General features: G+C 36.7%; 1 pseudogene; it reads right to left on the reverse strand.

The window, feature by feature from the left end:
- Positions 1-24,390: 24,390 nt before the first annotated feature.
- Positions 24,391-27,897, reverse strand: LOC111436609 (annotated as a pseudogene).
- Positions 27,898-72,089: the final 44,192 nt, after the last annotated feature.

Here is a 72,089-nt window from a genome sequence, read left to right on the forward strand (position 1 = left end):
ATGCATGAAATGGTACCCACCATGATCAAATTAATGTAAATAAAGTGCCTAAAACTTGCTCTGATACCAATTGATGGTGTTAATATAACACATGCGGAAGCAATTTGGATCTTAGGCACTTTTAGAACATCAATTATTGTAAATCACCAGCATGTTCATAAGTATTAAAACTTAATGAGTTTAAATACTAACCTTTTGTAGTTCAAACTCCTTTTGCCTCACGAACCGGTTTCGAACCACCACTAGTGTCTTCTCCACTATCCTCCGGCCTTAGAACGGGATTGTGGAATCCGGTGAGTGACTAAATTTGGGAGGGATTTTGTATATGTGAAAGAGAGTGTTTGTGAGAAGTTTTTCTCAAGGTTTTTCATCAAGATGAAGATTCCCCTCCAAGTATCATGATCACTCTATTTAAAGAGTCAAGTTTGCATGTTCATGCAAACTTGAGATCACCAAATTTTGACACTTAAAATTCCACTCAAGAGTTTGGGATTATGTGGCAAGCATGCATGTTTGAGTTAACCAAATTTTGACACTCAAAATTCCACTCAAACTTGTGGGGTTTATTTGGCAAACATGCAAGTTTGGTTAAACCAAATTTTGACACCTCAAAATTCCACTAACATGGATTTTTTCATTAGATGAAAGTCAACATTTTGACTTTCTTCATTTTAATTCAACAATTAATTTGAATAATGAATTTCAAATTAAAGTAACATTAAATGATTAATTAAACTATTTAATTAATATTTAATATTAATTCAAATGCCAATCCCAATCCGACACATAATTGATTAAGATATTTAAATCTTATTTAAATATCTCACATTCTCTCTTTTCGTTTAATTCGTAAATAAAACAAAATTGCGGTTAAATATATCGTATATATGTAACGCATATTCCCTAATTTGAATTCGAACACTTCGAACTCACTCGTCACATTGTTCTATGGTTTAGTCCGATATGAGCTAGCAGAGGGACCTAATGGACCTATAGATCATGGGCTCCAACGATCCAAGATTAACCGATTAAACTCATTAACCTGGTTAACCAACATTCGTTAACTACTAGGACACTCCACTATAGCCTAGTAGTTGCACTCCCCTCACTATAGATATATTTCTGTCCATCTGATATAACCATGATTAGTAAGTCGATCCTTCACAGGTTGTTCGTAACTAGAGCTGGGTCAATTTACCGTTTTACCCCTGAAGTTACTTCTTGTTCCTTATGTCTCACTGATCCTCTAATGAACAATTGGTTTGTGGTCCAACCAGTAAACCAAATCCCTCTCAGGCCAATGAGAGGGTGGGGCCCCTTGTTCAAGACCTGGAGTCAGTGCTTAAGGGAACTACCTTTCTTCTATCCCTAAGTGGGTAGGAGTGAATTCCGTCTTGCACCCCACATCCCCAGCCATTCACCCAGTCTTACCCCTGAAATGGGAGGCCTGTTGAGTCGGCGAACTAGAGCCACTCTCACCCATGCAAATCTAAGGATAATTCCGAATAAACAGGAGTTCATGGTTAGCTCAGGATTAAAACCGAGTTACCTAGGTTATCGAATGAAAAGAAAATCAGTCTCAACAGTAAACGACTTTATAAAGTGAGAGTGGTTTTCTTCATGGTCCGATCTTATGCAATACTCATTGCATAGGACGCCCCCACTCACATGTCTCCACATGCACAATTTAGTGGTCACATTGTTTATATCATATACAAAAGTGGGCCGCATCCATAGTGTCCCCAGAATAAGGTACTCAGCCTTATCCTTATACTATAGATCATTTTGACTATATACTTGAACTTGATCCACTCTTATGTCTCTACATATAGTTCAAGTAATCATACTATAGCCAGAGTGTTCTTAGTTTATTGGATTTAGATTAATGATCGTAAAGTTCACTTTATTCAATAACAATTTTTACTGAATAAACATCAATAATAACTTTATTGAAAAATAGAATATATCTTTGTTTACAAACTATGAGTTTTAGGACATAAAACCCAACAGGGGTATCCCCCAAATGCATGAACACACAATGCATGAGGTCCCACTAGTCCTACAGTCATCATTTAATGAGCTTAACCCTGTGTCACGTCTTCATGCTTACATGTCATTCTCATTCTCATTTCGCTACATATCATACATGTTCCTAGCGGGGTTATGTATCATGCAATTTACCGTATTTCATGTCATGCAATTCATTCAATCACATTCCCATACTCATACAACAAGCCATAATCATACACGGGTCACACATCGTCACATGCATTCATATCAAATCCACCAAGCAGCATAAATAACATACATTCACGTTCACATGATTTCGTACTTAAGCACATTAAGCTAGCATACAATTTAATGGCACGTGCATAACCACGGGCACATGCCTACATACAGCAATTAATGCGTAACCTACAACGGGTACTCCCTAGAATATAACGTAAGCTCCTAGCTCCTCGGGGACGTTCTACGCTTCCGTTGGTGGTTGGTTCCTATTGATTCATGAGTCACTTCCGTTAGTATTCCACAAATAATAATAAATTCCCAACTGGAATTTGTGAAATACGACCTTAAAATGTTCCCTTTTACCTTAAACAGGGCCGAAACCAAGTCCGAGAGGGTCGAAACGGTGTCAAACGGGCTAGAAACAGGTTTTCTGAGTCGAATAAGCCACCGGAGCCAAGGAGCCGCCGCCGAGCCGATGAAGCCGCCTGAGCCGAGAGAAGCCGTGCTGCAGACGTGACACGTGGCACGGAAGCAGAACCAAAGCAAGCGAGGAGGGCCCACACTTTAGTTGTTCTATACCTTGCAGGAGGGAGAAGGGTGAAAGTACCCATTCGGGGATTAAGTAGAATATTAGCCCGGAAATGCAACTCTAACAGCTAGGTTTCGAGAGGGTTATATCGATCTCGGAAACAGGGGAAAATGAAATCGGAAAATGAAATCGGAGAAAGAAAGAAAAAGAAAGAGGCTTTCCCCATATTATATATTTTATTAAGGATTATTATCAGCTGTTGCAAGAATGAATTCGGGACCAAAGGTTGTTCGGTTCGTCACATAAACGGGAGCAGGCAATTCCCTCCTCTCTCCCTTTTCAAGGAATGGCTGCAATCACAAGCAAGTCATTGAATGAGTGTGGGACTCCGAAAGCACATGCGGGATAAGGTGTTTCAGGAGACGGTCTAAAAAAGGGTTCGGTCTAGAAATAAAAAAGAACTCTCAACAAGCTGGAACTAATCAAGATCAATAGGAAGTCCCGTAATTTCTTGACAAAGTTCATGCCACTACGATCCATATGTAAGGGCTGTTTCGTTGATGCATTCTGGTTGAGAAAGTGTTTTGTCATTCTCTCCTTAACTCGCATATTCAATCCTTCTTGAACCTAGGAAATTCATTCAATCCTCTTTCACTGTAAACTCAGTCTCGCTGCTTCGCTCCTATCTCTAAAGGGCGAGGGTATTACTCACAATAGATAGAAGACTTTATGTTTTCCCTAGCAAACGAAAGATCATGACTTCTTTCATTTTCTTACTGACTTGTGACTCTCTTTGTTTTTTGCATTAAGGTCAATAGATCGAGGAAGCTTGCATGCAGGTAACCTCCTTCTCTTTCTCTGTCTTCTCTTTCTGGCTTATAACTCTTCTCCTTCGAGCTATTGTCTCAGGCTTCTACCTTACTTGCCTTTCTGTCAAGGGGAATGAAAGAGCTACTTCCTCAATGACTTTCTTTCCATGGAAGAGCCCAGAGCATTTGATTGAATAGTATTCGTATGTTCCAGGGAACGGATCTTGATCTCGGGTCGGACTTCGTCCTCTTCGCCCGACTGCCTGCGCGATTTTTCGGCGATCTCTCTCTCTCCCCGACAACGTCGTCCCGATGTCCTTTTTCCCCTTTTTTTCCCCCGTTCCCGAGCTTATCCTTCACCCTAACCCCGTTTTTGGTACAGGTTTCGTTGGTAAGGACCTCGCACTCCCGGATCTGGAGAAGCTCGAAAGTCCGCCGTTCCGTCTTTCTTGCCGACGGTGTTCAGCGTATGGGATTCGTCTAAAACCTACTCCTGATGTGTGTAAAGGGTTATGGGATTACTTTTGTGGTGTGAAATGGGGGTTTTCGACGTCGATTCGTACGGTTCGGCTTCGCCGGAGTTCCGTCGGTTTTCGATTCTCTCTCCTTTTTCCTCACCGTTTTCGTTTCTTTGCAGGTTCTTTCAGGGTGGCTGAAGGTCGAGGACGCGATTTGTGGCATCCCAGCCCTCGGCCGCCCTTTGTGGGTCGTGTGCGAGTGAAAACTCCGGCGTTCGCCGGAGTTTTCGGCTCTGCTGACGACCACCATTTTTTTTTCGGTTCCGTTATATTACCTACCCCTAAAAGGGACTTTCGTCCTCGAAAGTCTTGAACTCGTGGATCAACTCAGGATATTTTTCCTTTATTTCCTCCTCTCGTTCCCATGTAGCTTCCTCGACTTGGTGGTTACGCCACAATACCTTAACGAAACCTATACTCCTATTACGTAAGGCTTTCACCTCTCGGGCTAGAATTTTAATCGGTTTCTCCTGGTAACTTAAATTTTCCTCAATTTCGAGAGGTTTGTAGTCTATTACGTGCGTCGGGTCTGGAATGTATTTCCTTAACATGGACACATGAAATACATCGTGTACGCTTGAAAGTGAAGGTGGTAAAGCTAGTTTGTAAGCTACCGGACCTACTCTTTCTAAAATTTCGAACGGTCCAATGAATCGGAGGCTGAGCTTCCCCTTGCATCCGAATCTTAGGATACATTTCATGGGGGCTACTTTTAGGAACACTGGGTCCCCCTCTTCGAACTCTAAATTTCTACGCCTAACGTCGGCGTAGCTCTTTTGCCTACTCTGCGCGGTACGCATTCTTACTCAAATTTTCTGGATTGCCTCGTTGGTGACATGGACCAGCTCGGGTCCTACCAGTTTTCGTTCTCCTACTTCGTCCCAACACAATGGGGATCTACATCGTTTTCCATACAACGCTTCAAAGGGTGCCATCCCGATGGTTGCTTGGAAGCTGTTATTGTAAGAGAATTCCATTAAGTGCTATTTGGTGTCCCAACTCCCTGTGAAATGCATAACGCATGCCCGAAGCATGTCATCCAGAATTTGGTTTAATCGTTCTGTTTGGCCATCCGTTTGTGGGTGGAAGGTGATGCTAAAGTCGAGGCGGGTACCCATCGCTTTTTGGAGTCCGCGCCAAAAGGCCGACGTAAAACGCGGGTCCTGATCCGACACAATTGACACCGGTACTCCATGCAACCTCACAATTTCTTTAACATACAGTTGTGCCCAATTGTCTACTGTATATGTTGCCTTACCCGGTAGGAAGTGAGCCGACTTTGTCAGGCGGTCCACGACCACCCAAATTACTGTATAGCCCTTTAATGTTTTAGGTAGGCCTACTATGAAATCCATGGCAATGTTTTCCCATTTTCATTCCGGTATGCTTAGAGGTTGTAGTAGCCCGGCGGTTTTCTGCCTAGGGGCTTTTACTTGTTGGCACACTAGACACTTACGTACTCCGCGATATTCTTCTTCATACTTCGCCACCAGAAGTGTTGTTTCAAGTCTTGATACATCTTTGTTCCAACTGGATGTATCGAGAAGGTTGAGTTGTGTGCCTCCGTTAGGATTTCATTTTTTATTACGGTCATGGGTGGGACACATAAACGTCCTTGGCATAATAATCCGTCATCTGTTGATTTAGTGAATCCGTCCACTGGGCCAACTTCCAATTGGTTTAGAATTTTACTTATGCTTGGATCCCCACGTTGTGAGTCTATGATCCTTTGTCTGATCGTGGGGCGCACTGTCAATCGGGCTATTTGGGCGGCAACTTCTTTGGTTACTACTGCGATATCAGCCTGTTCGAAATCAGTTCGCACTCGTGGCTCCCTGGTGATGAGGGGCGACGAGTGTATTACTTTTCGACTCAGTGCATCAGCGACTACATTTGCTTTTCCAGGGTGGTACTGGATGTCTATGTTGTAATCTTTTACCAGCTCTAACCATCTACGTAGACTTATGTGTTTCGAAAACATCTTTAAAACGACACAACAAAGGACTCGAAATAAAATAAATAAGCGTTTAAGTTTAAAACATCCTATTTTATCCTAAGTCTAAGAAAATAAATGCCACTATCCTATACATGTGCCATGATCTTGAGTTGCGATACCGTCGTCAGCCGTACAGGAATGCTTTACCTTAACCTGAAAAATGTAGTAGCACATGGCTTGAGTATTTAAAGAAATATTCAGTAAGTGACCCCACTATTGGGGTTAAATGCAACAATCACATGCAATGAAATGATGGGACCTATCTTTCGTTTCATTTCATTTCATTTCGTTTCGTTTCGTTTTGTTTCTTTTTCCCTACGGTGTAATCCTAACAGGTAATCGTGGATGTGTACCATATACTCTACACGCAGCCCATACGTGTGAGTATGGGCTCACCAGCTAGTTCACACACCGCTGGGCCATTGTCCCTAGCCGGTGGGCATGCTCTGGGGGCCCACCGGGACCCGTTAAAACTAAAACTGTCACGGCAGCGCTATGCAAGGCATAACGATCGTTGTCCTGCCATTTGGATGTACGCGTCCGTACCCTCGTGATGGGATAGGGGTATCCCCCCAAATGCATGATCACACAATATGCATGAGGTCCCACTAGTCCTACAGTCATCATTTAATGAACATAACCCCGTGTCACGTTTTCATGCTTACGTGTCATTCTCATTCTCATTTCGTTACATATCATACATATTCCTAGCAGGGTTATGTATCATGCAATTTACCGTATTTCATGTCATACAATTCATTCAGTTACATTTCAATACTCATACAACAAGCCATAATCGTACAAGGGCCACACATCGTCACATGCATCATATCACATCAACTAAGCAGCATAAATAACATACATTCACGTTCACATGATTTCGTACTTAAGCACCATAATCTAACATACAATGTATCATATCATAACCAAGTCAATAACGTAAACATTTCATAGTCATATCGTTCTCTAACTTACCATAGCCTTAACGTTCTTATACCTATCACAGACATATCATTACGTGACGTACCTTAGTCATATCGCCACAAGAACGTACTCTAATGCTATCGTTCCATCAATCTATCACAAACCTATCCCTTTCTACCCATAACCTAACCGTATTCTTTCATCAATCTCTCCTATCCATAGCACTCCGGTATGTAACCTAACTCCAACGTTTCATGAACGTATCTTACTCCTATCGTTACATTTCGTTTCGTGCATCCTTCTCGTATCCTATCTCAAACATCTCCTAGAGCACATCGTACGATAATTATTATCATACAATCCACATATTATAACATAACATAACATATAGGAAGCATATCGATCCACAGACAATTCACACATATCAATATATATGACACGTGCCGAACCACAGGGCACGTGTCAACATCAAATATAACCATGCCGATAGTAAGGTCACTTACCTGGATAGCTTAAGTCGTTGTCACGTATATATCCTTACTGAAAGTTCGATTCCGTCCTTTAAAATCCAAGTCAACCTATGTGCGCCCATGACATTAGTTTCAGATTTGAACTCTACAACATTATTTCTCTAATTTACATTGGTCCATTGTTATAAGTCTGAAATGTTATATATCTATAATTATATTTTTATTAAAAATCTTATTTTTCATACTGTTGTATAAGAAAGTACATACAGTTTTATCAAGTTATTCTGTGCTTTACTACTCTCTGTAAACTCTCTGTATTTACCCTCTGTGTTACCTTTTTCCCTCTATATTTAGTTTGTGTTTTTAATTCCCTAATCTTCTTTATTTATTTAGTTTGTGTTTTTAATTCCCTAATCTTCTTTAATTTTTTTTTATCTGTTTCCTTTTAATTCTGTTGTCATGCCTTCCAAATTTCTAGTGATCTCTGTTTCTAAATTTTTCCTTATATCAGTGTTTCCTATTCAAAAGTTTTCTTGGCCATTCTATCTTTAATCTATTCATTTGGCTACTGATAAAAATTTAATCTAATATTACTAATATGACGCGATTGACTAGAATCGTATAAATGATTGACATTTAGTTTCTAACTTAAACCTAGATTATTGTAATAATTCAATGAAGATCTAGTTGTGATTTCTAAAAAAAATAGGATAAAAGAAAATAAAGATTTAATATATACCTTGTTGATCCGATCTATCTTCACAAATCTATGGTGAATCTCAACTTGGTAAAGGTCATTCTCATTTTTTTCTCAAGTAAATCTTACGATTATTGATTTTTTGTTTCTTTTTTGTAGTAACTGTTGCTTGCTGGCATAAGGATAGGTTGAGGAGAGATAATTGTGGGAAGGGACTAGAGGTTAGTGAAGAGAAGTGGGGAAGGATTTTTTTTTTTAATTAATTAATTAATTAATTAATTATTATTATTGTTTTAACTATTTTTATAATTATGTTTATTTGTTAATTTCTTTATTTATCTTTGGGCTATTACATTATATCCCTCTAAAAGAAACTTTCGTCCTCGAAAGTGTTTTAATCTTGGAATAACTGGGGTCCTTATTCTAAGAGTTCTTTGTTAAGTCTTCAAGTTCCACTAACTAAAAATTCTTAACAAGTATACCTTAATTCGTATGAGTCATAACATTTATTTGCATGCATAAAACTTTCATAAGCCTATCACTTTGTATTCATAAAATCTTTGAATCCTTATAAGGTGTCTTGTCAGATAGTTAGGTACTTTAAATCTTAATTCATACTCCAAAAGGGTCTTTTGGTCATTTACCCCCCCATCTTGGTTTAATTCTTTAACATATTCCAATGGCCTTGTAACTTTGTGTAATCCCTTTACACCATGATATAAGGCTCCTCATCAAATTTCATGTCATTTAGAGGTCACTTTGGTCATAAACTAGTGGTACGTAATTATAGGGGCATTTTAGTCATTTTACACCTACACTTGGTTTAGCCCGTTATCATAACCTAATGGCCACCAAATTTCATACATAGCCTTATCATGTCATATTGGGTCTTCTTCTAAAATTTCATAGACAACATAATTCATCTAAGGTTTGTGGCTCTGGCACTTCATTGAAATAAAGGTTCATGTGTACAATAAGGTTGGAAAACTTACATAGTTCCTCACTTTTTTTTTTTTTTTAAACTATGATTCCATCTACTATGATTGTGATGTCCCACATTGGTTGGGGAGGAGAACAAATCACCCTTTATAAGGGTGTGGAAACCTTCCCCTAGTAGACGCGTTTTAAAGCCTTGAGGGGAAGCCCGAAAAGGAAAGCCCAAAGAGGACAATATCTGCTAGAGGTGGATTTGGGTCGTTACAAATCTAAACATAACATATCACATCACAATATATCGTATCATAAATATGTCATATCGTAAACACTTCGTGGTCATATCGCATATCGTTCCCTAACTTATCATCGCCTTGACTGTGATACGTATCCCTAACTTATCATCGCCTTAACGTTCTTATACCTATCACAATCATATCGTTACGTGAATGTACCTTAGTCATATCATCACAGGAACGTATCCTAACGCTATCGTTCTATCAATCTATCACAAACTTTTCCCTTTCTACCATTTCCTAACCATATTCCAATCTATCACAAACTTTTCCCTTTCTACCATTTCCTAACCATATTCTTTCATCAATCTCCCTTATCCATAGCACTCCGGTATGTAACCTAACCTTAACGTTTCATGAATGTATCTTACTCCTATCGTTACATTTCGTTTTGTGCATCATTCTCATATCCTATCTCAAACATATCCTTGAATACATCGTACCATAATTATTATCATACAATCTACATACTATAACATAACATAAACATAATATAAGCATACCGATTCACAGATAATTCACACATATCAGTATATATGACACGTGCAAAACCACAGGCACGTATCAACATCAAATATAACCATGCCGATAGTAAGGCTGCTTACCTGGTTAGCTTAAGTTGTTGTCACAAATATATCCATAATGAAAGTTCGATTATATCCTTTGAAATTCAAATCAACCTATGTGAGCCCATGACATCCGTTTCAAGTTTGAGCTCTATAAAATTATTTCTCTAATTTACATTGGTACATTGTTAAAAGTCTTAAAATGTTATATATTTATAATTATATTTTTATTAAAAATCTTATTTTCCATCTTGTATAAAAAAAATATATATAGATAGAGTTATTTAAGTTATTATGAGTTTTGCTCTTATATTTTACTTTTCTTTCTATAGTTAGTTGGTGGTTTTTAATTCTTGAATTTTTATTTTTATTTTTATTTTTTATTTATTGGATCCCTGTTTCCAAATCTTTACTTATAGGGTAATCTTCCATATTTTATCTAGTAGATTTGAAAATTGTTTAGAAATGAACCTAGGCTTGTATGCTATATCATGGAGTAACATCACCCCTCATTAGTTTTAACTTAGGTAAACATTAAAGGGCAACCTAATGTGATCCAATACGTGTGAAAACCTACCATATCTTTATAACCCACTTTCAAGGTCGTATATAAAGTTCTACATTACTTAAGTGTCTTAAAAGTCATAGAACAGGGTTATTTTAGGTGAAGGGCATTATGGTAATTTTATAACTCCTCTTGATTTACCATCTTAGGCATATCCAATAGCTACCAAATTTCATACATAGCTCTAACACATAATAAGATACCAAATATTAAAATTTCATAAGCATAAGTGTTCATTTAGGGTGTCAATTTAATGTTACTTAGTTTTCGAGCAAAATGTCCGATTTAGGCCCTTATTACGGTTCTTAATATTTTTCTTTCATGTACAATTAATTAATACTTGACTTAGGGGTATATGTTGAAATCCAAGAGATTCCCACGGGTATTTCTTGGGAAAAGTCCAAGATGGTTACATACCTTGATATGAACCAAGAGACGGAGTCAGTATATGCTTTCTTTATTTCAATGGTTTTTTTTTTTCTTCTGATTGGCAAAATCTAAACAATTTACCAACAAGAAAATTGATTTAGAAGATCTTAAAGAAGAACAAAGTGTTGATAAGATCCAGATCTAACACTTTAAAGAACATAAGAATTTTTTTTTTTTTTTTGTTATATATTTTTGTGATAGAACATGAACATTCTACACAAACTGAGAAAAAAAAATTATAAGAAAATTAAAAGAGATAAGCGCAATGAAACATATATCCGATCGTGAGCCTAAAGCTCTGATACCAAATGATAAGATAAGGAATCAATACAAGGGGAATAAGATTCGGATTTCCTTGTTGATCGAATATCTCAAGGCAAGAATATTGTTTGAGATTCGAATCACTCCAGAAGCAAGATCGATCATGTCTAGCTTCAATGATTCCAGTTGATCAAATATCTCAAGACAAGAACACTTGATTGAGATTCGAATCACTCCACAAGCAAGATTGATCATGTCGAGCTTGAATGATTCTACATGCAACCTAAACTACATAGAGTTGCAAAGAAACTTAGCCATTGGCTAAAGAAAAGCACAAATGCTTCTTTTAATATGTCTTCTAAGTCTTCCTTACAAATGCAACAAACATGGCTTTATATAGCCTCAAAATGAAAATTACAAAAGTTGTAACATTCACACCTTATGGCCATAATTAGCCATTATGTAAATGTAACCGAAATTAAATAAAAAGTCTTAAAATACAATAACTCTAAATTACTCTAAATTATAACCCACCCAAAATTTACAACAATCAAACTTTATTCTTCTTCAATGTAGCATGAATTGAAACATCTTTTGATAATTTTGACAACCTTTTCTTCACATCTTCATTGAAGTATATTGTATGATTGATGTCTCTTGGTTCATATCATACCTCTTAAACGTTTTTCAGAGCCTCGTTTCTTGAGCTTCCGATAACTCAATTTTCTCAAAATTTTCTTTGAAAATTTTCTTAGCGAGTTTAGTTTTGGAACCATTGAGAATTTTGCGAGAATTGGTCAAAAAGAGGTCCAATTTGATGAAAAGATACGGGTGAGTATATTAATATACCCACTAAGAAACCTACTTATGGGCTCTTATCGCATCCTTGATTTAAAAGGAGGCCATGAACTTTATTCTAGGCTCTAGATGTATTGTTTTTGTTGTGCATAATCTTAGGTAGCTAGCTTAGCCTACACCGTTGTAATTGATAGCCTGTGTTGAGAGGTTACCTCAATAAAATCTCATTATCAGTTGGGCAAACCATGGTGAGTGCTAGTCTTCTCGTCATCCATGGGAGGTAGTTGGCGAACCCATTCCACCGGCCATGTAGTCACCCAAGGTCAAGGGCACTACCCCCTATACGTGCTAGCTTCGTTATCCACATGATTAACGCCCTCCTATATGACAGATCCACTATGCAGGATAATCACTAACACCTGCACGTTCAATGTCGTCCCATAGGACAAGTCCACCCTCCAAGGTTATAGCCATGACTCAATTTTTTGGCTTACTCAAAGCACAAATCACGAATAGGGCTCACTTGATGTGTATAAAAAGACGGTAAAATTTTTCAAGAAAGAAAATAAGAATTATAATGTCGCGGCTGGATTTTCATGAGCTGCAACTTATGGTTTAATCGATGGTGTATGAAATTTTTTTTGCAAGAGAAAACAAACAAAAATTAAAACATAATATACCCTATATTTATATTATGTCAAAAAAGAGTTTATACATAAGAAACTTTAAAATACTATTTAAGGAATTGACGCTTAAACATGAAAAATATAAAAAAAAACATGGAAAACATGGAGTGAGTACGAATATTGGTGAGACTTGTTTATGACACCTATGCGAGAGTTCGCTCTTGACCTCGACCAGTTGCTTGTTTATCGTAAAAACATGAAAAATATGGAGTAAGTACGAAGATCCAATAAGTAGCCTAATTGTAGACTCTTAATCATGTCCTCAATATGTTAGAGTACCACATTCTTTCTAGATACTTTCTTAACTTGTTTTTTAGTTATGAGTTCTTGTCATGGTCTAGCTCGAGGACCTTTGTCCTTGGTTGTGAGGTCTTAGCCTTGGTAAAGTTATGGGTTCTTAGTCTTGATCAAAGTTCAAAGTTCTCATTCCAATTCTTGACCATTGTCTAGTTCTTGTTCTTTTTTAAGTTTTTATTCTATTCTCATTTTATTCCATAAGACACTCCCCCTAAGATTTACTATACACATCAGGAACCTAACAACTTGTGTCCGAGGGTTTATATATTCCAAACGACATAGTCCTAACCTACGTCAAAGACTTCTTCTCTTAGTTTTTTGGGTTCTTAATTCTTGAGGTATAAGTCATAACATACTTTCTTAAGCCTTACTAAAATCTCATAAATTTTGAACCCAGCACATTAACATACACGAGTCATTCAAAATATCATGGAGTTATAATAGGTTTGTTAAAAAAATCTAGAAGAGTCTTAGATATTGGGTATTGGTTATTTGAGCTATTTCCTTTATGCCTTACGTATGCTCTAACTTATTTTAGGTTCTAAACTATATATGAATAAGTTAAAGTTTTGAACATATCTTCATCTCCTTAGAAATCTGCCTTACAAAAAGTTAAAGTTTTGAACATATCTTCATCTCCTTAGAAATCTGCCTTACAAAAAGTCTTACGTCATTTAGACTATGCTTAGACCTAGGGGAATTTGGTTCATTTTACCCCTATTTCTTGGTTTAGCCTATAAATAAAGTTCAATGACCTTAAAACTTTACAAGTTTTTAGCCATCATGAAATAAGGCCTATTATAAAGTTTTATGGTATTTTGAGTTCATTTAGGTCTTGAATGGAAGGTAACCATCATAAGGGCATTTTGGTCATTTTGCATCCGTTTTTGGGTTAGCCACTTATCCTTGTCCAATAAGAACTCAAAGGAACTTTTGACGGTAAAAATCTCCAACACCTTGTCGTCTAAGGAATGGATTTCAGTGGCAATCATTGTCAACTTAATGGTAATGTCGTCTGTTGACTCGTCTTTCTTTATACGAGTAGCCTCTAACTCACTTTTCAAGGTTTGTACCTTTGCTTCCTTGACTCATTCCGCATTGATATGCATTTTTCGTAGTGTTCTCCAAACATTCTTTGACGAGTCCTTCTCTGCCAATATGGGAAGGACATCCTCCAAGACTGCTTGGTAGATGGCAGCAAGAGTCATCAAGTTCTTAGACTCCTCAACGTCATCATCATGCTCGATGACGTCCCACATGCCATGTGCCTTTAGATTAACATGCATCTTTATTGACGTATTGTGTAGTTACTTTTCGTGAGTAGTGGGTATAGGAGCATTACACTCACATTCTATCCGTCTTTTATCATTGTCACATCCCTCTAGTGACTTTTTAGGGTGAAAATCATCATAGCTCTAATAATAGAAGTTGGTTTTGTCCTTTGATTAAAGTACACAAACAAATAATCAAAGTAGAAATAACAACATGAGCCAAAAGTTTCTTTTTATGGAAGAACCTTAAACACTATGCCTTGAGCATTATGCTTTTAGGTTGTGAATAAAGGGTTCGGGATTATTTCAGCATTAACAATTTTCCTAAATTTCGTCCACACTGTCATAACTACTCACCTTTATCCTAAACAAAGCACTACCGGCTTTTCTAAACTTTCTCTACAAGTTGATGATAGGTAACAATTTATCCTTAAAATTTGTTCGCAAACTTATTTACTAAGTCGAGCTTATTAATTTAGATATGGTCGCTCCTCATTTCTCTTGACCAACCTTTGAGGTGGGGATAGATACCCACAGTGCAAATAGAAAATGAATTATCAAAATGAGATTAAGAGATGTAAAAAAAAGTATAGTGACAATACAAGGCTTAAGTTCTTACTGTGGAGATTGGGGGAGGAAATAGATACCCACAATGCAAATAGAAAATGAATTATCAAAATGAGATTAAGGGATGTAAAAAAAGTATAGTGACAATACAAGGCTTAAGTTCTTACTCTGGAGATTGGGGGAGGAAATAGATACCCACAATGCAAATAGAAAATGAATTATCAAAATGAGATTAAGGGATGTAAAAAAAGTATAGTGACAATACAAGGCTTAAGTTCTTACTCTAGAGATTGGGGGAGGAAAAGTGGGCTCAATGGAATGGTAATAGGAAAGAGTGATGTTGTTACCGCACCCACACCACCCACACCGACTGCAGAGAGAAAAGTCGGTACCATGATAATATTAAGCTACCCTTAAATAGATTATCTAGAATACAAAGGGCTTAATTCCAGTTTCACGCATGAGTGTGATTATGAAAACGTGAAGCATGGTCATATAGATGTAGAGCTTCTAGAAAACGTGATTATGAAAACTACCCAAGTGGTAGTAGAGATGGTGACATGTAAACCGGTAAAGCCAGCAGGAAACATGTTATGTCTTACGGGAAACCTGGACATAGGATGTTCTGCTTATATGGAGAGGAAGCATTCCTAATCTTCAAGGGAGGCTAGGCACCACACAAGACTTTTTAGTGAGTTCCCTGTGATGCTATAAAAGAACATAAGAGGTTTACAGGCTTGAAAGAGCCAGTGACGGGATATTACTACGAGGGGAGATGTGACTAGATCAGTCAAAAGACATTACAGGAGGTAACTTAGGTGAACGTAGAGGACTTATGCAAGGATTATTTACTCCCAAAAAGTTCGTACTTAACTCAGATCAGTATTAGTACTCAAGAGAGCAACATGATAGGGCATCTAGGGCATCCCGCTATGAGAAAAGACTTGTGTTGGTTGTTGGATGTGACCCTTGATCGAAATTATGTCGAAACAAGTAAAAGAGGCAAAGAATCACCTCGAGGGGAGAAATCTTTTGGAGAAAAGAAAGCTTAAGTACTTAGCTTTTCAATTCTCATTGTTGCTATTGTGTTGTTATGTGAAAACGAGAAAACACTAACTTACTTCCTAAGCTTTCTCCTCAAGTTAAGATCCAGTAACAATCTTCCTAATTAAAGTATAACACTTAGTCCACAACCACAAAACTTGGTCCACAACCACAAAATTTGGTCCACAATTTGGTAACTACTGCCTATTCTCCTATAATTGCTCCATAAGTTAGTAAGCTATTGTACGTCTATTAACAATTCTATTCTCCCTAAGGTTACTCCATACGTTAATAACTTGTTTTACTAAGAATATTAACAATTCTTGTAATGTTAGTATATAAGTTAGTAACTTGTTCCACTGACTCAAGTTTATTAGCTCACAATCTCCTCCGTAAAATTGATTTTGTTCGAGATTCTTTACTCCTAGTAATTCTCGCATCTATGCAAACTTAACCCTTGCTAGGGCCTTGGTTAGAATATCTGCACGTTCCTCTCTATTGCATACGAACTCCAAAAAAAATTGTCTCTTCTCAACACACTAAAGGATGAAATAGAAGCGAGTGTCAATGTGTTTGCTGTGTCCGTGAAATACTGGATTCTTCATGAGTGCAATTGTAAATTTGTTGTGACGTAGAGAGTTACCACCTTTAGTTCACTTCTAGTCAATTCGCTCAACAAATATCTCAGCCACAATGCTTGGCATGACACCACAGTTGCTGCCATGAACTTGGCCTCACAAGAAGATAATGTCACAGTTTACTGCTTCTCGCCATTTCTGCGGTGCTTTTTCTATCGTCAATGTCTCCAGCTAAATCACTATCGTAAAACCGACTAATTCTTCAGGATCTCGCCCTCTTTAATACTTCAACTTGTACCTTGTGGTTTCCTTCACATAGTGGAGAATGTGCTTAACTGCTTGATGATGCATCAGAGTGGACTTTTCCATGTACCTACTCATTATTCCAACAACATATGAAAGGTTCGGACGAGTATGAGTCAAGTACCTTAGACTTCCGAAGAACGCCTATACTCAGTGGAATTCACCAAGTTTCCTGCAACATCTTTCTTGAGTTGTAACTTTGCTTCCATCGGATACTTGGTCGAGTTGCACACTGCCATCTTAAATTGCTGCAATAACTTCTTAGCATTGGCCGATTGCTTTAACATGATGCAATCGTTCCTTTGGTCCACTTCAATATCGAGGTAGTATGTGAGTAACCCGAGATCAGTCATCTTAAATTGGAGGATACACGATAACTCTTCAAGCAAGAATAATATCAATCCATTTCTACACCGCTAATGAATGTTTTCATAGAAGATCATGAAGAGAAATAACCTCAGGAACGAGCCTAATTGAAGGAAATCAATTTCAAGCTCAAATTGGAGGTAAGTGTCGAATTCCTGTCTACAGTTAATTTTCCTTCAAATTAAGGATTCATTTAGCTTCCGAGGAAGAAGTTGAGTAATTTTGATGAATGAATTGAGAGCTGAAACATCATCGAATAAGTTACCCAAGAGAACGAAAATCTAGTGTTTCGGGTGAGTTGCAAACTGAGAACGATTTCTTGAAATTGAGGTCTAACACTCAAAGACGTTCTTCCAAACCAATTCATTTAGCTTGAAGAAAGGATATGGAAGGGGTCACATTAAGAAATCGGGCCTTGAAAATCCCTAGAATCAGCTACCCAATAAAAAAATCCTCTATTTTTGCTCCAACGAGAAATTAGTTCTTGGATGAACTTTGGAAGCGAATATCTTAAGCTACAATCCACGAGAAGGTATGAAATCAATCTCTAGCTCTTCCTTATAACACAATCTTTAAGTTTCATGAAGAAATTGAGTGGAGAAATGCTGTGAATAGTGTTGTGGAGCTCGAGTTTCAGACGACGGTACAAAGGACGCGTGCGTCTTCTTCCTGTCCAGAGGAAGAAGACGATGACGTGGCCGGTCCAGTTGTACCGGCCATGTCAACCTAAATTTTGATTTTTCCTCGATTTTTCTCAATTTAAATTTCCTTCTAGACTTGTTCTCAAGAAAAATATTATGGTTCCAGAAACTAGACACAATAAGGAGTCCGTGGAAAAAAAATTGAGGTAATTCAAATACCGGAAGCTCAAGAACTCAAGTCCCAGTAACTAAGAGTTGGTTGTAGTTACATGTTTTTTTAATATAACTCGGAGCTGGGTTGTTACATTTTTTTCTTAGGTAATTAGGAGCTAGTTGTGTTTAGAAAACTAGGAGTTGGTCTTAGTTACTGTAACGACCCTAAATTTCCACATACTCAGAGTCGCTACTAACGTCTCATGCTCATCTATAATGCGGAAATATAACTCTTACATGAACATAATTGATAACGTAAACTTCAAAAAAACGTTTAAAACAACTTCTCCTCTGGAAAACACAGCCATGGTCTTACGTGTTTAAATATGAAATACTGAAATTTAGAGAAAACAAAAACAAATATAAAATAATTTGAAACAATGAAATGCAAAACAACCTATTCTAACTTAAGACTAGAAATTTAAATATGAGTCTACCCTATGCACGTGCCACAGTCTCTGCTCGCGATGTCGCCGTCCTCCGTACAAGTGCGCCTTGCCTTTACCTGAAAAATGAGGTGGCACACGAGTATTTCAAAGAATACTCAGTAAGTGACCCCCCTATAGGGGCCATGCAAATGCAAACACATGCAATCATGATTTAGGGACCTATCTCTCTCCATTCCTATTAAATCTGCTTGAAGTGAAGGCGTCTCCAATTCTTCTCTCCCAAAATCTGTGATCTTTCCTTTGTTTTTTTCTGCATGTTTTCTCTTCCCAAAATCTGCCATTTTTTTTTTGTTTCTATTTAGTTTTTTTTTTAAGATCATTTTGCAGTTGGAGGAGGGGTTGTTTTTTTTTTTTGTTTCTATTTAGTTTTTTTTTTTCAGATCATTTTGCAGTTAGAGGAGGGGGTGGGGAGATATTTGGGGAAATGGAGAGAATCCATCATTTACTTTTTTTTTTCTTTTTTTTCTTTTAATTATTATTATTATTATTATTATTATTATTATTATTATTATTATTATTATTATTATTATTATTATTATTATTATTATCATCATCTCCTTCTTTTTTTAGGATCGTTACAGTTACATTTTTTTTAAGGTAGAAAGAAGCTGGTCGTGTTTACATTTTTTGTTGTTCTTTTTTAGTCGGTTTCTTATTTTGTGTTTGTACTATGGCTGTGCCACATAGTTTTACAAAGCCGAGTTATTATCAAATTATAGATTTAAAAAATAAGAGGGGCATTTTGTAAATTGAACGACCTCTCACCCCTAAGCGAGAATCATAAATGGAGAAAGAGGATATTAATGAAATGTATTTTATTATTAATACCTTATAGATCTAGACAGACTTCTGCATAATTTGATTATTCTCAAGTTATTCAAAGTTAGGTGTAATGACCGCAGAAAGGAGAAATAAACGCTATATGTTTCCATCTCACTTTTGGCCATTGAGACATTTCACACTCAAATCAAGAATCATACTACTAAACCAACAATCCAAAAAATAGGTTATATCCAAAAAAAAAAAATAGATTATTGGATTCAAAGTTCAATGTCCTAGCCACTAGACCATGAGACCACAAACATTTAGGATTTATGTGTAATAAATCTCTGAACTTTTAAAACATCTAATTAATGTGGAACTTTATAGACGACCTTGAAAAGGGTTATCAAGTGACTAGTAAATTTTCACGCCCATGGAATTAAGTCACTAGTAAGTTTTCACGTTGCGACAAGAGAAGCGGCGACCCTCAAGTGGCCCCCATCCGACCATACGAGGGTCTAGACAAGTGTTATGATGCGACCGAGGAGGACGGTGCATCATCTAACACACCACACAGAGTGGGCATTGAAGACAAGTCAAGACATAAGGAAGATAGAGAAATCGAATAGACAAGAGTGGCAAGGACAGGCTTGTTGAAGGGTCAGGTAGGGTCCCGAGCATTAACCACAAAAGTCGAGGTTCCGGAAGAAATTCGGGCATGCGGTTTTGGATTTAAGTCCGTCCATATGAAATATGAATGCTCACCAAATTTGGTGTCAATCGCACCGTAAGACCATTCGCACTCAAAATGTAGTATAGGGGATAACCGTATGTCATGGTAATATAGATATCCTTCCACCAACCCTTCTACCAATAGGAGCAGAAGGTTACGCAAGGTTACGCTGCTATGTGAAACCAGCCTCACACAGTTTCCTTCAACTCTAAGGGCCGTGGAAACTGGGCTTTCACTAAAAGCCCACTGGCCAACTTCCTACTTGAAATGGACAGGCTGAATAACAACTTCAACAATCCTAACCAATGGGCTGAGCCAACCTCCAACCACTTTGTTGCCCGGGTATGGGTTAAAAGCTCACACTACAAAGCTTGACGATTTCTTTAAGACAATGACCAACCAATTTTAAATCTATTGATGTGGGATTGTTGTAGTTGAGAACCCTATCAATCTCACCTCTTAAAACATTTTTAAAAATTTACATTTATGAAATTGAAAAAAAAAAAAAAAAGTTGTTGGCAAACTCAATGTCCTTAGTCCAAGCCACAAGAAATATATGTAAGGTAAAAAAAGTGGATGTCAGGCTAAGGCCTACCCAGAAGTTTATATTGGGCCAAGGAGAATCGATCCGCTATCCTTCCACCAACAAGAGCAAGGTTACACTACCCTAACAAATGGGTTGAGCCAACCTCCAACCTCTTTGTTGCCCCCGTATGGGTTACAAGCTCACATTACCAAGCTCGGAGATTTCCTTAAGACAATGACTAGTTTATGAAGACGACATCCAATTTTAAATCTTTCAATGTGGGATTGTTGTAGCGGAGAAATCTATCATATTTATATGTAAAATTCATAAATGCATTGATTCAAAATAAATGGCAAGCTCGATGTCCATAGTCCAAGCCACCAAAAATATATGTAAAAAAAAAAAAGTGGAAGTCAAGCAGAGGACTACTCAGAGTTTTATATTGGGCCTAGGAGAATCAACCCGCTATCCTTCCACTGACAAGAGTGGAAGGTTACGCTACTCTGTGAAACCAACCTCACAGGATTTCCTTCAACTCTAAGAGCCATGGACACTAGACCTACGCCCAAAGCCCATAGCCCAACTCCCTGCTTGGAATGGATAGACCAAAGAACAACTCCAACAACCCTAACCAATGGGCTGAGCCGACCTCCAACCATTTTGTTGCCCCCATATGGGTTACAAGCTCACATTACCAAGATCAGCAATTTTCTTAAGACAATGACTACTTTATGAAGACTACATCCAGTTTTAAATCTATCAATGTACATTATGGTGAAATTACTCTCATGCCCCTATGTTGAGATTTTTGAGGACCATGTTATTTATGTATTATGCAAGGCTGGAAAGAAAATATGCATGACTAAAATATGAGCGGGGTAATATGGATAAGTGTGGAATGCATGATGTAAGAAATTACAAAAATGCCTCTATGAGGAGATTTGTGATAAAGATGATTTATTGTCTTCTTATGTATTAGGAAGGAGGATGAGCTATTGGATCTGTGCTCCGGGTGATTGATGAATTTTATCTCCCTGTTATCTTCTTGAGACCAGGAATGTATCTGACATCCTTTAGTGTCCACCGATTTCTTGTTTGTTGGGTTAATGTCCTAAAACTCATAGTTTGTAAACGAAAACATGTTCTGTTTTCAATAAGGTTATTATTGATGTTTATTCAGTAAAGGTTGTTATTGAATAAAGTGAATTTTACAATCATTAATCTAAATCCAATAAACTAAGAACACTCTAGCTATAGTATGATAACTTGAACTATATGTAGAGACATAAGATTAGATCAAGTTCAAGTATATAGTCAAAATGATTTATAGTACAGGGATAAGGCTGAGTACCTTATTCTGGGGACACTATGGATGCGGCCCACTTTTGTATATGATATAAACAATGTGATCACTAAATTACACATGTGAAGATATGTGAGTGGGGTGTCCTATGCAATGAGTATTGCATAAGATCGGACCATGAAGAAAACCACTCACTTTATAATGTCGTTTACTGTTGAGACTGATTTTTTCATTCGATAACCTAGGTAACTCGATCTTAATCCTGAGCTAACTATGAACTCCTATTTATTCAAAATTATCCTTAGATTTGCATGGGTGAGAGTGGCCCGTGTTTTCCAACTCAATAAGCCTTTTCAAGGGTAAGACTGGGTGAATAGCTAGGGACATAGGGTGGAAGATGGTATTTACTCCTACCCGCTTTTAGGAATAGTAGAGAGGATGTTCCTTTAAGTACGGACTCCAGATCTTGAACAAGAGGCCCATCCTCTCATTGGCCCGAGAGAGATTCGGTTTGGTGGTTGGACCACAAACCAATTGTTCATTAGAGGATTAGTGGGACTTAAGGAACAAGAAGTAATTTTAGGGGTAAAACGGTAAATTGACCCAACTCTAGTTACGAACAACCTGTGAAGGATCGACTTACTAATCATGATTATATCAAATGGACAGAAATATATATATATAGTGAGGGGAGTGCAACTACTAGGCTATAGTGTAGTGTCCTAGTAGTTAACGAATGTTGGTTAACAAGGCTATTGAGTTTAGCCGATTAATCTCGGATTGTTGGAGCCCATGATCTGTAGAGTAGGTCCATTAGGTCCCCCTGCTAACTCATATCGGACTAAATCTTAGAACAGTGTAACGAGTGAGTTCGAGGTGTTCAAATTTAAATTAGGGAATATATGCTAAATATATACGATATATTTAATCGCATTTTGTTTTAATTATGAATTAAACAAAAAAAAGAGAATTGAAGATATTTAAATAAGATTTAAATATTTTAATTATGAATAGGGATTCATAATCAATATGTGCGGGAATGACATTTGATTTAATGTTAAATATTAATTAAATTGTTTAATTAATCATTTAATATTATTTTGATTTGAAATTAATTATTTAAATTAATGGTTGAATTAAAATAAAGAAAGTCAAAATGTTACTTCACTTCATGGACACTTCATGGAAATATCCATGTTTGAGTTAGTGGAATATTGAGTGTCAATATATGGTTACCAAACTTCCATGTTTGCCACATAATCCCATAAATTTGAGTGAATTTTGAGTGTTAAAATTTGGTAATCTCAAATTTGCATGAACATGCAAATATGACTCTATAAATGGAGTGATCAAGGTACATGAAACTTTCTTGAAAAACTTTGAGCAAATCTCTCAAAACTCTCTCTATACATATACAAAATTCCTATCAAAGTTTAGTCACTCACCGGATTCTACAATCCCGTTCTAAGGCCGGAGAATAGTAGGGAAGACACTAGTGGTGGTTCGAGACCGGTTCGTGAGGAAAAAGGAAATTGAACTACAAAAGGTTAATATTCAAACTCATTGAGTTTTAATGCTTTTAAACATGCTAGCTAATTTACTATCATTGATGTACTTAGAGTGCCTAAGATCCAAATTGTTCTCGCCCGTATTATAATAACATGGAGATGAATGAAAAGATGTACCTGAATCCAAAATCGAAGATTCAATCTGAGTGTACATGCTAAGGACTAGAGCATCCCCAATATCTTCGGCTGAATTTATAAAATCATCATCCTCTTCTGATTTGTGATTCTGCTCTCTCCTTGGTTTTGTACAATCTATCCAAAAGTGACCTTTTTCTCCATAACTCCAACACGTCACGTTTGGTCTGTTTCGAAAATTTTCACGGTTCTTTGATTTTGATTGACCTTTGTTTGGGCCATTGGATTTGCTTCTACCACTATGGTCAGCACTAAGAGCACTGCCGGATGAATCTTCAATTTCTCATTTGCGAATACTTTCGCTTAGAACTACATCTTGGATTTCATCGAACTTTAGTTTTTCAAATCCTCGAGAACTGTTGATCACGACAACAACACTATTCCACGGCTCTGGTAATGATGACATCAAAATCAATACCTTTATTTCATCTTCGAAATTAATTTCTACCGAACTCAGTTGACTTACAATCATATTGAATTCGTTTATATGATCATCAATAGATTCACTTTCAAACATTTGTAGATTGAACTGCCTCCGCATCAAATACACTTAGTTCACAGTCGATGGGTTTTCGATAGCGCCTTCAACAGATTTGATATTGTTTTCTCCTTGATGATGTTAAACGACATGTTTCTAAACAGCGTCAACTGGATCAACCCTAAGGCCTAGCAATCCTTAAGCTTCCACTGCACTGTGGTCATAGTATTCAGTTTCACCCCCAACAAGGCGTTCATGAAGATCTTTCTGGTATAAATAATCTTAAATCTACATCTTCCAGAAACCGAAATCGCATCAAACTTCTCAATTCTAATCTTTAAACTTTCCATCTTCGCTGGTCGCCTAGCTCTGGTATCAGTTGTTCGGATAGCACAACAATGCACACACTCATCAAGATGATCACAAAGTACAAGAGAGAAAAAATTCAAGGAGGAATATTGGCTAAATGTTTTATTGTACACCGAATACTACAGAGAATGAAGAAAATACATTTTGGAAGCCCTGCCTAATAGGATATATAATATATATATATCCGATATGATATATCTACCATACATATCTCTACCCGATATGAAATATCTACCATATATATATATATCAGATCTTTACGAAATATCTACCGTATATCTCTCCACCAGATCTTCACTATAAATAGCCATCAGACTCCATCTCCTAACATTCAACATTGTTTACATGACTAAAGTTTACGTAGCATGATATGAGCTCCATGTTGACGTCTAGTAGTTAAATTGGATGTTGGAGCATGTGTATAAGACAAAGAAAGCTCAAAAGAAAAGTGTTGTAGAATCATAAATAGAGCAATTTTGGCCTCAATTATGGCAAAGTTCTGTCCGATGCATATGCGAGGACCCCATCCAAACGGGAAGAACCCAACTTGATTTTGTGTCGCTTTTGAAACTCCCTCAGTAAATCTGTTAGGATTAAACTCATTTGCATCATCACCTCATAGCTTCTTATCACGATAGATAAGAATAATTGGAAAACTCAGCATCACTCCCGCTGGAAAACTCAATTTTCAAGCTTTGTTTCATTTTGAACGAGACGAGAAAAAAAGGCTACTGGTGGGTAAATCTCAAGACTTCGTTCAATATCATAGTAACCTAAATGTTGAGAATATGATAAATTTTAACGAATGAAATAAAAAAAGAATGAAAATATATAAAAGAGAGTGTTACTCACAATTTTTAGGCGATTTAAACCATCAAAATCTGGTTTGTTGTTACCAAACACTTGTAGGACCTCTTCTCTTGCTAGATCTTGCCGTCTTGTGTATGAGCTCAATAAAACCATTATCCAAATTAGTAGCATTGCTGTGATTTCTTGGCCAGAAAGGTAAAAAACTCTACATTCGTCTATTCATTCCGACATCGATGTTTCCGTGCTCTCAAATTTCTTTCAAATTTGATTGTAAGAGGATGCTTAATAGATCCTTATGCATAGCTTCACCTGCCATCATAGCCCTTTGCCTTTTGTTGATAACATCCAAGAGCAACGTTTTTAATTCTTTGCTTATCTTTTTCATTCTATTGTTTGCTTATCTTTTTCATTCTATTGTTCGACTTCGTTGGTACAAACCTGCACAAACATTATAATGAGATGTTATATGAAATTTCATAAATAAGATCCTATATCGATTGGAGAGAGAAATGAGAATCAGCGAGGACGCTTGGCTTCAAAGGGCGTGGATTGTTAGATCCTAGATTGGTTGGAGAGGAGAACGGAGCATTTTTTTATAAGTGTGTGGAAACCTTTTACTAGCAGATGTGTTTTAAAAACTTTGAGGGGAAACCCAAAAGGAAAAGCTCAAAGAGGACAATATCAGCTAGTGGTGGGCTTGAGCTGTTACAAATGATATCTAAGCCAGACACCAGGTGGTGTGCCAACGAGGATGATGAGCCTCAAAGAAGGGTGGACAGCGGGCAGTGTGCCAACGGAGCTGGGCCTCGAAGGGAGTGGATTGTGAGATCTCACATCGATTGAAGAGAGGAACGAGTGTTAGCGAAGATGCTTGGCCCCAAGGAGGTGGATTATTAGATTCCACATTGGTTGAAGAGAGGAACGAGTGCCAGCGAGGATGTTGAGCCCCGAAGAAGTATGGACATCAGGCGGTGTGCAAACGAGGACGCTGGGCCTTGAAGAAGGGTGGACACCGGGCGGTATGCCAACGAGGATGTTGGGCCCCGAAGGTGGTGTATTGTGAGATCTCACATCAATTGAAGAGAGGAACGAGTACCAGCGAGGATGCTGGGCCGCGAAGGAGGTGAATTGTTAGATTCCACATCGGTTGGAGAAAGGAACGAGTACCAACGAGGATGCTGGTTCTCGAAAGGAGTGGATTGTAAGATCCCACATCAATTGAAGAGGGGAACAAAGCATTCTTTATAAAAGTGTGGAAACCTGTTTCTAGTTTTAAAACCCTCTAGCAGAAGTCCAAAAGGAAAAAGCCTAAAAAAGACTCGTATTCATGTCTAAATTGAATTGAATTGTGCATGAGTTCACCTCCATCCGGGTATGTAAACTGTAGATATAGATTTAACGACTAGATTGGTAAGTTGTTTTAGACGTATAAAGATCATTTTTCCTTCTTCATAGCTGCTTCCAAATGCTGTTCGAGAAATCACATCAGCTGCCAAGTTTCCCAAATGAGGCATCACATCCAATTCATAATATCCATCTTTTGAGACCAGTTCTTCCCATTTCCTAATCATCTCAGTGCAACTCTCACACATTGCAGGCACCATGTCCGATATATAGCAATTTAACCATATATATGAACAATTAGACTTCCAAAAATATTGTTGCTCAAAGTACACTATAGAAGTTTTTGAAATTGCACCAACTTCTAAATCTACTTTTAAACCAATCTAACATGGTTAGATAGTCGTGTATCAGTCAAACTCCACTTCTAACAGATATTGTCCTCTTTCCGCTTTTACTTTCGAGTTTTCCTTAAAGGTTTCTATAACGCGTCTGCTAGCAGATATCGTTCTCCTCCCCAACCGATGTGAGATCTCACAAGCAAATGCGTGTACAAGGGTATGGAAACCTCTCCCTAATAGATGCGTTTTAAAAATCTTGAGGGAAAACTCCAAAGGAAAAACCCAACAAAAAAAAACAATATCTGCTAGTTGTAGATTTGGGCTGTTACAAGTAGTATTAGAGCCAGACATCGGCCATTGTACCAACAAGGATGTTGTCTCCGAAAGGGGTGAATTATGAGAACTTATATCAATTGGAGAGAGGAATGAGTGCCAGCGAGAACGCTGTGCCTCAAAGGAGTGAATTGTGAGATCTCATATCGATTGAAAAGATGAACGAGTCTCAGAAGAAAGCATACCTTCTAAGTGTTTGAAATGAAAGGCCGGATTGATTATCTTTCTATGCTTAACCCATTTGGGTCCTTCATGATCAGCAAGTCCATCGAAAAGCAACCTTGCAAGAGGGTTGATAGTCGGCTTTTGAATATCATACATTAAAGAAAGTGCAGCTTTGAGTTGATCAGGGTCCATGAGGTGCACTCTTGGATATGGTCCAATCCACATGAATGAATTCTTTCCTATATTTAATACAAAAAAACAAACAAACACGACATACCATATTTGTGGATGGTATGATTCATGGAGGGGATGACACGTGGAGCAATATCATGGGAGAAGTTCATGGGGCTGGATATGGCCTGCTCCCTCATGGCGGCTATGTCCTTGATGTCGCCGGTGAGAAGCCGGTAAGGATTCCCGGCGAAGCTTTACTTTCTGAGGCACCTCTCAAGCTTCTTCGGCCTCAACCAAATCCAGTTCAAATATCTCCATCCCCATACGGCTAACCACACCACAATCACCGCCAAAATGGAAACCCTAATACTCCCCAATATCTCCATCTAAATAGAGAGAGATTTCTGAATTTTGTTCTTAGCGATGGAAGGAGGACCTATGTTTGCTAATTTATAACTAAACAAATTTGATTCGTGAAATTACAACTTTATCCAATTAAGTCGAGGACCTATGTTTGCCATCGAGACTAGTCATGTAAGAGGTGACTTTTCTTGTGTCTGATAGGGAGAGTTTTTCACACCCGTATGATGGGTGTTTCCTTCTCCTCCCCAGTCGATGTGGGATCTCACACTACACCTCCCTTCGGGGCCCAGCATCCTCACTTGCACTCGTTTCTTTCTTTAATGGATGTGGGACTCCCACTAAATCCACCCTCTTCTTTGGGGCTCAACCTCTTTGCTGGCAAATTGCCCGGTGTCTTGCTCTAATATCATTTGTAATGGTCCAAACTTCTTTGGGGCTCAACCTCTTTGCTGGCAAATTGCCGGGTGTTTTTCTCTAATATCATTTGTAATGGTCCAAACCCACCACTAGTAGACATTCTATCTTTGGCACTTCCCTTTTGGGCTTTCCCTCGGATTGAAGTACTTGATTGAGTGTCTCTTCCTTCTTCTTCTTATGTTGCTCGTGTGCCTCGACAGAACCGGCGAGCTCATCGACCGTGAACTTCGCTAGGTTCTTTGACTCTTCTATCGCACATACAACATTCTCAAAGTTGTCGGTTAACGACCTCAAGATCTTCTCCACAACCCGTGTCTCGGGTAACATTTCTCCGTTTCGATTTAATTGATTTTCCACGGTCTGTATGCGCGTGATGTAGTCAGATACATTTTCTAACTCCTTCATCTTCATGCTCTCCAACTTGCCACGCAGAGTTTGGAGACGCAATTGCTTGACTTGGTCGGTTCCTTTGAACACCTTCATCTTCTCAAAGCTCGACTCGTCAACTGCCCGGAACAACATGTATAATGTTGCCCGGAACACGTTTGGTAGGGCCTTATAGAGAGTATTTCGCTCTCCACTTCAACCGATGTGGGATCTCACACCATTCATATATAGCTTGATCACTTCTTTTTAAGAATAATTATTTTTCAATTTTTTTAAATATAATAAATTGAGAGGTAGGAAGGCTTTAAATAAATTTAACGGAAGAAATACCTCTTAAGTTACTATTAAATATGCTTACGTCATATTTGCTTGCTTTTTCTAAAGAGATTTTTTTAATCAATTATCTTGTCCTTTGATAAAATTATTTTTATTATTAATTCTAATTGACAATTAAAATTAAATTACGCACACTACATAATTATTTTTTGACATAATTTTAAACATCAATTAATGAGGCTATAAATAGAATCAATTCAAAATCAAGTTAGACCAGCTTGCGTGAACATCTTTTGTAGGGAATTCAATTACATATTAGATTTAGGTATTTTGTTTGGCGGTTGTAATCACGTTATCAATAGATTTAGAAAGAAGATAAGGATAAAAGTCGGTGTGGCCTATTTTTATTGTGAGCTTCTCTGGTATCGTTAGAGAAATTTTGTAACGATCCTAAATTTTGTTTATAACCTAAGGTCGTTACCGTATACTTATTATGATCATTTAATGTGAAAATACTTCATTAAAACTTTTAATAAAAACATGACCTTGTTCTTACCTGTCATTTCTAAAGCCCTTAAATAAAATAATGCACGTTGAAATAAACAAGAAATAACATAAAGTAAAAATGCCTTATAGTATGAAAATGAAACTAACCTATACTAACCTATAATCTAATAATTCAAATTATGAAATTACCCTAAGCATGGGGTCATGGTCTCCTAGTTGCGATGCCACCGTCAACCGAGGGGAGATTTATCTTTACCTGAACATGAGAGTAGCACATGACTGGAATATTTTAAGAAATACTCAATAAGTGACCCCAGTCGGAGTTAAATGCAAGCACATATAATTTCATGAATGAGACCTATCATAACAGTGTATTTTCCTACGACGGCTATCCTAAATGGGCAATTTGAATGTGTATTTTCCCTACACATAGTCCACACGTGCAAGCATGGACCCACCAGTCAGTTTGCATACCTCTTGGGCCCCTTCCTAGTCGAGCGAGCATTCTCTGGTAGCTGTTGATGGCGGACACCCGTTAAGAATAACAACCGTCACAGCTGCATTATGATAAATATAAAGATCGTTCCCCTGCCTTGTAGCATACGCGTTCGTACTATCGTGAAGGAGAAGGGGTATCCCTCGATGTAGGAGCACACAATAATGCATGTGGTCCCAACATTTTTCTATTTTCTTTATCATATAATACAATCCCGTTAGTGTTTCCTTCATATCATATCATTTTTCATATTGTTTATCATATCTTTCATGCGTATGTCAGGGTTGTATTTCATGTAACTCATATCATTCATGTCACACATATGTCATATCATAACGTTTTCATGCTTTCAGATATAACAATCCACATCATGCACATATCATATCATATCATGTATCATAATAGTCACATAGCATATCTCAAGCATGTCTTCAACATATCATATCATAAACATATCAATTCATCAAATACAACATAACATTCACATATCATAATATATACATATCATTTCATAACAGTTTGCATATACAAGCATATAACATGTGTGGAGCCACGAACACATGTCATCATACAACACAAAATTATAACCGAATGATGGTAGGGCCACTTGCTTGGTTGGCCTTAGCTGATGTTTTCCCTGATTGGAGTACATTCGTTTCCGTTCCTCAAAATTACTCCAATTATCGTCAGTCATCGTTTTCTACAAAAATATTCATCCCGTTTCGTTAGTAATCTGTCGAACTTAAATCGAGAAATTTACCCTTACTGGCCTTATTTTCCTTAAACAAGCTTAAATTCAACTTCGAGATGGTCGGAACTATGGAAATTAGCTATTTTTCCCTTTAATGAGTCGAAGGAGCGAATTTTGAGCCGTAGAGTCGAGCCGAGCCATTTAAGCCTACTTAGCTGAGGAAGTGTCGTACTGCAGGTGTGCCATGTGGTGCAATCAAAGTTCGACGTGGCTGTTTGCGACTTCAGGTCGAGGCGCGAGTCATTACGCGTATGCAGGTTGCAGATTGCGGCACAATACTGGTGATATGAACCAAGAGACATCAATCATACAATATACTTCAATGAAGATGTGAAGAAAAGGTTGTCAAAATTATCAAAAGATGTTTCAATTCATGCTACATTGAAGAAGAATAAAGTTTGATTGTTGTAAATTTTGGGTGGGTTATAATTTAGAGTAATTTAGAGTTATTGTATTTTAAGACTTTTTATTTAATTTCGGTTACATTTACATAATGGCTAATTATGGCCATAAGGTGTGAATGTTACAACTTTTGGAATGCCTTTAATAGTTTCATTTTGAGGCTATATAAAGCCATCTATGTTGTATTTGTAATAAGACTTAGAAGACATATTAAAAGAAGCATTTGTGCTTTTCTTTAGCCAATGGCTAAGTTTCTTTGCAACTCTATGTAGTTTAGGTTGCATGTAGAATCATTCAAGCTCGACATGATCAATCTTGCTTGTGGAGTGATTCGAATCTCAATCAAGTGTTCTTGTCTTGAGATATTTGATCAACTGGAATCATTGAAGCTAGACATGATCGATCTTGCTTCTGGAGTGATTCGAATCTCAAACAATGTTCTTGCCTTGAGATATTCGATCGACAAGGTAATCCGAATCTTATTCCCCTTGTAGTTGATTCCTTATCTTATCATTTGGTATCAGAGCTTCAGGCTCAAGATCGGATATATGTTTCCTTTGCGTTTCTTCTCAATTTAATTTTTATTTATTTTTCATCTTTTTAGTTTTTAATCGACCCAAAGTTCAAAATTCAATTTTGCTCTATTTAAAATTTTGAGAGGTGAGAATGAGAGCTTCATTTGTGTAAATGAGTGCAAACAGAGTGGCCTAAAATTCCTTGAGTGTATACACGTGAGAGAGTGTTGTGAGGTCCTTTGTATTTCCATAACTTATTTTTTGCAGCAAAGTTTCACAAATAGATTCGAGGACGAATCCTCTTGAAGAAGTGGAGAATGATATGAACCAAGAGACATCAATCATACAATATACTTCAATGAAGATGTGAAGAAAAGGTTGTCAAAATTATCAAAAGATGTTTCAATTCATGCTACATTGAAGAAGAATAAAGTTTGATTGTTGTAAATTTTGGGTGGGTTATAATTTAGAGTAATTTAGAGTTATTGTATTTTAAGACTTTTTATTTAATTTCGGTTACATTTACATAATGGCTAATTATGGCCATAAGGTGTGAATGTTACAACTTTTGTAATTTTCATTTTGAGGCTATATAAAGCCATGTTTGTTGCATTTGTAAGGAAGACTTAGAAGACATATTAAAAGAAGCATTTGTGCTTTTCTTTAGCCAATGGCTAAGTTTCTTTGCAACTCTATGTAGTTTAGGTTGCATGTAGAATCATTCAAGCTCGACATGATCAATCTTGCTTGTGGAGTGATTCGAATCTCAATCAAGTGTTCTTGTCTTGAGATATTTGATCAACTGGAATCATTGAAGCTAGACATGATCGATCTTGCTTCTGGAGTGATTCGAATCTCAAACAATATTCTTGCCTTGAGATATTCGATCAACAAGGAAATCCGAATCTTATTCCCCTTGTATTGATTCCTTATCTTATCAACTGGCCTATTCTAGGTGTGGGCTAATGCATGGGCCGTAGCAGGCTGCGCCTCGGGTACTCGAGTGTCGATCGGGCTGAAGGCGCACGGTTGGGGCTGAGGTGCTGCAAGTGATTGGTTTGGGTCTACGTAAAATAGTGTCAGTAACGGGTTGCAGTTGGGCAACAAATCTAGGTTTGACCCAAAGTCCATGGACTTCGTCTTCTCTACTCGTTTCCCTCGAGTTTTTCAATTAGTTTTCTCTCTCCTCTAAAACCACGCTTCGATGTTCGTTTCTTGTCGTTTTTCCTTTGGTTGTTCGTCACTGACCCTTCTTCTTTGCTTTCCACGGAGTGTTTCTGGTTGTATGCACCTATTATGTGCAAATCTATAAGATTCTAAAATCTGAAACTCAAACCCTTTTTTCTGACGACGAATCACATTGTGAAGGTGTGAGAGCTTACCTCCTATGTACGTGCAGTCGTCGGTGATCCCTTTCACAGTATGAGTTGGTTATTTCGACACTAGATCTATGAGATTATCATTGTCAGAGTATTCTAAAAAATCACTCACTCTCCCTCTCTCGTTTTCTCTCTATGTTTTTCCTTTCTACTTTGCAGGTGGGTTCTGTGATGGTGACAGAATTCTTGTGGGTTCATTTGGAGCAGTGTGGTCGTCGGGTAGGGTGTAGCTGAGAGGGGTGTGTTGGATAAATTCCTACCGAGTGAATGTGATCCCTAACTTTTAGTTAACCATTTTTTTAGGTAACTATTTTTACGTTAAACCCACACAATTAAAGTAAGTGGGAAGTCCACGTCGAGTGGAAGAGCGTTAGTTAAGTTTCCATTTACTTTTCCTATTAGGATAATTTATTATTTAAATATCCCACTGAATGACAAATGAAATCATCGAGTCTTCAGCAAATCTCTCTCTCTCTCCTTTTACTTTTAATTATTTTTTCTTCGAAGAAATTTTCCTTCGGCCAGTTTTTTTTCATCGATGTTTTCCTCTCAATCGCCAGAAGTCAACAAGTGGTATCAGAGCCTGGTTTAAGCCATCGGTGGTATATCATTGTGGAGGCCAACTTTATTAACAAGCAAATTGAATAACTCAAGTGATTAGAGCGTCGACCTAACAACACACAGGTCACAGGTTTGAGTAGAAGAAATGTAGAGCGCGAAAATACACAAATCGTGGGGTCCATCCCGGGCAGGCTCACTCACTCCTCCACTCTGCCGTTGTCGTGTGCTTGCATCTCCATCACTGCCAAAAAGAGGCCGACGCCATGATGATGGGCATCGAGTTGTCATTGAGCGAGTGATCAGGAAGACAATGACTGCCATCATTCAGTACCCGATGCTGACAAAGTCCAACTACACAACAAATGGGCCTTGTTGATGCACATTAACCTTACAAGTGCAAGGGGGAGCAGAAACAGAGGAAGCAGGAACGATCAAGTACCGGAAGGATCGGGGCTGGTGTTCTCGCTTGCCATATTATCGATTTGTGCTCTTGGAGATCAATTTTAAGGATGTCAAATCGTCGATGACTTTTCAATGCGGATCACGGGGCTTGCCAACATCATCACCACTCTTGGTGGGAGCATCATCGAGACAGAAATCGTGAAGAAGATGTTGCATGTCATCTCGAACATCTCGAGCAAGTCACAATTGCAATCGAGACATTACTCGGTGGAAAAGGTGATCGGAAGACTACGTAACGTCCAGTAGCAGAAGAAGAATGCCGCTTCAGCTGTCGACAAGGATGGTCGTCTACTCCTCACAGAGGAGGAATGACTTGCACACCTAAAACTCCGCGACAACATTGACGAGAGCAATGGGTCCTCCAGCCGCAAAGGTGGTAAGAAGCCATGGAAATCTCGCGGGTGCATGCGCAGGAAAGAGGCAGATCAAAAGAAGGAGTCGACTGATGACGGTCCAAAGCCTAAAACTCCGCGACAACACTGATGAGAGCAACGGGTCCTCCATCCGCAAAGGTAGTAAGAAGCCATGAAAATCTCGTGGGTGCATGCGCGGGAAAGAGGCAGATCAAAAGGAGTCGACTGACACGACCAGTCCAATCTAGTGCTCGTACTGTGGGAAGAGAGGTCACCTAAGCAAGAATTGCTCGAGCAAGCTCAGGAACAAGGAGACGGCTGAGAAGGTTCATGTGGCTCAATCCGAGGAGGACTAGCCGGCTCTTTTCATGGTGAGTGCATCAGTTCTACCTGTCCTTAATTCCAATTCCAAATCTACGGAGGTAATCGGCCATGGTGTAGCTGCTCTAATGAGCCTCGAACCTGAGGAAGAGCTCCAGCTGAGCGTAACAAATGCCTCGGTTAAGGAGCCAATTCAACGGAAGGAGGAATGAGTGTTCGCTCAGATCGGCGAGAGGGATGAGCAGTAAGAGCACCGGTGATGGGTCCTCGACACAGGGACGACAAACCATATGACTAGGGCTGAGTCTGCATTCTTCGAGCTCGACTCGAGGATTCGCTGGACGGTTAAGTTCGACGATGGCTCCGTCGTGGAGATCAAAGGGTGTGGCACCATCCTGTTCATCGGCAAGGGAGGCGAGCACCACAAGCTGACCGGCGTCTACTTCATCCCGAGGCTAAAGGCTAACCTTGTGTGCCTGGGTCAACTCGATGAGGCCGACTACCACATTTTCATCGAGCGCAAGCTACTCAAGATCCGTGATGATCGACGACGGCTGCTCACACAAGTTTGGTGCACGACAAATCGCCTTTACATCCTTGAGTTGGAGATAGAGCAACCAGCCAGGATCGAAGAAGTATCTTAGAGGTGGCATGCAAGGTACGAACACCTAAACTTTCCTGCCCTACAAAAATTACACAAGGAGTAGATGGTGCACGGTTTGCCGGGAATCAAAGGCGTGAACAGGCTATGCGACGGGTGTCTCATCAGCAAGCAGAGATGCACCCCCTTTCCGTCTCAGGCATCCTACTGCGCTAGTGAGCCATTGGAGCTCGTGCATGGCGATATCTACTGGCCCATCAAGCCGACGACCCTAGGCGGCAAGACTCTCTTCCTCTTGCTGGTCGATGACAAAAGCCGTTTCATGTGGTTGATCCTGCTGCAAGCAAAAAGTGAGGCAGCAGAGGTAATTAAGCGCATTCAAGCACGAGCGGAGGCCGAATGCAAGAAGAAGATGCGGGTGCTGCGCACGAACTGAGGTAGAGAATTCATCTCAGCGAGCTTCGGTAAGTACTGCGACGAGCTCGGTATGCAACAGCACCTAATGGCACCCTACTACTCCCAGTAGAATGAGGTGGTGGAACGCCGAAATCAAACCATCGTCGGGGCAGCAAGGTTATTACAGATGACGGCCGGGATGCCCGGGAGGTTCTGGGGAGAGGTAGTAATGACGGCCGTTTACCTCCTCAATTGGTCGCCAACGCGAAGCCTCGACGGGAAGACACCACACGAGGCCTGGTACAACAAGAAGCCAGCGGTACGTCATCTCTGAGTGTTTGGCTGCATCACATACATGAAGGACGTGCATCCCCACCTCGCAAGCTCGATCCTAGGGGGCTGAAGGTCATTTTCATCGGCTACGAACCCAGAAGCAAGGTGTACAGGTTCTATGATCCCGCAGAGGGGCGAGCTCACGTGTCGCGCGACGTCATCTTTTATGAGACACCCTTTTGGCAGTGGAACGACGTAACCGAGGCAGATCAAAACCCAAATCAATTCACGGTGGAGTACCTCGTCACCGAGCTGGGAGAAGGAGGAGCACAACATTAGGAATCATCACTGCCGCCAGCAGCTGCACCGAGCACGCCTATGCCAACCCCAATCATAACTCCAGCTGCAACTCCAAAACGAGTGGAGTTCGCAACACCACGTACTGCAGATTCGACGCTAGATGTCGATCACGATGATGGTCTAGTGGCCAGGTACCGGAGGATGGAAGACCTACTGGGAAGATGTGAACCACCTGGACTGGCGGCACGCCAGCTCGAAGAAGAGGTGGGAGAACAAGACGTGGAGTCTGGAGGACATGCCGCCAGGGACATCGAGCCATAGCTCGAATTGGAGTTCAAACAAAATAAGGTAGATATACGATAGGGCTTTAGGAGGAGATTGTTAGATAAATCCCTACAAAGTGAATGTGATCCCTAACTTTTAGTTAACCATTTTTTAGGTAACTATTTTTACGTTAAACCCACACAATCAATTAAAGTAAATGGGAAGTACACGTCGAGTCGAAGACCATTAGTTAAGTTGCCATTTACTTATACAGATAATTTGTTATTTAAATATCTCAACTGAATGACAAATGAAATCATCGAGTCTTCAGAAAATCTCTCTCTCTTCTTTTACTTTTGTTATTTTTTCTTCGAAGAAATTTTCCTCCGGCCGGTTTTTTTTCCATCAACGTTTTCCTCTCAATGGCCAGAAGTCAACAGGGTATAAGTGTTGGGTTTTATGTTCTAAAACTCATAGTTTGTAAACAAAGATATATTCTATTTTCAATAAAGTTATTATTGATGTTTATTCAGTAAAAATTGTTATTGAATAAAGTGAACTTTACGATCATTAATCTAAATCCAATAAACTAAGAACACTCTGGCTATAGTATGATTACTTGAACTATATGTAGAGACATAAGAGGGGATCAAGTTCAAGTATATAGTCAAAATGATCTGTAGTATAAGAATAAGGCTGAGTACCTTATTCTGGGGACACTATGGATGCGGCCCACTTTTGTATATGATATAAACAATGTGATCACTAAATTATACATGTGGAGACATGTGAGTGGGGGCGTCCTATGCAATGAGTATTGCATAAGATCGGACCATGAAGAAAACCACTCTCACTTTATAATGTCGTTTACTGTTGAGACTGATTTTCTTTTCATTCGATAACCAAGGTAACTCGGTTTTAATCTTGAGCTAACCATGAACTCCTGTTTATTCGGAATTATCCTTAGATTTGCATGGGTGAGAGTGGCTCTAGTTCACCGACTCAACAGGCCTCCCATTTCAGGGGTAAGACTGGGTGAATGGCTGGGGACGTGGGGTGCAAGACGGAACTCACTCCTACCCACTTTTAGGGATAGAAGAAAGGTAGTTCCCTTAAGCACTGACTCCAGGTCTTGAACAAGGGGCCCCAATTGTTCATTAGAGGATCAGTGAGACATAAGGAACAAGAAGTAACTTCAGGGGTAAAACGGTAAATTGACCCAGCTCTAGTTACGAACAACCTGTGAAGGATCGACTTACTAATCATGGTTATATCATATGGACAGAAATATATCTATAGTGAGGGGAGTGCAACTACTAGGCTATAGTGGAGTGTCCTAGTAGTTAACGAATGTTGGTTAACCAGGTTAATGAGTTTAACTGGTTAATCTTGGATCGTTGGAGCCCATGATCTATAGGTTCATTAGGTCCCTCTGCTAGCTCATATCGGACTAAACCATAGAATAGTGTGACGAGTGAGTTCGAAGTGTTCGAATTCAAATTAGGGAATATGCGTTATATCGTTACGAATTAAACAAAAAGAGAGAATCTAAGATATTTAAATAAGATTTAAATATCTTAATCAATTATGTGTCGGAATTGATTGGGATTGGCATTTGAATTAATATTAAATATTAATTAAATAGTTTAATTAATCATTTAATGTTACTTTAATTTGAAATTCATTATTCAAATTAATTGTTGAATTAAAATGAAGAAAGTCAAAATGTTGACTTTCATCTAATGGAAAAATCCATGTTAGTGGAATTTTGAGGTGTCAAAATTTGGTTAACTCAAACATGCATGCTTGCCACATAATCCCAAACATTTGAGTGAAATTTTAAGTGTTAAAATTTGGTGATCTCAAATTTGCATGAACATGCAAACATGACTCTTGAAATAGAGTGATCATGATACATGGAAGGTCTTCTTTATCTTGGTGAAAAACCTTGAGAAAAACCTCTCACAAATACTCTCTTCACATATACAAAATCCCTCCCAAGTTTAGTCACTCACCGGATTCCACAATCCCGTTCTAAGGCCGGAGGATAGTGGAGAAGACACTAGTGGTGGTTCGAAACCGGTTCGTGAGGCAAAAGGAGTTTGAACTACAAAAAGTTAGTATTTAAACTCATTAAGTTTTAATACTTATGAACATGCTAGTTATTTACAATAATTGATGTTCTAAAAGTGCCTAAGATCCAAATTGCTTTCGCGTGTATTATATTAACACCATCAATAAGAATTTCGGCGCCTCACCAAAATTTTCGCGCATTTTCTGGCGACCCGGTGTTTTTTTTATATGTGGTCATTACAAAATTCTACTACTTTTTTTATTTGACATTTCTCTAGTTTGTTGAATTAAATGTATCTCCACTTGATTTCATCATGTTATGCCAATAATATCTTGGACTAATTTTTTTAATTATGTTGATTTTATTATTATTATTATTATTATTATTTAATAAGAGTTAAGGTTATAATAATAATAATTAAATAATTGTGTAGGAAATTTTGGGCGAGTCGTTGGAACCGCTAGAACCTCAACCAACCACTCACTCTCCATTTGATTCTCAGACCGCCTCCTTTCGATTGCAACAACATAGAACTTCTCCCCCATTTGACTTCGAGCTCCCCCATTCCTGATAGAGAAGATGGTGTAAACCTCCTTTAGAATCGTGTCAGCGCATAGTCCCTACACTTCGAGTTCAAACCAGTATCGTTGCAGTTGGTCGAATGATCAACGATGTCAAGAATCCAATACTATATAGGAACCATCGTTGTCACGAGTCATCAGAGGAGATAATTGGAACAAAAGGATGACTAGACTGTGCGTGGATTTCCATTTGAAAAAGAGACCGGTGAAAAAAATAAACAAGGAAAACCAATTTCTAACAGTCGAGCACAGAAAAAGAAACTCATAAGTACTCAGACACACAACCCACAAGCTCTTTACGCTTCAAGTCTAGGCTGACCAAGTAAGTAGTTTTACTATTGGTCTAGTTAGATGATTTGTTTGCTATATGAAAGACTCGTGTGCTATGACCCCCTACGTGTCATGTTTTGGTATTATATGAATGACTCGTGCGCTATGACCCTCTACATGTGTCATGTTTTGTGACCCCCTAAATGTGTCATGTTTTGGTATTATATGAATGACTCGTGTGCTGTGACCCTCTACATGTGTCATGTTTTGGTATTATTTGACGTGTGCTATGTTATAACATATAATAACTTGTATCATGATATATGTTATGTCATGATACAAGTTATTATATGTTATAAGTTATACTATGATATGATTATGTATGTTATTGAACTATGTTGTGTTATCAATGTCATGCTATATAAACTTTGTTAATATGTTCGCTCTATACCTATGAGACATAAGAAAACCATGTATGTTAATCATGAAAGATATGATGACAAGTATTATGTATGTATGTCTTATAGGAATGCTATATCAAGAAAAGAATGGAGTATGACTTAAATCATAAGTACATGCCATACATTACGATATCATGTAGACTGTGATAATATACGCACTCCTTTTGCTCCGTGACTTCACACGCGCGCGTGTGCACACACATACTATGTTCTTTGAGGTAGGATTCTCCACAGATTTTGTGAAAGAACTCGGCAAAAGTTTGGAGAATCCTACCTCAAAGAACCTCGAGAGTTCGTCCAAGAATGGTAAGAGGAAGCAATGAACCTACTTTGAACACTCATAACTCTGTCTCTGTTTGGTGTTTAAATTTAAGAAAAATATCATGATATAGTCGAATCTACGATTTACAACTTTGCTAAAGAAACCAAGTTGATTTGAGTTCAAAATAAAAAAAATACAAAAATTTAAAACTCAAAGAAAAAAAAACCTAATCGGATCTATGTTATGATCGTTAGAAGGAGAGATGAAGTTTTGGCGTGCCACGTGTCAATCGGCGAGAGGAATTATTCGTGCTATCAGAAGGAAGACACTCGTCGGGTGCCGAGTAGAACGATGCATCAAGCGTGGCGTGGAGCGACATGTCTCCACCCAGACGAGGACATGCCGCCTTCTCAATACTAATCCAACCCATGTAGTTTGACAAAAACCGACTTGCCACCCACTAACCAACCCGATTCGACCCTTTGTCCAAAGAAAATTGAATTGACTAGCCCACTATCAGACCAGAAACCTTGACCTGCGACCCGCTCTTGCAGAATCCTCTCACGCATGGTACTCGCACGTGACTGTCGCGAGAAAAATATATGACGACGTTTGGTAACGCGTGGCCGGCGAGTGTAAGATGATTTTTGGTCTGTTCAATTTCCTTTGCTAGATTTTTATCCTAATTATGGTTCTAACTATATTTTTATGTGAAATAGGTCCTAATCGAGGAAAATCACTTCTTTTGGACACCTTCCTAGTGATAAAGAAATATCTCAACATATCTACTTCTCTACATATGGCCCACACATGCAAGCATGGGCCCACCAGGTAAGCTCACACACCCCTTGAGCCTGACTCGTCAGGATAGCACTCGCTAACAAGTTGTGCTAGATACTATAGAGGAAAAGGGTAGGCATGACCTCATAACAAACATAAAGGTCGTAAATAACTAGTCGTAATGTATACGTCTGTACTCATCATAATGGGAATGTATTATGGTGCACATGACACACAAATATGCATGAGGTTCTCATTGGTTTTAATCATGAAATATTATATGATGCAAGACAAACCTTCATTTATTTATAGCATATTAAGTTTGTAAATTATGCTTACATAATTCCTCTACAATATGTAACACATAACATAGTTGTCACGAGGCTTAAGCATTATAGAACATCGTTTTCATAACAACTTTGACATAATAACATCATAGCATAGTTTTTATGCATAGCACAACTTATCGTGGCTCACACAACATATTGAAGCATACCATATCATAGCATGACATAATATAGCACAATATGGAATAACATAGCATAGCATGACATAACACAACATAATATGAGATTATAAAATATATCGTAACATATCATTCATACATATGACACGTGTAATGGCAATGGGGGATGCATCATCATACATAATACAATTCATCCAACGAAGCCGATCGTGGAGCTACTTACTTGGTTGGCCTAGGCCAAAGTAACTAATTATTCTTGGTACCAGCGTAAATCTACTCCTTAACGTCCAATTCAACCTCAGATCCATCTTCTTGATGATATTAGTTAAAACAAAATCATTGCAAATATCAGTCACCTTGTATTCTAATTATTGAAGATAAAGAAATATCTCAACATACCTGCTTTAATCTCTTTTAATTTTCCCAAATCAAGTCTCTTGCTACATATTTAAGATTCTTAAAATTAAAAATCATGTGCAGCAGATTTCGTATAAATTTTATTGAATATTTTAAGGTAAGACATCTTATACAGATGACGATAGCGTCGGTAAGAAGACCATAGAACTAGTGTTAGGGTAGCTGCCTTGTCTTTACGTAGCCATTAGGTTAGAATATGACATTAAATTATTTTTCCTTTTTGCTTCAAATGCTACATTATTTAATTTTCCACTTTACAACTAACCCTCTACAAGACTTTCCATCTCATGACTTCCCTGATGTGTTTTTAGAGAATGTACCAAGGAAACCTTCGTCCCGGACAATAGATCTCTGCATAGAACTTAAATTCGGTACAAATTCATATCACTTGGCCGACCCGTCACCCTGGACCAATAACCCACGTGCCTACCCAACTTGACCTGGCTTCTAGGTCGCACGCATACTTTCCTCCAACTCATTACCAACCCGACCCAATCGTGACCCGCACACATCCACCTCCCCTGACTCTTAAAGGAAATAAGTGCTTCAATAGAATGTTCAAAGACAAGATTGTAAAGTGGATAGATAGGCTCGAGGAGGTTGGAATAGGGGTTTGATAACCGAGTAAATATCCTTTTGAACTTTCAAGCTTTTGTGTACCTCCATTTTGCCTTACAATTAAAGAATGAGAAAAACAGTAAACATAAAGGGTTAAAAGAAACACAATCAAGCCAATAATAATAATCTTAACCACACTAAACAGATGCAAAGAAAATTGTGAAACAAACAATATCAAATGAAGTTATATCACAACTAATGGTTACTATCATAGGCTCGAGGTATAAACTCTTGTTGTTCATAGACTTGGGTAGCTAGTTTAGCCTACGTACTGGTTAAATGGTGTCCAAGATTGAGGTGCTATATCATAGAACTCTCTCTTTGTCATGAGGATGCATGGTGTGTGCTCGCTTGTTGTCATTCATGGGAGGTTAGTTGGTGAACTCTTCCCATATGATCACAAGTCACTGAAGGTTGGGGGAGCAACCCCTGTATGTGCCAACTCCATTGAGTAACCACATGAACCATGCATTCCCATAGGACGGATCCACTATGCAGGGTAATCAAACTAAACTATTAGGCTACACATTTTTAATTGGCCCCATGTCTTGCTCAACGGTACTGTACCTGAGTGGAAAGAGAAGTAGAAACTCTACAAATACTGTACCAACTGCTAATGGTCTCGGAGGCTACATTTGTCTTCCTAGGTTGCCATGGTGGTCTTCTAGGTCTCTAGGGTGGTGTGGCTGTCTTGACATGAACTCATGTCTTCAGGTTTATCAGTTTTGACTCCTTGAGTCTAGTTGGATCGGGAGCATTAGGGGTTGCACCCTTTGATCGTCTCTTACTATTGTAATGTGCCTGGAGTATGGGAAGCGTTTCATCCTAGGTCATGTTCTAGTCAAGTTGACGCTAACACCCAGTCTTATTCAATTTCTACTATCACTCTACGGATCATACATTTAACCACCTAGAGTTAATGTATAATAGCATGCATACAATTACACATGCTATATAGGGAGATAAATTTTATCAAGCACCTGGAGCGCAGATACACAGTCAATAACAACATACAAAGGCTATTTCAGATATACCTACAACAAGTGTGACAGTTCGCATGCTTATCCGATCATTCTAAGTTTTGGTCATACTAAATCTAACCTCATAGAATTTGATTTTACTAGCATGCATGCATATCCAAGCTATCCCTACAAATATTACTTGCCTAGAACAGAGTGGATACTTACATGATTTGTCTCATGCCTTTCGAGTTTAATTACTGCCGAAAAGTCACAAAAAATTCTTGAAATTCTCTCGTGGATTTTAATCAGACAAAAAAATTGGTTAGCATTAAAATCGACACAGAAACTGAGAAATGACAATGTCCGTGGGTTTCTTCCTTCTTGCTCCAAATTTTTCAGAAATCATAAGTATTTCATTCCAATCTATTTTCTTTTCATTTTCGTAACTCTTGATTCATAGCTTAAAACGATTTGGTTTTTCATCAATATTGAAGATTTCTAATAAAACTAACTCTTGTGAGGCAATAATTACCCTCTTCTTATTACCTTTGTATAAGAAATGATAATTCCTTCGTGATGAGTATCATGCACGACTCTTGGCATAAAAACTATTATCGATTAGGATTTAGTCTCGCACAAAACTCTCATTATTCCAATTAAATTATATAAATCAAAAGATTAGTGAATTAGAGAGCAGCTTCTAACTCTGTTAACTTTTATAAATTATTATCAAATAGAATCTAGATCTTACATGAAATCTTCTCTTGCATCTCAATGAAGTTAGTAACATGTATTCGAGATGAGATAATTGTCGTCCTTGGCCTAGCATGACTATGTTAAGAGATATTTAACTATCTCCCACGTGCTTTTAGTACTCGAATCATGTTTAGTTTTTTGTTTTTTTTTTGAAGTGTATGATTGTCCCTAAATTACATAAGGCTCTACCTAACTTTTTTCCTTCTATTGTTATTAGAATAGTGATCAATCATGGGTCCTTCTCGTTCAATGGGAATTTATTCTTAAGGATTGCACTACATTCTTTATTCATTGCTAGATATTGAATTCCTCAAATTTCTTTCGTGTAGTCGGAATGCCCTTCAAAAACTTAGGGTACTTGCTTTGTGGTGTTGTTTAGATTATTGTAGAAGGTTTTCATTTGTATGCAATGAAGTATTTTGTTATTGGGAAATTTTCTCAGTAATTTCTTGAACCTTTCTCATGCCTCAATCAACGTCTCATCGTCAAATTGTTGAAAAACTACTACTTAATTTATGAATTTAACATTTCTGGTGGGTGGAAAGTACTTGATTAAAAACTTCTCAACCAAAGTGTTCCATGAGATAATGGTTCCTAGAGGCAGAGTCTTTAACCAAGATTTTGTGGTGTCCCTTACTGAGTAGAAAAATAGACTTAATCTGATCCATTCCTGATTGACTCTTTGAAATCTGGACGAGTCACTTACACCTACATATATTTTTAAGTGTAAATGAGGATCCTCGTAAGAGAACCCATGAAATTTCTCAAATGTTTGAGACATTTGGAGAATCTCTGATTTTAACTTTGAACATGGGCAACTTGACATTCATGCTTGATTATGGATGGATTAAGTTTTTTCGTAGCATTCTTTCAACCTCAGATGGAAATTGTTATAAGTTTATATAGAGTTAAATAAAAATTCGTTGCTCTTAACCTTGTGGTTGTGGGTTTGGGTTGAACTCCATGGTGGACGTTTTCATTTTGTTTTTCACATTTTAGTAAAAATGTTATTAGTTATTTATTAATTTGGTTATCAACATGACCAAAAACTTTCCTTATATAATATCGAGTGATGGGGTTTAGTTTATGAAAAACAATTTATTTAACTATTTATGTTTCTACTATACTAGTTTAGTTTATGAAAAACTTTCCTTATATAATATCGAGCGAAGGGGTTTCAATTTAGAGAATGAATGTCAAATAATATATCATTAAATTAGACATTCTATGAAAATCTTTATGGATACCATATAAATTGACCTACTACTTCTTAAATCCCAAATATGTAAAATGACCGAAATGTCCCCGAGGCCTTTTAAAGTATTTTAATGTCTAAACACTCTCCAAATGACGTACTACTTATTATAAGACTTATTTCTAAGAACATACAGATGGTTGGGATTTATGCCCTAAAGCCTTGTAATTAATTATTTAGTTTTTAACTATAATTTTATTATTTTATTTGTAATTTAATTGTTATTCATGGTATGAAAATCCAAGCTTATTAATGTAATATTGAACAATATGTAGTTGACATATAAGAGGATCATGTTCAAGGATCATGTTCAAGTAATAACCTAAAGAGTCTATAGTATATGGATAAGGTTGGGTGCCTTATCCTGGTAACACTGTTGATACGGCCCACTTTGTAATTGTTACAAATGATTTGATCCAAATCATTCATGTGAAACATGTAAGTGGGGTATCCTATACAGTGAGTTTGTATAAGACTGGACCAAGAAATATTTAATCTCTCTCTATAAATCCGTTAATTGAGAAGATTAATATTTCACATGACGATCATATGCGATTTGATCTTAATCATGAGTGAGTTATGAACTCCTGCTTGGGAGGGCTTGTCCTTTAATTTATATGGATGAGAATGACTCTTTTATTCGATTCAATATGCCTACAATTTTGGGGACTTGAACAAATAGGGAGTTGGGAACATAATATCATGAGATGGACTTCACTCCTTTCGATATAAAGAAAGTAGATAGTTGTTCTCTTAAATACTGATTTCAAAACTTGAACAATAGGGCCCACCCTCTCATTGGCACTAGAGAGACTTGGTTTATGATTGGATCATAAACAAATTGTTCATGAGAGAATAAGTGGTATTTAAGGTGAAAGATGTAATTTCAGGGGTTAAACGGACTTTTGATCTAGCTGTAATTATGAACAACTCGTGAAGGATCGACTTGCTTGTAATGATTATATCAATGGATATAACTTGTCCTACAATGCATAAGAGTGCAACTCTAGGTCTACAGTGGATTGACCTATAGTTAAGGAATGAAAACTAATTAATTAAAGAGTTTAATTAATTAATTTTGTATCATAATCTGTAGGTCCATATGGTCCCCTTTCTAGCTCATAGCAACGCAAAAATGTTCAATTTATTTGAAAGAAAATTTGAAGTGTTTAAATTGATATTTAATATATTATATATTAAATATGAAGGCAAAAATAAATTTAGTTTGAAATATCAAATTAATATTTAATATATCAGATATATTAAATAAATAGAGAAAATATATTTAATTTGAAGTATTCAAATTATATTTAATATATTAAATATGTTGAATATAAGTGGAGAAAAATATATTAATGTGAGAGGTTCAAATTAGTATTTAATATAGTAGATATATTAAAGAAAAAATATATTTATTGTATTTGATGCAATTAAATATTAAATCAATTAATGTATTTTGATATATTAAATAAAAATATATCTGAAATTTGAATGAGATTCAAATTAATTAAATATATATTAAGATATTTCTTTATGTCGAGTACAAGGTATTATATCAAAATATATTAAATATGCAAATATATTATTTTGCAAATATTTTCCCAGAGTCCCTATAAATAGGACCCTCGAGGTTGAGACAAAAATATATGAATCTCTCTTGCTTTCTCTAGAGAATGAAATTACATATCGAGAGAATTCTTGAAACTCTTCTTCTCCAATCCCTTTCGGATTTTCTTTGATGAGGCTCCCACCAGCCTTGACCTTGTGTTCGAGTCATGGCAAGAAAGATCTCGTGAAATGTTGAAAATTGTTCCAAAAAACAATTTTACTGCATAGAGGAATTGTTTACAATTTTACTACATAATTAGAAAGATCTTGTAGAATTTCCTTTACCGTTTTTGAAACTTTAATTTTACTATATTTGGAATTGTTCTAAAAAAAATAAAATTTCTACCTTTCGAATGGTTCCAAAAGGAAAATAGATACATTTTGAATCTTGAAAATATCTATACTTGGAGTTGTTCCAATAGTAAAAGATTTTGCTTTGAAATTGTTCCATAAGGAAAAAGGAAAATATGTATACTTGAAATGGTTCCAAAAGTAAAAAAATTCTACTTTATAAATTTTTTCAAAATAAAAAATTATTACATTGGTAATCCTTACCAAACGAAAAGATACATTCGGTAAATATCTAAAACCCTAATTTTATTAGATTTGTAATGGTTTCAACTAGAAAGATCTTAAAATAGTTTTATTAAATTTGGAATTTTTCCAAAGGAAAAGATCCTGAAAACCAAGATATGTCTTGGATTTAAATTATGGTAATTTAATTCATTTTTAATTTTAGGATAGGTTAGATATGCCGGTGAATTTTGATTTATTTTTAATTTAATTATGCATATGATAGTATGTTTTAAATTGATTGATTTCATGCATATGGTATTTCATTTAGTTTAAAATCTCATCATAGGTTGAGTATAATCATGCATTTTAATTATTTTTTTTAATATAAATGTTATATTTGGTTGAAATTTTTTTATTAGGTTGTTTTCCAACCGAATTGAGATGGTTTCCTAATTAGCATGTATTTTCCTGGTACATTATACCACTTATAAATAAATTAGAAATTTAAAGTAGGATATTTATTTCTTAATTTGAATGCATGATATTTATCTAATAGGATGAGAGTACGTTCTAATACGATGAACTAGAATTTTGAGTAATCTATCAAATTTAATTTTAAACGGTTTAAAATGCAAGAATTATAAGATTATTCAATAAGTGAATTAGTTTTTAATAGGATTAAAAATGGTTTAATTCAGGTATGTTCATTAATCTAGTAATTAATAGTTAATTAAAGATTAATAAATTTTAAATAAAAATTGACTAGGAACCCTGTCTATGGAAGGTTCTGGCTAGGTTCAGGTATTTAAGCTGACATGGAACTGATTTCGGAGTTGAATTAGTCAAATTTTATTTAATTTCATTAAGCATGCTCATAATTAGATTAATTTTTTTTAATAGTTTAAAAACTTGGTAATTCAGGTTAAAAACAATCCAACCAACATAAGGATTATGAACTAGTAGATTGGAAACTTAGATAATGAGATTAGCCTAATTTGTTGAGTAATAGAAAACCCTATTTCAAGATATTAAGGACTTATGTCAGGATATCTTACGTTCTCTATTATTGATTCACACCGTGAGATTCATGCGGGGCCTCGTGGCGGCTTTTGGACCGTTCCCCTACGGAAGGTGTTTGCATGAGTCAATATCAAGGTGAATATCTTGAGAAAGTATTTATAGTAAATGGGAGAAGGAAATGTGTCAAATATCTTATGGTCTCCATCATTGGTTCATATCGTGAGATTTGTGCAAGGTCTCATGGCAGCTTTTGGACCGTCCCCCTACGGAAGGTGTTTGCATGGGTCAATATCAGGGTGAACTCTTTAGAAGGATAAGATAGTAATTTTATTTCCAATACTTGATCTACCCTACGGCAGCACTTGTTGGGATAAAATTACAAGATCTAAAATGATGGATTACATTTACGAAGAGATCATTAAGGTCGTTAATGATGTTCTTGACCAAACTAATGGTAACTAAATATTATAGGAATAAGAGTTATTCTGGAATAATGTTTGGTTGAGATTGTCTCAGTTTAGTGAACGAACACTAGACCTACCCTACAACGGCACTGGTTCTAAATCACTAAAGCCGCATTAGAAATGATTTATAGGATTCATTTTATAAAATTATTTGTTTTCTATGCTCAAATTGAGTGGTTACTTGATTGTTTGTAATTAAATAATATTTCATATATTTTAGATGTTATGTTCAAGTTCTCTCACTTCTTTAATTTTCACTACTACTGATAAATCAGACTGAGAAAATTTTAATATTTGAAAAAATAATATTAGTATATTAGCACGTAGTATATATATATATATTTTGTTTTTATTAAGAAATGTTCTCAAGATCTATTGTCAATGTGGATCGAATTATTTGAAAAACACATGATTAATGAATCCAAGGTGATGAGAAAGCTTTGTTCATATATTCTAGTTGACATGTTGGATGTCATGACTAAAAGATAAGAAAATGACAAAAACATGTGAGATGTTTAAGTCAATAAAAGCTAAATTTAGATAGTTATCTAAATCATCTCCAAATTAAGTATTACAAAATTCAAGAAAAATCTTATTACTAAAGCTATGCTAGGAAATAGTTTCTAATTAACCATGTCCATCATAATGAGATAAATTTTCGAAATTAATCTATAGAAAGAAAAATCTAAATGAAAGCAAATTTGAGTTACTAGATTTTTTGTGGAGACTAGATGACACCATCTCAATTGTAACGACCCGGGAAAGAAAAAAAAAAAACTCAGTCGCCGAAAAACCCGCGAGTTTTTCGGTGACTGCCGAGTTTCGCGGAACCCACGCGAAACGACGGCCACAGCATGCCCAGCCTTCAGCCCACGACTCCCAGCACCATCAGGATACCTGCAAAGGGAGAAAAGACAGAAAACTACGAGAGAGAGAGAGATTTCGGAAAAAAAAGTCGGCGAGTGTCCAGTTTCTCCGATGAACCCCCAAACCACCCTAAAAAAGACACCAAACGACCTATTATCGCCACGAGAAGGATCCCTAACGAAAGCACGATAACTCAAGATGCGTTTTGTGCTTTTTCGTAAACACCGTCGTCGGTAACCGAGGTCGAAAAATTGGGTATTTCCTAATCATTCTTAGATCTGTGGTTTTAGGAACCTTTAGGCTGCAAAACTCCCAAAAAAGAAAGAAGGACGACAAATAAAGAGGAAGAGGAAGAATGAGGACCGAAATCGGCAACAGAAACGCCGTGGGAAGGAGAGAGAAAACTCGCCGAAAAATTGGCCAGAGTCGGGTAAGGAAGACGAGGTCCACGGATCCGAGTCAACCCAAACCCAAAACTCGAGAGAGTCAGCCCATTCTTTCCCTCGGCCTCTACCTTCGGCCCAGCCCAACTACAGCGGCCCAAACCTCAGACCAGCCCAGAAGCTACGGTTTAGTTGAACCAACCCAAGACCAGACCCACGGTCCAATCGAGTCGTCCTGCAACCCAAAAAACTTTCGGCCTAGCCTAATAAGTCGAGGCCCAACGATAGTCTTGGCCCAGTAGCCTCCGCAGCCCGCGACCCAGACCACGACCCAAACCGGACTGCGACCCGCGCTTTGACCCGATGCTACCGCATGATGTGGCTCGCTCTATGATGATGTGTGGATTACGATGCTTGATGATATGTGTAGTATATACATATTTTGATGAATGATGCACTATGTTTGACGCACTTTGTGGCAATATGATGAGTATGATGATTGCATGATGTTTACCTTAATATGATGATGGTTTCCATATTGAGCATGCTAGATGATGATGAGTGCCATATTGTATCACGTCGTTAGATCGACATAGGACACAACCCTAAGACCATGAAAATGATATTAACATAAATATCCACGAGCATGTGTTACCTAGAGTAACAAAGAGATGAGACTAGAGGGTTGTGTCAGAAGAGACATACGATGGATTTAGAGGGACCTCATGCATATTGTATGTTCATAAGCATAGGGCTACTTCCCCTAGAGATGATGAGTGCGAACGCGCACCTTATGATGAGCGCGAATGCGCATAGGTGCTAAAACACACAGATGAGGGTGTTCATGAGGCGCATGACACTATGGGGTTCCGCTGACCTCCGAACGTCGCTACAGATTAGCTTGACAAGAGGGTCAAGGGGGTGTGCGAGCGCCTTGGGGATTCACACTCGCACGTGTGAGTTGTGTGTAAGGAAGTACTACATATCCAATTTGTCCGGGACTGGAGGCCACCTCTAAGATGATTAGAGATAGGTCCCTAATTCATGATTGCATGTGTTTGCATTAGCATGGCCCCTATAGTGGGGTCACTTACTGAGTATTTCTTTGAAGTATTCAGGCCGTATGCCATATTGTTTTTCAGGTAAAGGCAAGGCTCCCATGTACGGTTGACGGTGGCATCGTGAACAGAGACTGTGGCGCGTGCATAGGATAGTTGCATATTTAAAATTCCTAGTCTTGGTTAGGATAGGGCGTTTGCATTTCACTCATTTATATTATTTAATTTGTAATCGTTTTTTTTTTCTTTTTGAACTCCAGCATGATGTTTGAAACACGTAAGTCCGGCAGTGTTTTCCAATGTTTGAACGTATTCTGAAGTTTTAAATTTTTCCGCTAATAAAGATGAGCATTCCTAGATTTTTATTCTGCATTAGAGATGAGCATGAGACGTTAGTGGCGACTCTAGATATGTGGAAATTTAGGGTCGTTACATGAATAGTTGATATAAGATCTACTATCAAGATTTGTTCTTCCATACATTTATATGTAATTCTTGAAAAATACTTGATGAGGTAGAATAGATTCTACTGGTTGACACTAGAAAATCAATCTGGGTGTAGTGGGACACATTAAGATGTTAAGTAAAAATTGTTAGGTTGAATATGGTGTTTTTAGAAACCACGAGAGAAATTCAATTTCTCAAACTTTATTAGTAAGTAGTCACTAATAGTTCATAGGGTAGGAATTACTTTCAACTATTAAAGTTTAGATTTTCAAAATTGTTTGAAAATATGTTTAGATTAAATGAAGTACAATTAGTATACGTTAAAATGTTAACACTTACTATACCTTCAAAATATTGAGATATTCATGATTAGAGAATCAAGAATAAAAAGACAAATTGTTTTCTCCTAAAGGATGATACTTGTCTTTGGCCATCAATTTGATTAACATCAAATGGAATAAAATGAAAAGACTAGTAAAAGGTAATTCTCTAAACGTTGGAGTTAATTACTTTACGTGTGTGTAGATCTTGCTTTTCTGCCAAGATAATCATTGACTTTTATTGAATAAGGCTACAAGACAAAAGATATTTTTACCAAATGCAACTTAGTCTATTTTTTGATATGTTAAAAAAAATAAAATAAAAGAGACTAAAATTGAAATCCATTTATGTAAATCTATCGAGACATTATGATGAAATCCATTTATGTAAATCTATCAAGACATCATGATCAAATCATAATGATTAGTATGAGAACCTTGTGTACTAAAATTAGTTGATAGAAAGTTGAATTGATTTCCAACTCTAAGCATGATACAATTTTGTAAAATTTTGATGTAAGAGGAGAAAACAAGATTATATTAGATATAGTCATGTATTTTTAAAAAAAAAAATTAGGTTATTACCAAACTCTTGTTAGGATATGAAATAGGAATTGCATAGGGGACATGATTGCCTTCAAAATTGTCTATGAGACAATTGTTAGGATTATGGGAATGTAGTAAACTTAGTTTACAACACTTCATTAATTGTAATCAAGCATATATGCTGAGACAAATATGTACAAAATCATGCCTAAGTGTAGGCTACTTCAAAAGAGAAACAAAATAGTTTTTGTTTAATTCTAAATAGAAAAAGATATTTGTATGGCAAATGTAATTTTCTAAAGGATCTTTGATAAGGTGAGATAGTGTTAATTAAATAGTTCCAAGGAAAGCCGTTGAGCATTATTGGGAGTGAGTACCATATTCACTACTTTAAGAATGATCCTGGGTTTATAAGTGAGGAATGCTATCTTCATCGGTATGAAGCCTTTTGGGAAGCCCAAAGAAAAGCCATAAGAGTTTATGCTCAAAGTGGACAATATCATACCATTGTGGAGAGTCGTGATTCCTAACATGGTATTAGAGCCATGCCCTAAACTTATCTATGTCAATAGAATCTTCAAATATCAAACAAAGAATTGTGAGCCTCGAAGGTGTAGTCAAAAGTGACTAAAGTGTCGAACAAAGGGTGTACTTTGTTTGAGGGCTCTAGAGAAAGGAGTCGAGCCTCGATTATGCTCAACATCTCTAGAGAATTCTCGAAACTCTTCTTCTCCAATTCATTTTGGATTTTCTTTCAAGAGGCTCCCACAAGCCTTACCCTTGTGTTCAAGTCATAGTAAGGAATATCTTGTGGAATGTTGAAAAACCTTTGAGGAAGATCTCGTGGTCAAGAGGCTCCCACAAGCGACCTTGTGTTCGCGTCATAGCAAGGAAAATCTCGTGGAATGTTGAAAAACCTTTGAGGAAGATCTCGTGGTCAAGAGGCTCCCACAACAACCTTGTGTTCGAGTCATAGCAAGGAAGATCTCGTGGAATGTTGAAAAACCTTTGAGGAAGATCTTGTGGAATGTTGAAGAACCTTTTCATGGTAGGAATAATTCAAGGAGTCTTCCAAGCTAGGGTTTCTACAAAGGTAGAGTTCAATATCGTATTTATTGCTTTTCTTTTAATTTTTAATAAAATCAAAACGGTTTCCAATGCTTCCGCTACGTGGATGAAGAGTTCATTCCCTTCACAAATATATTCAAGACTTCATGTTGAATAGAGTAAGTTTGGAACCTAAACCAAGTAAGGGCCTAAGAAACGTTGAAAGAAGTACCTCAAGTAACTCTTACTCAAGATATAAGATTCTTCTAAAATAATCTAAAGAATACACTACGAATAACTCACGTTTGTTACTATGTTCGGTAGAGCTTAAGAAGGTCAATGCATGCATGTTATCTAAGGTAATGTGTGAATGATGTATAGGGTTGTGTCATAAGAATGATTTAAAGATTAAAATTATAGAAATCTCAAGCATTTTGTATGTACATATACATTGGATTACTTCTCCAATGATGAGTATAGGCGCCTACACGATGATGATGATCATCATCATAACCCGCATGACACTTAGGGGTATGCTGACCTACGGACGTCACTACAGACAACTAGCTTGACTATGGTGGGTCCAGGGGAGGTGCAAATCGGGATCCACACTCGCATGTGTGGTTCATGTGTAGGGAAGTACTACAAATCCAACTTGTCTAGATTGGAGGCCAGCCCTATGTGGTTTTAACGATAGGTCTCTAGATCATGAGTTGCATGTGTTTGTATTCTCGGACCTCAATAGTGGGGTCACTTATTGAGTATTTCTTAAAATACTCAAGCCGTGTGTTACTTCTATTTAAAGTAAAGGCAAGGCACCCTGCACGACTGACGACGACATCGCAAGTAGATACCATGACACGTGCATGAGATAGTGGTATTATTTTCTTAGTTTTAGGTTAATACATGATGTTTTTGCTTTTAATGTTTTACTTCATTTATTATTATTTTTTTATATTGTTTGAAAGATGCTTTTCGAACATAAAAATCCATGAAAGTGTTTTAAGATGAAGTTTTAAATGTTCAGTTTCACATAAGAGCTAGACTATGATAACGGTTGCGACTATAAGTTAGTAGAAATCTAGGGTCGTTGCATGACCCAAAACTCTAGCAGTAAAATATGAAAGATGACCTCAATGATTAACTTAAAAAGAATTCAAGAGATAACATGAACTCAAGAGTTTTGACAAATATAATGTCATTATTGACTCAGCTCATGAAAATGATTTGTTACACGAATAAGATATATTTACTTTATGGTTATTGATTCTAGGCATGTCATAAATATGGAGTGTTATCGGTATGCATTACCCTAAGGTTAGCTCATGAGATTATGGTAAGATTTGCTAGCCTAAGGATATGAACAAGATAGGAATAAAATAGGAAAATTATAACCCAAACTTTAAGACTTAATAATCTACCCAACACATAATTTTTTTTTTTTTATTATATATAGTTGAAATTCTTCTATTTTTAATTGAATAATTTTTATTAAAAAAAAAAGCAAATAATACTTTTAGGCAATAATATAATATAATATTCTACCCATTAATTTCTAAAACTTTAAAATTCTTAAAAAAAAAAAAGAAAAAAAAGAAAAAAACTTTAACATGGTGGCTAGAAATATATAATATAATATAATATAATCAACCCTGGCATATTAGGAACCATTTATATAAAAAATTTCTCTTCATTTTCTTGTTCTTTTTCCTTCTATCATATTCTAATTCTTCCTTATTGACTCCCTACAAAATAATTTATTTTTTTTACATTTTTAAAAATGGGCCTACACTACCTCCCCTAAAACTCATTCTTGATTAAAATTTAAAGTTCAATTATTATATTGTTTTCGTTCAAATATTGATTTAAGAAAAACATACAAGGTTAGGTTTCGAAACTCAATTGATTAGAGCGTTGATCTTATGAGCCGAAGGTCACGAGTTTGAACTCCGCCGAAACCAAAGAGTTAGAACCAAACACAATCAATAGAGTGATGAAAATGATTTTATGGAAAGGCTACAAATTGTATTATATGAGTAGCTATCCACTAAGGTCTTTTATTATGGTTGCTATAATAAATTGTATATATATGAGTAGCTATCCACTAAGGTCCTTTTATTATGGTTGCTATAACTATATAAATGTTTGCGTATGAGAAGTTAATAGGGAATATCTATCTTACTTATTATTTTTAATACGCACCCAATATTAAAAATAGTCTGAAGGTAAGTTCATTGTTGTGGAACAGTTTTAGGTTTTGTAATTAGACCAAAATGTTTTAGGAAGAAACTTTACACTTTGGTAAGAAAATAAAAAAAGAAAAGTTAATCGTAGATCGAAGTTTCGATTGAGCCTAAAAAATTGTTAGTTTTCAAATTTTAGTCAAACTTTGAAGTAGTTTATTTCTTTCCATAGTTAACAAAATAGAATAAAATTAAGTTTTTTTCATTGTTATTAATACTCTTCAACTTCGATGAAAGTACTGAAGTGAATCGAGTCACAACCTGATTATTTAGAATGCTTGAAGCACGGATTGTGACTGGGGTTGACTCGGTGGATATAGAATGACGGTAAAAAATTTCACTATACAAAACAAGAAGTATTTAAAACATAATATACATATATATTTACACTATATCAAAATAGAGCTCATACATAAGTAGTTTTAAATACAAAATATAGAACAAAGAAAAAAGCAAAACAAAAAGAAGGTTAGAGGTTATTGTGAGGCTTGTCTATGTCATCTCTTCCAGAGTCCGTCCCCATCCTTGACTAGCTTCTTGTATCGAAAAAGTATTAAAAACATGGAGTGAGTATAAAGACTCGGTAAGTTATTTACTTATCGACTTTTAATCATGTCCTTTGTATGCTAGGGTACCACACTATTTTAAGACTTGTTCTTATTCTTGTTCTAAGAACTTAGCCCCAAGGTTCTATACTTGAGTTCTAAGTTGTTGTCATGATCTAGTCAAATGACTTTGGTCTTGTATTCGGAGGTCGTAATCTTGGTTTTGATCTAAAGGCTCTTGGTTCTTAGAGATGAGAACTTGGATTTTGATCCATGTTCTAGTTTTTATATTTGTTCTTGACCTTAGTCTTCTTCTTGGTTCTTTCTTTAATTCTTTTTCTATTCCCTAAAACACTCCCCTAGAATTTACAGTATGAGCCATGAACCTAACAACCTAGGTCTAAGGGCACATCTATTCAAAGTAACAGAGTCTGTACTTATATCCAAAATTTCTTGCATTCTAAGTGACGTAGGTTCAACATACATCCAAGGTTTCATGTGTTGTCTCCTATATAATCTGAAAGCTATGCCCAATGCTTATTACATTCCAAGTGGTGCAGTTTGAAATCTGTCTCCAAGGCTTCTTACTTCGATGTAGTTTGAAAACCTATGCCCAAGACTTCTCATGTTCCAAGTGACATAGTCTGAATACCTACACCCTGTTAGAAATCAAGATCCTCCATAATGGTATGAAATTGTCAACTTTTGGCATAAAATTTCATGGACTTGCTTTTGGTTTCTCCAAGAGGACTTATACTGTAACGACCCGACTTATCCTGGCGGTAGCGGCCAGGGTCGTTATGAAAGATAATGCGATTTATTTGGAAAAATGATGAAAATCATGCAGAATTTTATTAGAAATCACGTGCGGGGTACCCCTTTAAAATTTGGCAAAACAATGCCGCCTAAAGCTATTTAAAACAAAGAGGAAATTTAAATCAAAGGAAGTCTGACGTGGCCGCCTAGTTCCCACAAACTAGGCATCCACAGCATAGCTTAAATGACACAAAGGAGCGGAAACATCTCTCCCACAAAAATGAGACTACAAGAAAAACATAAAAATCCTTGAATCGCCCCGTGACTGACTTTGGCATCCTACTCGTCACCACCGTGCCACAGCTTCGCCTGAAAATCATTTTAAAAAAACAACAGGGTAAGTATAAAAATACTGAGTAAGGAACTCCCCTATTGGGGGTCAACATATGAATCGTCATAAGACGATCAGCCAAAACACGCAGTAGATGATTATTGCCACCACCACCTCAACGCCACTTTCAATCCTTAAAGTGGTTATTTTTAGTTGGTTACCCAAAACACACAGTGTGTAACCATTACCATGAGGACCTCACCTCCATATTTCCTCTCATTGACTATCAACGGCTAGTTACCCGATTCACACAGCGTGTAACCATTACTGGATAGTCTTTTCTAGAATCACCCCAAAGGTGACTAGTGGTGGCTAGTTACCCGAAACACATGGCGAGTAACTATTACCACAACCCTTACTCATGGCTACCTACAATCACATTATGTCGGCAATAGACACATATCGTCAGGCTGCCCAACCTAACCATATTACTCTATGATCCGAATACACAACATTCCGATTACACAACCATCCGATTTCACAACCATTCGATTACACAACCATCAGAATATACGACAATCAAAATATACGACAATCAGAATACATAGCAATCAGGATACATGTCAACCAGGTTACATAATATTACACACAGAGATCAGATTGTTCCTGGCAAACGGATTACCCAGCACCTAGCCCACAAACGATTTTGTTCGACCCATTTTCAAAAAAACAAAACGTTTATTTTCAACCGGCGAGTCCCTTACCTGAGGAGTTGCGTTCTTGGCCTTTCCTAATCAACGACGATCCAACTCCCATCAAATTGAGCCTTCCTCCTACGTAGGCGTTGAACCTTTGCTACGTCTAACCCTCTTGAGGTCGGTTTTGGCAACGACGATGTCGTTCCCTTGCGGCGGCGATATGATGCTGGGCGGATGTTTTCTAATATGGGAATGGGGCGCGGAACGGTGTGGAAATAATCGGCTGCAGAGCCGAACGGTTGGGTTGCCGTGGCTAAAGGGAGAAATGTGAAACAAAAAAAGATAAGAGAAGGAAGGGTGGCGGCTGTGGTTTATTTATTTATTTATTATTATTATTATTATTATTATTATTATTTTGTTATTGGGTCATGGGCCCAAAACGTGGGCCTTACATATACCAATGGAGATGTATTTCTGATTTATAAATCCATGATCATCCTCTCGATTAGCCAATGTGAAACTTCCTCCCAAAAATCTTAAATAATTCTCTCATCGATCAAAGTACACCATAGAACCTCCTTTGAGGCCTATGGAATCCTCGAATAACCTCCCCTTAATCGAGGCTCAACTCATTCTCTGGAGCCCTCGAACAAAGTACACCCTTTGTTCGACACTTGAGTCACTTTTGACTACACCTTCGAGGCTCACAATTTCTTTGTTCGACACTTGAAGATTCTATTGACATTGCTAAATTAAGAGCATGACTCTGATACCATGTTAGAAATCACGACCCTCCACAATGGTATGATATTGTCCACATTGAGCAAAAGCTTTTATAGTTTTGCTTTTGGTTTCCCCAACATAACAATGGAGATGTATTTCTTAACTCATGATCATTCCCTTAATTAACTAATGTGAGACTCCCTCCCAACAATCCTTAACACACCCAATGTTTCATATATTCCAAGCGGCGTAATCTGAAACTTGAATCCAAGACTTCTTATGTTCCAAGTGATGTAGTCTAAAGACCTACAAACAAAGATTATGTTCCAAGCGATGTAGTAATAGTCATGAACATATTGTACCAGGGGAGTTTTAGGGGTTTCTTGAGTTTCTTAGTTTGAGAACCTTGATCCTCAATTCTTGAGTTGTACCTCGTATTCTTCTTGTCTTAATGGATATAGGGCTTGTGTTGGTCTTTTACTTGGTTCTTGTACTTAGAGCATTCTCTTAGTTTCTTGGGTCTTTTAGTTCTTATTATTGAGGCACAAGTCATATCTTAAACTACTCATAAATCATGAACTCAGAATAGTAACATGAGTAAATGATTCAAAGTATCATAAAGTCATAACATGTTTCTTAAAAATTCTAGAAAGGTCTTTAATTTTGGTTATGAGTCATTAGGGATATTCCTTTAAGCCTTTAACTTATATCCCTAACTTTGTTTAATATCTAAAATTTTTCAAAAAGAGCTTGATACATTGAACATGTCCTTATAACCTTGTAAATAGACCTCTTAAGCCATTTGTAGAATTTTTGGGCCTTGAAATATCTTAAAGTAATTAGGGGCACTTTAGTCATTTAATCACTAAGCCCTATTGTAAAATTTTATGACGGTTAGTCATTTGGTTCTTGAACTAATTTAAACCATGTAGGAGTATTTTGGTCATTTTGCAGTATTTCTTGGTTTGGCTACTTATCCTTATTCATTGGCCACAAAACTTTATGTACATCCTTAATATTTCATAAAATGCTTAATTTGGGCTCTTAACTAATGGTTCTTAGTATTTTTGTTTCATATTCCCATAATCTATACTTAACTCAAACTTCATGCTAGAATTCAAATGATTCGTACAAGTATTTCTTAAGAAAAGTTCATGACTGGCTACTTACCTCATCGTCGTTGTTCGGGACTTCCGTTCTCAAGTTTCTAATGGAATCACTAAGAAAAATTAAGGGAGGGTTTCATGCAATTCATCAAACATATCGTGTAGTCTGGAAATAGGGTGTTGATACTTTACCATGATTATATTGATGGCTCTACAATCCACACATATGCACCAAGTTTCATCTTTCTTTGGCACCAATAAGATTGATGCAGAACATGGACTCAAACTTACTTGTATATACCCTTTTTCATTTTGATGGAACCTATTAACACATTTTGAGTAGTAAAAAAGTCATTTTTCTAATTTATGCGGAATTTTCTGGATTTTTAATTTCTTACTAGAAGGAATCTCAAGATGGCCAAGAAGAAGGAAACAAGGACGAAGAATGTTTAGAAAAATTTTGAGTTTTTAAAGAAAAATAATAAAATATTACCAAAATACCTCTAAAATTATAGATAATTAAGGATATGCCATTAGGCTCAAAATCAGAACCTCCACCTTGACCTCCTACACAAAATTCATCGAATCTCAAGATCCAATTATTGGATTTCCTCCAAAATTGGACACAATCTAGAACGTTCACAAATCACCAAATCCAACGGTTAGAATTCGAATTGGAAGTATGTAGCTCGCTAATCGGAGAGGATATTTCTGATGAATTTTTCAAAAAATTTAATCTCCAAGTCACGTCGATGGAAGCTTCCCCTATAAAGTCTGAAGTTGGGGCAATAATATGGAACAAGAATCGAGGAAGGTCGAGCTCCCAATCATAAGCAATAAGCGTTTAGTTTGTAGGTATCCTACTCTCTAATTTGTTCCAAATACGAGAGCAATTGTCCACCATTTTCCTTCAAATTTGTTCATACAGTTTCTAAACAATATTACCCACAAGTTTCATGAAGAAATCGAGTGCTAAAAGTACCTAGAATCCGCTCCTCCCCTCCCCCTCGCCCCCGTTCAATCCGCCATTGAAGAGCTTCAAGAAAATCATGAAAATTTAATCCGATGATACACGATAATTTCTCGTGCAAGGAAAATCTCAACCTGTTCAGCCGCTAGGAGGATTGATTCCATAGAAGAATATGAAGAGAAATAATCTCAGAGACATGGGGAATGGAAGGAAATCAGTTTGAGTGAAGAAGTATAGATTTCCTATTTATGGTCACTTTTCCTTCAAATGGATGATTAATTTAGCTTGAGAGGAAGTAACTTTAGTAAAGGAATGGAGAGCTCAAATGTTATAGAACAAGCTACCCAAGAGATCCATTTTCTGGGTTTTGGGTGAATTGCAGACCGAGAACAATTTCTCAAAATTAAAGTTCTAGACTCAAAGTCGTTCATCCAAATCAATTCCTTTAGCTCGAGTGAAGGATAAGGTAGAGGTTCCATGAATAAATCAAGCCTTGAAAACCCCTAAAATTGGTTGTCCAATAAGAAATTCTTTGTTTTTGATTCGGCGAGAACATTGATTTTAAACGAACTTTGGAGGCGAATATCTTGGGCTACAATCAACGAGAAGGTATGAAATCAATCCCTAGTTATTCCTTATAACACCTTTAAGTTTCATGATGAAATCGAGGGGAGAAATGCTAAAAATAGAGTTGTGGAAGGCGAGTTTCAGACATTGACACAAAGGACGTGTGCGTATTATTCCTTATCCAAAGGAAGAAGACGATGACGTGGCCGATTCAATTGAACCGGCCATGTCAACCCAAAATCCCTTCCCTCGATTTTTCTCTATTTTAACCCTCCTTCAAGAATGATTCTTATGAAATTTTATTTTATGATTCTAGAAACTAGACACAATAAGAAGTTTGTGGAAGAAAATTTGAGGTAAGTCGAATAAAGTAAGCTCAAGAACATTGGTCTTGAATGTCGACAACGAGGTAAGTAGCCACCTTGAAATTTTCTTAAGAAATGCATGTAGGAATCGCTTGGATTTCTATATGAACTCTAAACCAAGTATGAATTAAGGATATATGAAAGAAAAACTCAAAGAATCATGATTTAAGACCTTGAACTAATCAAATTGCTCAAGATTTAAGTAACGTTAAAATAACCCACTAAATGAAGTCTACTGTCTATTAAATTTTAATGCTGAGCTTGTTTTAATGAGATTATGTATGAAATTTAATGTCATTGGATAAGGGCAAGTAAGTAAACCCAGAAATGTTGTAAAATGACTCTAATGCCCCCAAGGTAATTTACATTCAGTTCATGACCTAGATGACCTCCAAATGCAATGAAACTCTTTAATAGATCTTATTTTATGATGTTTGATGATGTTGTTTGAAAGCGTTTGGAACACATTAAGTAGCAAAACCAAGAATTAGGGGTAAAATGACCAAAATGCCCCTAAGACTACTTCTGATATTTCAAGGTTTGTACATGCTCCAAATGACCTATTACTTTCTATAAGGTCTATTCTTAAGGACATGAAGATATGTTTGATACTTCAAGTTGATTAAAGCAAGTTTGGAACTTAAACCAAGTTAGGACCCGAGAAACACCTAAAGGAAAAACCTCAAGACTCAAGACTCTTTTAGAACCCCCTAAAGAATTCATTATGACTCTATGACTTTCTAGAATAACTCATGCTTGGTATTATGGTGCCTATGTTTATTAATTCATGATACAACTTATGCCACGAGGAACTATGAACCTTAGAAATTTACAAGATTGAGAACCAAGAACAATACATTTACGACTACCATGGTAAGAAGAATGCTAGGTAATACTCAAGGATAAGGAACCAAGGTCCTAAAACTCAGAAACTCAAGAAAGCTCTTAAGACCTCCCACGATACAACATATTCATGACTCAGACTATACTGTTTGGAACGTATGAAGCCTTGAACCTAGGTATTTAGACTATGCCACTTGAAATGTATGAAGTCTTGGACATAGGTATTTAGGTTGTATCACAGGGCAAACCTTAAGATGCGGGTTCAAACTATATCGCTTGGAACGCATGAAGCCATGGATGTAGGTTAAGACTGTGTCCTTGAAACGAATGAAGTTTTGGATACAAGTTGTTAGGTTCATGACCAATGCCATAAATCATAGGGGAAGTATCTTATTGAACGAACCAAGAACAGAACAAGAACGTAGAAAGTACCAAGAACAAGACAAAGATCAAGGACTAGAACATGGATCAAGATCCAAGTTCTAAGACCAAGAACAAAGAACTAAGAACCATAGTACTAAGGCCCTTAGATTAGAACCAAGGTTTATGGATTCAAGGACCAAGGTCCTCAGGATAGATCATGATAGGAACCCACACGTAAAGAACAAGAACTAAAGGGTCTAAGTACTTATAATAAAAACAAGAACATGAAAAGAAAGCGTGTGGTGCCCTAGCATATCAAGAACACGATTAAGAGCCTACTACTATTTAGTCTTTGTACTCATTCCTTATTTTTCATGTTTTTCAGGTAATAAGGAGTTGGTAAAGGTCGAAGTGGACTTTGGAGTAGGTGCCATGGACAAGCCTCACCTATCGTCCTCAACCTTTCTATTTAAAAATGTTTTGTATTGGTTCCTTATTTTGTGTTTAACTTTTGTGTTGTATTGTAAAAAATTATGTATGAACTTTATTTTGATATAATATAAATAGAATGTATATTATGTTTTAAATTTTCTTTGTTTTATTTCGTGAAAAATTTGTCCGTCTTTTTGGAGTCATCGAGTCCGCCCGACATATTAGAACTCAATATAACATGCCTCACCGTACATTGAATCTAGTGGTAGGATTTTTAGAATAGTAGAGAAACTAACATCTTCTACTAAGCAAATATTTCACTAAAATCTTAATAAACCTAATGAAACATATAGCAAAGATGAGCTTACATTTAAAAGAGTTTTAATGGAAGGAAAAATCTCATTTTTAAGAATTTGAGAAACATATGCATATCTTCCATCATCTTAACATTCTAAATTTAAGATTTCAAAAATTAATTTACAATTTTCAATCCCAACTAAATACAATTAATTAACATAACACATGAAAAAAGCAAACAAAGAATAATAGGTTTTGATGTATAAAAAAGTCAAATCCAATGAAAAATATAGATAAAAAAAGAATACGAAGTAGAAACGGTAAAAAAAAAAGTATGAAAATACATTTTGTTCATAAAGAAGCTTAAACTAAACTCTTGGTTCAACGGGGCATGAAAAATCATAGCATTTTCATTAATGTGTTTGACTTTTTCATTCTACAATAGGACCATAAAACCAGACAACACAATATCGTCAACAATTCTTCGCCATACAGGGTTGCCTTGCCTTTACTTGAATAGAAGTAGCACACAACTTTAGTATTTTAAGAAATACTCAGTAAGTAAGTCCACTATTGAAGTTAGAGAATGCAAACACATGTAACTCATGATCTAAAGACCTATCATTAAAATCATCGTAGAGGTGCCCTGAAATAGAAGTAACACACGACTTGGGTCTTAAAATTCATGCGTTCCAAACCGCATAGCCTGAATACTTAAGCTCAAGGCTTCATGCACTCCAAGCAGCGTAGTCTAAATCGTGAGCATGTTGTACCATGAGAGGTTTTAGGAGGTTCTTGATTCTTGACTAAGGTAATTTACTCTCTTCTTGTTCCATCATGGCCCTAGATTACTCCCCATGATAAATCATAAAGGTCACGTGATCGGTGCATACTTGAACATGGCATCCTGCAAATCTTTGGTACCCAGAACATGGTGCAGGACATATCATCTAGGTGAGGGAAACATGACGCCAAACATGACATCCTGCAAGGAAAACATGGTGTTGGGCATCCCACCTAGAAGAGGAAACTTTAGCCTCTGAAAGCACTGCGTGATGGGAGGTCATGAGTCATTTTGGACATGATTAGAGTATTTCCTAGCATTCTTGAGTTTCTAAGTATGAGGACCTTGATCTCTTATCCTTAAGTGGTACCTACCATTATTCTTACTTTGGTAGTTGTAGAGCTTGTGTGGTATTGTTCTTGATTCTCAATCTTGTAAATTTTTAAGGTTCATAATTCCTTGGGGCATAAGTTGTAACATGCATTTGTAAACATATGAACCCATCATAATAACAAGCATGAGTCGTTCTAGAAAGTCATAAATTCATAATGAATTCCTTAAAGGGTTCTAGAAGGATCCTGAGTCTTTGATGGGCTTTCTTTTATGCATTTCTTAGGTTCTATCTTGGTTTAGGTTTCAAACTTGCTCCAATCAACTTGAAATCTTGAACTTATCCTTATGTTCTTTAGAATAGGCCATATAGAAAATAGTAGGTCATTTGGAGCACGTCCAGACCTTGAAATATCATAATTAGTTTTAGGAAAATTTTGGTCATTTTGTCCCTAATTCTTGGTTTTGCTACTTAACGTGTTCCAATGAAGGTTCAGGGCCTTAACTCACGGTTCTTTGGGTGTTTCTTTCATATAACCTTAATTCATACTTGGTTTAGGGTTCATATTGAAATCCAAGTGATTCCTACTAGTATATCTTAAGAAAAGTCCAAGGTGGCTACTTACCTCATCGTTGACATTCGAGACTTTCGTTCTTGAGCTTCCGATATCCGAATTACCTCAATTTTTCTTTCCCAAACTCCTTAATGTGTCTAGTTTCTTGAACCTTAAAATTTTTCATGCCAACCAATCTAGAAAAAGGGTTAAAGTTAAGAAAAACTAAGGGAAGATTGAATTTTGGGTTGACATGGCCGGTTCAGTTGAACCGACAACGTCATCATTTTCTTCCTCTGGATGGGAAGAAGATGCGCACGTCCTTTGGCCGCCGTCTAAAAATGTGGTTTGCCAGCTCCGATCACTTCATTTCTCTCCTTGATTGTCTCATGAAACTTTAAAATGGCATTATAAAGAAGAGTTAGGGATGGAGTCATACCTTCTCGTTGATTGTAACTTAAGAAATTCATTTCCAAAGTTTGTCCAAAAATTGACTTCTCGCCGGAGATAAAACGGGGGATTTCTTATTGGGTAGTCGATTCTAGGGGTTTTCAAGGCCTGATTTCTTCATGAAACCTCTTCCTTATTCTTCCCTCAAGCCAAAAGAATTGGTTTGGAGGAACGACTTTGAGTGTGGAACCTTAATTTTGAGAAATTGTTCTCGGCGGTAAGTTTCCCGAAACACAAGATTTTCGTTCTCTTGGGCAGACTATTCTACGACGTTTCAACTCTCGATTCCTTCATCAAAGTTACTCAACTTGATCCTTTGAAACTTAAAAAATTCTCAATTTGAAGGAAAAGGGATCGTCTATAAGAATTCAACATTTACTCCTAATTTGAGCTTGAAATTGATGTCCTTCAATTGGGCACAGTCCGAAGGTTATTTCTCTTTATGCTCTGCTATGAAAACATTCCTTGGAGGTGCAGAAAATGATTGAGATTGTTCTTGCTCTACGAATTGTCGTGTATCCTCGGATTAGATTTTCAAGCTTTCCTTGAAGGTCTTCAATGACGGATTGGATTGGAAAAAGGGTTTCTAGGCATTTTCCGCACTCAATTTCTTCATAAAAGTTGTGGGTATTTTTGTTTAGAAACTGTAGGAACAAGTTAGAAGAGAAATGGTGGAATTGCTCTTGAATTTAGAAGAAATTCGAGAGTAGGAGACCCAAAATCTAAATGCTTGTAACTCTCAATTGAGGACTCGATTAAGCTCACTTCTTACTCCAATTAGTTGGCTCTGATCCATTATTTATAGATGGATGATCCACCACTCTTGAAATGTCTAGAATCACCATAATTCCATTCTTGGGCTTCCTAGATCTTTTGCAAAAATTATCTGCTCCAATCATAGCCTTACCAACCTTAATTTTGAATCCTAGCCATTGGTTGTCATTTATGAGTGTTCTAGATTATATCCAATTTTGGAGGAGATCCAACCTTTGAGATTAGAGATTTGACAAATTTTGTGTAGATAGTCACGGTTGATAATATGATTCTTGCTACAATGGCAGTTTCGTAATTATCCATCTCTTCAGAGGTAATTTGATAATTTGCTATTTTCTTAATATTTTAATTATTTTCCTAGAAAAATCCAATAATTTTCTAAAAATTCTTGGTTCTTTTGGGCCATTTTTCCCTTTCTTCTCATCTTGAAATTCCTTCTAGATAAGGAATTAAAATATGAAAAGTTCCTTAAAAATTGAAAAAAATTACATTTTCGTACTTTTGCTTACTTTTTTTCTTTTTCCTTTTCAATCCTTTTCTAAAGGTCTTAGCTCCTTAAAATTATTTGTTAGGGTATAAGAATAATTTGATTAAGACCTTTGTATGTGCTTAATCCTTTAATTTCTTTTCTTGGGTACTTTGAGTCATATATGGGTGGCTTATTCTCATCGGAGCTAATTCTCTTCATTTTTGGGGTATTACAAGAAGTATCTCGATGTATATGAACACACAAAATGCATGAGGTCTCTATAGTTTTCATCTTTAAATCATCTTTATGACACAATTCTATACATTGTTCATACATTAGTCTAAGTAACATGCACACATTAACCTTCATACATTCATCACATTAACATTAACTAGGGTTGTGTCTTTGAAAACTCGTCATCAGAGTACTATCATGAAATTTAATACATGCACATTGTCTTAATATGAAACATCATCATATTAAGTCATTTCATCATAAATATCTTACATCATCTTGTTATCATGCATCATCATCATGTACATCATTACATCATCATCATTTACATCATTACATCATCATATAACATCTTCACATCATCATTTAACGTCATCATATCATCATATAGCATCATATCATCATATAACATTATCACATCATCATGTCATCATATAACATCATCACATCATTATTTAACATTATTACATCATTATATAATATCATCACATCATCATTTAACGTCAATACGTCATCATTAACGTCATCACATCATCATATAACATCACTATGTCATCATATAACGTCATCACGTCATCATATAACGTCATCACATCATCATATAATATGACATCATATAACATCATGACATCATCATATAACGCCATCACATCATCATATAACGTCATCACATCATTAGATAACATCACCACATCATCATATAATATAAAGTATAAATGACACGTGCAAGGACCACAGAGCAAGTGTTGTCATACATAAGAAAAGTCTTCGAATCGAGTCAATAGTAAGGTCACTTATCTTATTAGCTTAAGCTGGTGTCACCAATTTATCTTTAATGAAAGTACAATTTTTTCATTTAAATCGAAGTCAACCTATGTGAGCCCACGGCATAAATTTATTTTTTGATAATTTTATTGTTAAAACTCTATTCACCCCTCTATGGTTGCCATATCGATCCAACAAATGGAGATGTGGGAAATCGGTTACCATTTTTTTTCCTTATTTTTTAATTTTATTATCATTTTTTTTGTACGCTTGTTACACTTTTGGGCATGTAGCAACTTATTTACCATGATATTTATTTTATCCTAGGTATATTTTTGGAACATGGTTTATAAATGAAGCTAAGTTTGTACGTTATATCATGGAGTAGCATTACAACTCATTAGTTTTAACTCCGGTAAACGTTAAAGGGCAACCTAACGTGATCCCATGGGAATGAAAACTTAATAGTATCTTGGTAACCTCCTTTAAAGGTCGTATATTAAGTTCCACATTACCTAAGTGTCTTAAAAGTCATAAAACGGGGTTATTTTTTGTGAAGGGCATTATGACATTTTACATCTCTACTCGGTTTACCATCTTAGGCATATCCAATGGCTACCAAATTTCACACGTGACTTTAACACACCATAATATGACAAGTATTAAAATTTCATAAGAAGCAGAATTCGTTTAGGAGGTCAATTTAATGTTATGAAATTTCTCCAAGAACAATATATCGTTGGGAACTTCACGGCACCTTAGATACTCAGGTAGCAGTAGAAACTATGCTCCAACTTCCTAGAGCCAAGAGTAAAGTCCGTGGATATCTACTAGGTTAAGAATGCAATGAGAGTCTACAAGTAGGTTGCTTAATGAATATATTTATATGCTCACCCCTTTCCTCTTTCTTTTTTCTAGATGTTTGTTGGCTGCTGGAAAAGGTGGAGGAAGGTTCGAGAGCTAAGTGGTCACAGAGGGAGTTGTTCCGGAGTGTTCGTCCTTACTATTTCAATCTTTTGTATTTTTATTTGCATTTGTATCTTAAATCAATTTTTTCCTTTTCTAATAAACTCAAACACTCTTCTATAATTGGATTATATTTTGGTAATTTTGTCTTTATTTCTATTTAAATTTTATTGGGTATTCATCTTATGTTTTTGTAACAACCTAAAATAATGATAATATGTATTTTGTACGTATGTGTTGTGTGTTTAATAATAATAATAATAATAATAATAATAATAATAATAATAATAAAATGAAATAAATAAATAAATTAATTAATTAATTAATTAAAAAAAAAAAAAAAAAAAAACGAAGCAGCTGCGTCAAGCAGCTGCTGTAAAGGAGGTTGAGGGGCGGCGGACGCGTAGCTGGAAGCGTGGGATGGATGAGTGGATGATTAGGGGATTGTGGAGGCGTATTAGAGCCTGATTAGGCTTTAAAAAGGGAAGAAAAACAAAGAACGGAGATGGAGAGAAACCCAAAAAACAGAGGAGGAAATTTTTGGAGAATTCGAGTTTTTGGTTGCTTAAAATTGGACATCAATCGAGGGTAAAGGAAGAGGGGTTGTTGCTGAGGAATCTTTTGAGGAAAGAACACGGCCCCGAGCTGAAGCGGACGGTAATTCGAAGGTAACGGAAAAACCCACATCACCGAACCTTTAAATCTCGATATCTTGATTTATACTGCATGATAAGTTATGAAATAAGGCTGGTTAGAACCGTAGTTAGAGGATCTATAAAGTTGTAGAAGAAATCAGGACGAAATTCGGGCTGTAGAGATGAAATTTTTGCTTCGGGACACAACCGGTATTAAAGGAAAAGATTGGGAAAAATTGCAGGGAGAGAGGTTGAAGACGAGCGCGTGAAGGACACGCGAGGCGCGTGGGAGGCTGCGAGTGGAGGTGCGACTGTACGCGGATCAGGCGCGTGAGAAAACGAACCTCCGACCTTGTATTGGCGCGTGAGGGCGCGTGAGAAGGTATTTTGGCTCCCGGTTTGTCCCGTTCGACTCCTTTTGACCTGTCCTACCAAAATTGGTCTATACTTATGTTGAAATTGATAAAATATGATAAAATATAGGTCTAATAGGAAGGAATTGTGTTGAAATACTATTAAACGTACATTCAAGGGGGAGAAAGGAGTTCGAAACCAAGTAAGTAGCGTATCGACCTTTGAACTAGTTCTTAACTTGTTTTACAACATGTGAGTATGTTGTTTACCTGATTAAGAGCTTAATAAGTTATGATGAGCTTTGATGATATTTAGTGTTTATTGTATATTGTGACTGCTTGCCTGTGATGTAAGCGTGATATAAACGATTGTCTGAATGTTCTACGTGTTGATCATGATACATGTATGAAAGCATGTAGTAACTGTGAGTATGTTATGCATGTTAATGGAAAGGTTATGACCTTATTGGTGGTTGAGCTATGGCTTATTTACTGAGTATTCTAATTACTCATCAGAATTATTATAACTTTTCTTTCCACATGTAGATGCTGCAGGCCAGCCGAGGACGAGACCAACGGGTTAGAGACCACTGGGAATCCATGTCTGGGTCTGTTTTGTAATTATGCTTTCGTTGTCAAGAATTTACCTTAGTCGTTTTAAGTTTTTTTAAGTACTGTTTTTCCTTATTAAAATATTTTACTGGATCTTTTTAGAAATATTTTTAATTTTATGATTGGGTATCAGAGTCTCTTAATATTGTCGATAGTAACTCCTGTTAATCGCGTTGGCGATGAGCGGGTGTTACAGTTTTATTTTACTTTTATTTTTATTTGATTCTACATTCATCTTTTTAGTCATGGTCTGAGATTTAAAGCCTTGAAAATTGGGTTGTAATAGAGCGGGGCATCATTGTTTAAGTCCCAAAATCAGTACGAGAACAACTCATATATTTTCCCATATGAAATGTAATGAATTCCATCTCATGATATTATGTTCCCAATTCCATATTTTGTTAAGTCCAAAAAAATGTTAGGATCATATTAAATCGGCTACAAAAGTCATTCTAACTAATGCAAATCAAAGGACAAGTCTTCATAGGCAAGAATTCATAATTCACTCGAGGTGAAGATCAAGTCACATATGATCATCCTATGAAATATTAACCTCGTCAATTCGTGAATTTATAAAGAGAAATTAAATCTTTTTTGGTCCGATTTTATACAAACTCATCATATAGGATACCCGAACTATCATTTTTCCACATAAATGATTTTGATCAAATCATTTGTAACAATTAAAAAGTGGGTCGTATCAATTGTGTGACTAGAATAAGACACTCAACCATATCCATATAAAGATCATTTAGGTTATTACTTGAATATGATTCTCCCCTATGTCATTCACATATTATTTAATATTAATTAATAACCTTAGATTTTTCATGCAATATATAATATTAAATTATAAATAACAAATCAAAATTATTGAATTAAATAACTAATGGCGAGGCTTTAGGGCATAAATTCCAACACTTGTCATGATCCATTTTTTAGGCCTTGAGTCTCAAATCGTGACTAAAAAAAATAAGACAATTATATTAAAAAAAAAAATCAAAATCCAATATAAAAGTGCTAGTCAAGTTTATTACAAATGGTTAACGGGTTTGGAATACAAATTTCAAAGAAAATGTAAAAGACCCCAAAATACACAAATGCACTGATGTTTTAGATGACCTTCTTTGTGCATGCACAGCTCTTGAACACTCCCCCACCTCGACTGACAACTAGTGAACACCTACAAAAAGAAATGAGGAAAGGAGTGACTATAAAAATACAATAAGCAACCTACTTGTACATTCTC

The sequence above is a fragment of the Cucurbita moschata genome, unplaced genomic scaffold (genome assembly GCF_002738365.1).
Source record: "Cucurbita moschata cultivar Rifu unplaced genomic scaffold, Cmos_1.0 Cmo_Scf00057, whole genome shotgun sequence".
Taxonomy (NCBI): Eukaryota; Viridiplantae; Streptophyta; class Magnoliopsida; order Cucurbitales; family Cucurbitaceae; genus Cucurbita; species Cucurbita moschata.